General features: G+C 42.0%; 2 protein-coding genes and 4 non-coding genes across 6 annotated transcripts; 2 read left to right on the top strand and 4 right to left on the bottom strand.

Annotated features, from left to right (window-relative positions):
• The first annotated feature begins 28,165 nt into the window (after positions 1-28,165).
• On the top strand, positions 28,166-32,333 carry LOC113744073 (golgin subfamily A member 6-like protein 1). The gene is made up of 4 exons (XM_027272316.1): positions 28,166-28,483; positions 28,836-29,096; positions 29,448-31,789; positions 32,099-32,333. The coding sequence occupies exons 1-3, from the start codon at positions 28,292-28,294 to the stop codon at positions 31,434-31,436; spliced, it is 2,442 nt and encodes an 813-aa protein (XP_027128117.1). The 5' UTR covers positions 28,166-28,291; the 3' UTR covers positions 31,437-31,789; positions 32,099-32,333.
• A 20-nt stretch (positions 32,334-32,353) lies between these two features.
• Positions 32,354-33,392, top strand: LOC113744082 (putative surface protein SACOL0050). Its single transcript, XM_027272383.1, has one exon. It carries the CDS (start codon positions 32,471-32,473, stop codon positions 33,314-33,316), a length of 846 nt encoding a protein of 281 aa, XP_027128184.1. The 5' UTR covers positions 32,354-32,470; the 3' UTR covers positions 33,317-33,392.
• A 2,288-nt stretch (positions 33,393-35,680) lies between these two features.
• trnat-ugu (transfer RNA threonine (anticodon UGU)) lies at positions 35,681-35,752 on the bottom strand. The gene has a single exon. It is a non-coding gene; the product is annotated as a tRNA-Thr (tRNA).
• A 2,120-nt stretch (positions 35,753-37,872) lies between these two features.
• Positions 37,873-37,944, bottom strand: trnat-cgu (transfer RNA threonine (anticodon CGU)). Its single transcript has one exon. It is a non-coding gene; the product is annotated as a tRNA-Thr (tRNA).
• An 8,480-nt stretch (positions 37,945-46,424) lies between these two features.
• trnat-cgu (transfer RNA threonine (anticodon CGU)) lies at positions 46,425-46,496 on the bottom strand. The gene has a single exon. It is a non-coding gene; the product is annotated as a tRNA-Thr (tRNA).
• Positions 46,497-51,111: 4,615 nt separating this feature from the next.
• trnat-cgu (transfer RNA threonine (anticodon CGU)) lies at positions 51,112-51,183 on the bottom strand. The gene has a single exon. It is a non-coding gene; the product is annotated as a tRNA-Thr (tRNA).
• Positions 51,184-72,089: the final 20,906 nt, after the last annotated feature.

Here is a 72,089-nt window from a genome sequence, read left to right as displayed (position 1 = left end):
TGGGGGGGTCTCTGTCTGTAGTGTCCAACAAGATGCCGACCTCCTGACCCAGAAACAACTCTATTGTTAGTGTGTTTGGCTGAAAAAGTCCAAATAATAAAAAAAGTGTGTTCAACTGCTTAAAGGTCCATTGTGGTAGGAGTTATGATGGCATGGTAGAGTGGGTGGTGTAAAATTAGGAGTCTTAATAAGTACGGCTTAGTAATTATAGTTGTGCACAAGTGTGGGTTGGCTTGTAGATGCAATCACAAGTGCTGATGGAATCAACAAAAGTATATGAGTGAGAAACTCATGATATAGTGGGCAGGTGGGGGGAAAGGTGTGTAGTGTCGCTGGGCACATGAAGCGTGCGGGGTAAGGCCTTCAGCATTGCCACACTGGACCGAAACAGACAAAATCAGGGAGGGGCACAAAAATCGGAATGGCGGGGGTGGCAACGAGCCTCGCTGAAGGTGAATATGGATATGTAATTTAGATGTGAGACATGTCTACAGGAAGGGATTGGGCGCTGGGTTATGTCTTTACAGAGCTCAAGCTAGGGCTCACAACAGAAAGATGAGATGCGTACTAAACTCTCTGTACACGTAGATAGCCACATATCGGCTGTGGAGGTATATGTATTACTGTATGCGAACAAGAAAGCGGAGAGGGAAGTAACATTATGGTACAATATGCCGTTCTGTATATCAGCAGTGTGCGATACATCTGCACCTCTCGTCCTCTACAGACTGGATAAACGTTTGGCATACTGTAACACGGGACTCCACACCGAACGCGAACAGAAGCGGAACGGAAGGCGGAACGGTACTTTGCCCGGTGTCAACTCACACCGGACCGCGGATCAGCCGCGGAACGCAGCGGAGCGAAGCCGGCGTATCACGCGAGATCACGAGATCACGCGAGAATCCTGGACATACCCAGACCCCCGCGATAAACAGTGTATAAAAAAACAACAACAACAACAGCAGACTTTGCTTCTCCGACATGGAGGAGATTATAAAAAGCATCTGTTTGTGTCATAAATGATTGGTGTGTTGTCCACTTCAACAATTAGTCTCTCATTGTTCATGTTGAGACCCTTTGATCGATCTTGGATCACCTGGTGCCACCGTCATGACGTCACGTTGATGTGAAGTTGTAAAAAGCTACATGAACTGAGTGTTGTGTTTTATTTTGAAAGGGGGCGGAAGTTTATTACGTTGATTCAAGGCCTGGTTTCCTGTCTGGTGCGCAGTGCTCTGTTGAAATTACGAGGTTCGCCGCGGCTCCGGAAGAAATAGAAATCCTGCGGAAAGCTCGCGCCGTGGCGCAGAGACCGCTTTGGGACGCTTCTGATCCGCGCCCGGTGTGATGCTCTCATTGACTAGACTGGATTCTATTTGCTACGGTGACTGCAGCGGTGCCGTTCCGCTTCCGTTCCGCGTCCGGTGTGAGTTGGCCTTAATACAGGCAATCATTGGGTTTATCCAGGCGGAGGGATAAGGTCAAAGACAAATCTGATATATCATTAAACAGAAAGTCTTAAGTTATATGAACACATTGTTGAATAAAGACCCCTCAAGGCCAACTCACCCAGGACGTACACACATGTAACGGCTGCGCCGCAGTCACCGGAGCTGATCACTGCCAGTCTAGTCAATGAGAGCACTCACACAGGCGCGCCGCGGAGTGTCCCAGAAGCGTCTCTCCGCGCCACGCCGCGAGCATTCTGTAACACTCTATTTTTGACGCGAGCCGCTGCTAAACCTCGTAAATTTAAACAGAGCACTGCGCACCAGACAGGAATCCGACACAGAATCAACATAATAAACTTCCCCCCTTTCAAAATAAAACACAATAGCAGTTCATGTAGCTTATCACAACTTCAATCGTTACGTCCATGACCGATGGCACCAGGTCAGCAGTCAATCAATCAAAGGTCTCAACATGAACGATGAGAGACTAATTGTTGAACCATTTATGACCAAACAGATGCTTTTTAAATCTCCCCATGTCAGAGAAACAAAGTCAGCTGTTTGTTGTTGTTGTTTTTCTTTATACACAGTTGTTCGCGGGTCTCGCGTACGTCCAGGATTCTCGCCGTGATCTCGCGCGTGAATACGGCCAACTGCTACGCTGCCGTTACACGGCCAACACGCACCCGGTGTGAGTTTACGCCGGGCAGAGGACGGAACTAAACCGCGGCAACTTACGTCCCCTGTGTGAGTCCCATGTCACACACCGGAGGCGTTAAAGCTGCGTTACCGGTCACCGGAGCTGATCGCTGCCAGTCTAGTCAATGAGAGCACTCACACAGGCGCACCGTGGACGCTCCAGAAGCGTCCTAGCAGCGTCTCTCTCCGCGCCACGGATCGAGCATTCCGTACGCATTTCTATTTTTGATGCGAGCCGCGCTAAACCTCGTAATTTCAACAGAGCAGATCAACCAGACAGGAAATCCGACACAGAATCACATATAAACTTCCGCCCCCTTCAAAATAAAACACAATACACAGTTCATGTAGCTTGTCACCACCACATCAACGTTACGTCATGACCGGTGGCACCAGGTGATCAAAGATCGATCAAAGGCTCTCACATTACGATGAGGACTAATTGTTGAAGTGGAAACAACACACAATATTATGACACAACAGATGCTTTTATAATCTCCTCCACGTCAGAGAACAAGTCAGCTTGTTTGTTGTTGTTTTTTCTTTATACAGTGTTTATTGCGGGGTCTCGCATATGTCCAGAGCTCGTGTGATCTCGTGTGAATTAGGGCCGGCTTGCTACGCTGCCAACACGCGCTCGTGTGAGTTGACGCCGGGCAAAGGCGGAGCTAAGGCTAAACCTTGTTCTCCGTGTGAGTCCGTGTAAGAAAAACATGTTTCACCTTGGTTTGATTTAACGGAAATTACAAATTACTAAGTTTTGTCACTGGTTTCATTATGGCAAACTGCCTGGAAAGTGGTAACTTTGTTTTGCACACTGTGTCCTCTGTACATTATCTGTTCATCTCACTCCACATAAGTTGATATTTTCTCTTGCTGGAGGTGTGACTTCAACAAGTTGTTGACTAATGCTTGAGATGGATCTTAGAGACTGTTTCCTTAAGGAGATCTCATTTATGGCTAAGATGTCCAGAGAGGTCTTGAGGCTGTGACAAAGCACCACAGCAATGAGAAGCAGTTTGATGAGTCAGATGTTTCAAAACTGTTCACAGAAAATCATTTTCTCTGTCCATCACTGATCTGTTGAATACTTAATTGGCAAACTAACTTAAAACTGCATCGATCTGTGGCCGCTAGAGAGCAGAGGGACTCCAGACAAGTTGACAGACCCGCAGCGTTGACATATCACCATATAGAGTTGTTGTTGACAACTAAAACAATTGTACACGAGATCGGAAAAAAAGATTAATTTAAAGTTTTCTACAACTGCAGAGATCTTTATGATTCTGCGCACTGACCACAGAGTCTGCTGGAAACGTAATGTGTTGAACGTTATTCCGTAATATGTAAGTGATTAAAATGCCCACGGCTGCGCTAATCTGGTCGTCCATTCTAGTCAATATTTGAATATATTTCAAAACGAATACATTCATCATATCAGATTGCAGATGGATATATATTGCAGCACATGTGACTCAGCAGTTAGCCCTAAATAGGTTATTTATTTGTTTGATTGGCATGGATCTGTGACCTTTTGAAATAATAGGGTGTGGTCTGTAAGTTACAGGAATGAGTTGTGTCTGAATTGTCAAAAAAAGTAAAAAGCATGCATGCCTGATGGTAAAAACTCATAACAGTAGCGTTATGGTAAACCTTAATTGGCTTATAGGACGATGCAAGCTTCAGTGGCCCTGGGAGTGAGCAGGTGGAACTGAATGTTTCACTGTTGTTGCCCCCAGAACCCATCATTTAACAGGGGTGGTAACATGCATGCACTGTGCCAGAGGGGGCACATCTAGTGCCAAGAGCGGAATGGGTGTGTCAGACGGAGGGTCTACACAGTCCAGCTGGTGAGCGAGTTCAGTGTCCATTATGTTTGTCCGCGCCTGAGTCCAACCAGGCAGCATTGTGGGGATGGGAGTCGTGAAAGATGAAGCGGAACTCGCACCAACGTTTGGTGGTTGGAGGACTGATGGTATGATCTCAGGCCGGGACTCCTGCCATGTCTGGGTAGAGCTTGGTGCTTTTAAAAGGCAGGTTGGCAACACGGTAGTCCTTGCTCCTCCGCACTAACAGATCATGGTTGGAGGAGATATGGCACCCGACGCTCAGAGGAGAAAGAGAAGGCCCGAGCCAATCTCATGGTTCAACAGGGTCTGGTTGGTTTGATGCGAGTTGTTGTGGAAGACGGTGTGACAGTCGGGAGTGACGAGAGTGGTGGCTGGGGGATTTTGCGCCCCCTATCTACAGCGGCGGCTGTCCGCGATCATGCGCACAGCAAGGGATGGCGTCATCGAGGGTGGGGGCCGTTCATGAAGACCCACTCATCCTTGATGTCAGTCGCCAAAGCGGGCGCAGAACACGTCCACCAAACCTGCCATGTTCCAGGGGCTTGCGCCTTGCAGAAGTCCCGGAAAATCGTAGAGTAGTCTGCAACCGTCGTTGACCATAGCCGAATACTCAGAAGATCCTGGGATGGTGCCTCTTCCAGATGATGAGCCCAGATCAAAAACCTATGACATTCTCCCTCAGCAAACAGTTCAAAAGTGTTAACGCAGGGTCTGTGTGCGAATAGAACTAAACTCGCTGTTTCCCTGGTCAGGTGGAGTGATTGTTTAACGGACCTTTAGCACCTCTTCTGTGGCAACGGTTCTGGGTTGAGAGAGAACTCGACGGGACTGCAGCCTGGTCAGGAACGGGCGCCTTGCTTGGTCAACTTAAACCGTTCTGGGTTGCTCGATTCTGGGTTCGGAGCTCCCATGCAGCAGTAGCTGGGCAGGTAACCTGGAGGATCGGGTCGGGCGGGCCGCTATGGCTGTGAGTGGCAGGCAGGCTGTCGGTGGTCGGAGCGGCGTGGCGTGCTGCGGTTGTCTGGGAGCGGCGCTGGGACTGAGGAATGAGTTGGGCAAGCCAGTTCGCGTTATATGAGCGAGGTGGATCTTGCCTGGTCTTGAATCGGTTGTTTTGCTGTTGTAACAAGCTGCTGTTTTTGGCTTGAGCTGGCGTTGCTCTACTGGTTGCCAAAGCGTAGCAAAGCGAGGAGACGCCACCCGCTCATCCGAGGGATGTCGCCTCTCAGCGTTTTAGCTGCGCTTGCAACGGCGTTGGTGGTTCAAGTGATTTTTGGTGAAACGTTCGCTGGGTCCATTCTGTTGTCAGATCGTACTTGTCAGGGATTGGACAGACGAGACCACACGAGCAATACGTTTCACAACAGTTTATTGAAGGGTAGGAGTGGCAGGCACACTTCCAGGGCAGTAGTACCGTCAAGGGCAAGGCAGATCGTGGTCAAAAGCGAAGGCAGGTCAAGTTACCGGGGTTGTAGATAGAGGGTGGTCGGGCAGGTCGGGATCACAGGTAGGAGTCAGATAGTAGCAGGTAGCAGGCAGGAAAGGTACTGGCTTAGCAGACGATCTGACAATGTGTGGGCTGGGAAACAGGGCTCTTATACAAGGATGGTTAGCAGGAATGAGGAGCACTGGCTGGTTAACGAGGGAGTGGCAGCAGAGACAGGTGAGAGTAATCAGCAGAGTGGCAGATAATTAGTGCTCCTACCAGGCAAGGGAGAGGGATCCACGACCATATATTTGGATTTTGGCAGTTACCAAACTTAGGCCTTGATCATACTCATACATGACATGCACATGGAACAGTGAACGCCACGTTTCTCCACAAGACTTGGGGGGTCTCTGTCTGTAAGTTCCACACAAGATGCCGACCTCCTGACCCAGAACAACTCTATTGTTGTTGTGTTTGGCTGAAAAAGTCCAAATAATAAAAAGTGGTTCAACTGCTTAAAGGTCTTGTGTAGGAGTAATGGCATGGTAGTGGTTGTGTATGGTCTTGTAGCTTTTTTTGTGTGCAGTGGGTGTGCTTGTAATGCATACAGTCTGTGTAATCACAAATTATGTGTCAGTTGGGCTGGTAAGGTTGGTGTCCTCCAGTGAAGCTCTGTGCCATTCAGCATGCCACACTGGACCGACACAAAATAGGCCAATCGGAGCCTCAAACTCCTAAAATGTATGTTTTTACTTCACAAATGAAGGTGATGTTCGATGAATCACACAGAGTGAGACGCTATGTCTTTAAAGAAAGGCTGGTTATAGTATAGTGTATAGTAAGTGTTAGGGTGACCGTCCAGACAGACTGGATAAATGTTATGGCCATCCTGCACGGGCCTGGGCCCAGGTGCTGCGGCATCGGCGGGGAGTAGGCAAGGGCAGATTGCAATGTGACTTCTCCTTCCTGGCTGTTGAATAGGGGTGGGTTGGTGGTAGCCGTAGACAACACTGGAGTGGGTGACATACCAGTGGCAGAGCAGGTCCAGGAATTGTGGGCATATTCCACCCATCACAGTTGCTGGGACAGGTGGGAGGGGTTACGAGATGCCATGATCGGAAGTGCCTTCTCCCGCTCCTGATTTGCTCGCTCTGACTGGCCGTTGGAATGGGGGTGGAAAACCAGAGAACTTAGACTTGACCGTGGCCCCCAGCAGATGGCAGAATTCCTTCCAGAAAGTGGAGGTGAACTGCTGGCCCCGGTCCCGAGACAACATCTCTGGGGTAGTCCATGTATTCTAAACCTGCTCCAGACCACCTGGGCCGTTTCCTTGGCAGATGGCAGCTTTGGCAGAGGAACACAAAGTGTGCCATTTTGCTAAAACGGTCCACGATGGTGAGGATTACAGTCATGCCATTAGACTGGGGCCGACGTGTGACAAAATCATGGAATTGGGACAGGGCCGTGTTGTACGGGCAGAGGTTGGAGTAATCCGGCAGGTGGGCTGGTTAGATGACTTGTTTCGATTACAAGTCGGAAGGCACGGACAAAGTCTCGCACATCCCTCCTCAGTGATTGCCACCAGAATCGCTGGGAAAGCAGATGGCAGTGTGGTGGATCCAGGGTGGCAACCAGACGGGAGTCGTTGTCCATGTATGGCCTTAGATCTCAGGTGTTCAGGAACGAAGAGACGGTCAGCAGGACAAGGCACTGGGGCCAGGTTGGTCATGGAGAGCCATCCCGCACTGTTTTTCTCAACTCCCAAGTCAGGGAACCCTATGACGCGGGACTGTGCAGAATGGGTGCCGGATTCTGGGAAGGGGCGTCTCCTTCTGAAAACTGGCGGGAGAGTGAGTCTGGCTTGATTTACTCGTATCCTGGACGTATGACAGGGTGACAATTGAATATAGGAAGAATAGGCCCAGTGGGACTGTCTCGTGTTCAGACGTTTGGCAGAGCGGATATACTCCAGGTTCTTGTGATTCCCGTCCAAACCAAGATGGGGACGGGGACCCCTAGCCAGTGACGCCATTCCTCCAAGGCCAGTTGACAGCGAGCAGCTCACGGTTCCTACGTCGTCAGTTGCATTCTGATGGGGAATAAGCGGGGAGGGAATGCCACAAGGGTGCGGAGTTTTGTTGTCCTCCTGCGCTCATTGTGAGAGCCCCGGGGCCCCCACTCCCACATCAGAGCGTCCACTTCCACAATGATTGTCGGTCTGCATCTGGCATCTGGCGGATATGGAGCCCTGGTGTGAACCGAGCCTTGAGGATACTGAATGCCTTGTCAGCTGCTGGGGTCCAGGTGAAGGGCTGTTTATTGCTGGTCAGGGCGGTGATGAGAGGGGCGCGGCGTACGTAGCTGTAATTCCGGAGAAACCGTCGGTAGAAGGTTCGCAAAGCCAAAGGAACTGCTGTAGCTTCTTTCGGTTTTCAGGAACAGCCAGGATGTGGTGACTGCTGAGACCTTGGCTGTGTCCATCTGGATCTTTCCCTCTGCACCAATGTATCCAAGGAAAGCCCCCGTCTTGGAATTGAAATTCACCTTCTCTGCCTTGACGTGAGCAGGAGTTCTGAAGGAGGCGGTTGAAGGACTTGCTGGACATGCTGTGTGGTTTCAGGCTGGGTCTTGGAGAAGATCAAGATATCGCTCTAGGTAAACGAAGACAAACTTGTTTAGGATGTGTCCGCAGTACATCATCACTAGGGCCTGGAAAAACCACTGGAGCGTTGGTGAGGCCGAACGGCATCACGAGTACTCATAGTGGCCGGTTTGGGTATTGAATGCCGTCTTCCATCGTCGCCCTCCCGGATCCGCACTAGGTGGTAGGCCTAAGGTCCAACTTTGTAAAGATGGTGGCCCCCTGGCTAGCTCTAAGGGCAGAGTGGCAGAGGCAGAGGATACGCTTTTTTTTTACTGTGTGCTGTTAAGGCCACGAATCGATGCAGGGGCGAAGGGTTCCACTTTCTTTCCCCACGAACGAGAATCCCGGCGCCAGCAGGGAGGAGATGGCGGTATTCCAGCAGCGAGAGAGTCGCTGATGTATGTTTCATGGACCTTCGTTCAGGAGCAGACAGGGAATAAAGACTGCCTCTTGGGGGAGAACAGAACCAGGAAGGAGGTCAGGCGCAGTCGTAGGGTTGATGTGGGGGCAGAGACGTGGCTTTGACTTTGTTGAAGACCTCCCGGAGACCGTGGTAGCATTCCCGGACATTGGAGATGTCTGGAGCTGGAGTCGGGGGTTCAGGGTGAGAGGGTGGCATGGCCGCACAGCAAACAGGTCTGGTGGCAGTCCCTTCCCCACTCTCGGATCTTTCCCAGTTGCCCAATCAAGTGTGGGGTTTGTGCCGTTGGAGCCATGGGAAGCCCAGGATGAGAGGTTGGCCGGGGAGTGGAGCAGGTGGAACTGAATGGTTTCACTGTGGTTGCCAGACAGCCATCATTTTAACAGGGGTGGTAACATGCATACTGTGCCAAGAGGGTGCCCATCTAGTGCCCGAGCAGGGACATGGGGGGTTCAGACGGAGGGTCTCCAGTCCCAGCTGGTGAGCGAGTTCAGTGCCCCTTATGTTGGTCCGGCGCCTGAGTCACCAGGGCAGCCAGTGTGTGGGTGGGAGTCGGAAAATGAAGACGACTGCACCAACGGTTTGTGGGTTGGAGGACTGGATGGTCATTGAGCTAGCCGGACTCCTCCTATGTCTGGTGAGCTTGGGCTTTTAAAGGGCAGTTGGCAACCCGTGTCTTCTTCCGCAATACAGACATAGGTTGGAGGAGATATGGCACCGACCCTCAGTAGGAGAAAGAGAAGGCCCGGCCAATCTCCATGGTTCCAACAGGTTGGTTGGTTTGGAGAGTGTTGGGGAAGACGGCTGGACAGTCGGGACGTGACGAGAGGATGGTGGCTGGGGGATTTTGGCGCCCCCCTATCTCAGCGGCGGGTCGGATCCGTCGATCTATGCGCACAGCCAGGCGATGGCGTCATCGAGGGTGGAGGGCGTTCATGAGAGACCAAATCATCCTTGATTGTCGTCGGCAAGCTGGCGAAGAACACGTCCACCCAACGCTGCCATGTTCCAGGGGCTGGCCTTGCCAGAAGTCGGAAATCGATAGCGTAGTCTGCAACCGTCGTTTGACCCTGCCGAATAACTCAGAAGATTCTGGGATGTGCCTCTTCGATGACTGAGCCCAAGATCAAAAACCTAGAATCTCCTCAGCAAACAGTTCCAAAACAGTGTTACACGCAGGGGTCTGGTGCTCAAACTCCGCTGTTTCCCATGTCAGGTGAGTGATTGGTACGTACACTTTGCCCCTTTCTGTGGAACGGTTCTGGGTTGGCCAGCGAGAACTCGACGACTGCAGCTGGGTCAGAACAGGGCGCACTGATTTGGGTCAACGTTGAACCGTTCGGGGTTGCTGATTCTGGGGTTCGGCTCCCGCAGCAGTAGCTGGGAGTAACTCTGGAGCGGTTGCGTGTTGGCGGCTGGCTATGGCTGGAGTGGCAGGCAGGCTGGCGGTGGCTGGAGCGGCGGGCAGGCTGGCGGTTGGCTGGGCGGCGGGCTGGGACTGAGGGAATGAGTTGGCGCAAGCAGTCGAGTTATATGGCGAGGTGTGATCTTGCTGTCGTTGAATCGGTGTTGTCTGCATGTTGTAACAACTGCTGTGTTTGCTGGAGCTGCTGTTGTGCTGGTTGCCAAGCCGTAGCAAAGCGGGAGACGCCCCGTCATCCGATGGCTTGTCCCTCTCAGGTTTTCTCAGGCGCTGCACGCGGTGGGTGGTTCAATGCCTGTTTGTGAAACCGTTCGCTGGGTCATTCTGTTTGGTCAGATCGTACTGTCAAGGGCGGATCTGGACAGACGAGGACCACACGAGCAATACGTTTCAACAGTTTATTGAAGGGTTAGGAGTGGCAGGGCAAAACTTCCAGGGCAGTAGTACCGTCAAGGGCAAGGCAGAAATCGTGGTCAAAAAGGCAGAAGGCAGGTCAAGTTACCGGGGTTGTAGAGTAGAGGGTGGTCGGGCAGGTCCGGGATCACAGGTAGGAGTCAAGAGTAGTAGCAGGTAGCAGGCAGGAAAGGTACTGGCTTAGCAGACGATCTGACAATGTGTGCTGGGAAACAGGGCTCTTTATACAAGGCATGGTTAGCAGGAAATGAGGAGCAGCTGGCTGGTTAACGAGGGAGTGGCAGCAGAGACAGGTGAGAGTAATCAGCAGAGTGGCAGGAAATTAGTGCTCCTACCAGGCAGAGGGAGAGGGAGCTCACGACACATATATTTTGGATTTTGGCAGTTACCAAACTCTTAGGCCTTGATCATACTCATACATGACTATGCACATGGACAGTGAACGCACACGTTTCTCCACAAGACTTGGGGGGGTCTCTGTCTGTAAGTTCCACACAAGATGCCGACCTCCTGACCCAGAAACAACTCTATTGTTAGTTGTGTTTGGCTGAAAAAGTCCAAATAATAAAAAAAGTGTGTTCAACTGCTTAAAGGTCCATTGTGTAGGAGTTAATGGCATGGTAGTGGTGGTATTGGTCTTGTAGCTTTTGTGTGTGCAGTGGGTGTGCTTGTAATGCATACAGTCTGTGTAATCACAAATTATGTGTGTCAGTTGGGCTGGTAAGGTTGGTGTCCTCCAGTGAAGCTCTGTGCCATTCAGCATTGCCACAATGGACCGACACAAAATAGGCCAATCGGAGCCTCAAACCTCCTAAATATGTATGTTTTTACTGTCACAATGAAGGTGATATTTCGATGAAATCACACAAGAGTGAGACGCTATGTCTTTAAAGAAAGGCTGGTTATAGTATAGTGTATATAGTAAGTGTTAGGGTGACCGTCCAGACAGACTGGATAAACGTTATGGCATACTGTAAGGCAATCATTGGGTTTATCCAGGCGGAGGGATAAGGTCAAAAGACAAATCTGATATATCATTAAACAGAAAGTCTTAAGTTATATGAACACATTTGTTGAATAAAGACCCACTCAAGGCCAACTCACACCAGGGACGTACACACCATGTAACGGCTGCGCCGCAGTCACCGGAGCTGATCACTGCCAGTCTAGTCAATGAGAGCACTCACACAGGGCGCGCCGCGGAGTGTCCCAGAAGCGTCTCTCCGCGCCACGCCGCGAGCATTCTGTAACACTTCTATTTTTGACGCGAGCCGCTGCTAAACCTCGTAAATTTAAACAGAGCACTGCGCACCAGACAGGAAATCCGACACAGAATCAACATAATAAACTTCCGCCCCCTTTCAAAATAAAACACAATACGCAGTTCATGTAGCTTATCACAACTTCACATCGTTACGTCATGACCGGTGGCACCAGGTCAGCAGTCAATCAATCAAAGGGTCTCAACATGAACGATGAAAGACTAATTGTTGAACCATTTATGACACAACAGATGCTTTTTATAATCTCCTCCATGTCAGAGAAACAAAGTCAGCTGTTTGTTGTTGTTGTTTTCTTTATACACAGTTTGTCGCGGGGTCTCGCGTACGTCCAGGATTCTCGCGTGATCTCGCGTGAATACGGCCAACTTGCTACGCTGCCGTTACACTGCCAACACGCACCCGGTGTGAGTTTACGCCGGGCAGAGGACGGAACTAAACCGCGGCACTTACGTCCCCTGTGTGAGTCCCATGTCACACCGGAGGCGTTACAGCTGCGTTACCGGTCACCGGAGCTGATCGCTGCCAGTCTAGTCAATGAGAGCACTCACACAGGGCGCGCCGTGGAGCGTCTCAGAAGCGTCCTAGCAGCGTCTCTCCGCGCCACGGATCGAGCATTCCGTAGCATTTCTATTTTTGATGCGAGCCGCTGTTAAACCTCGTAAATTTCAACAGAGCAGATCTCACCAGACAGGAAATCTGACACAGAATCAACATAATAAACTTCCGCCCCCTTTCAAAATAAAACACAATACACAGTTCATGTAGCTTGTCACCACCACATCAACGTTACGTCATGACCGGTGGCACCAGGTGATCAAAGATCGATCAAAGGGTCTCAACATTAACGATGAGAGACTAATTGTTGAAGTGGAACAACACACAATAATTTATGACACAACAGATGTTTTTTATAATCTCCTCCACGTCAGAGAAGCAAAGTCAGCTGTTTGTTGTTGTTGTTTTCTTTATACAGTGTTTATTGCGGGGTCTCGCATATGTCCAGGATTCTCGTGTGATCTCGTGTGAATATGGCCGGCTTGCTACGCTGCCAACACGCGCTCGGTGTGAGTTGACGCCGGGCAAAGGACGGAGCTAAACCTTGTTCTCCCGTGTGAGTCCCGTGTAAGAAAAACATGTTTCACCTTGGTTTGATTTAACAGAAATTACGAAATTACTAAGTTTTGTCACTGGTTTCATTATGGCAAAACTGCCTGGAAAGTGTAACTTTGTTTGCACACTGTGTCCTCTGTACCATTATCTGTTCATCTCACTCCACATAAGTTGATATTTCTCTGTCTGGAGGTCTGTGACTTCAACAAGTGTTTGACTAATGCTTGAGATGGTATCTTGAGGACTGTTGTCTTAAGGAGATCTCATTTATGGCTAAGATGTCCAGAGAGTCTTGAGGCCTGTGACAAAGCACCACAGCAATGAGAAGCAGTTTGATGAGTCAGATGTTTCAAAAACTGTTCACAGAAAATCATTTTCTCTGTCCATCACTGATCTGTTGTAATACTGTAATATGGGCAAACTTAACTTTAGAACTGCATCGATCGGTGGCCGCTAGAGAGCAGAGGGACTCCAGAACAAGTTGACAGACCCGCAGCGTTGACATATCACCATATAGAGTTGTTGTGACAACTAAACAATTGTACGAGATCGGAAAAAAAGATTAATTTAAAGTTTTCTACAACTGCAGAGATCTTTATGATTCTGCACTGAACACAGAGTCTGCTGGAAACGTAAATGTGTTGTAACGTTAAGATTCCATTGGGTACAAATATGCCACGGCTGCGCTAATCTGGTCCATTCTAGTCAATATTTGAATATATTTCAAATACGAATACATTTCAACAGTATATGATATGGATATATATTGCAGCACAGTGACTCAGCAGTTAGCCCTAAAATAGGTTATTTATTTGTTTGATTGGCATGGATCTGATGACCTTTTGAAATTAGGGTGTGGTCTGTAAGTTACAGGAATGAGTTGTCTGAATTGTCAAAAAAAAGTAAAAGCATGCATGCCTGATGGTAAAACTCATACAGTAGCGTTATGGTAACCTTAATTGGCTTATATGACGATGCCAAGCTTCAGACTGTTATTTAGCCTGATGAGGTCGAGTGACTGCTCCTGACCCCCAAGTCTATGGATGGATGTGCCGCGGTCGCCACAGTGATACACGGCCACTCTAGTCAATGTTTCAAACCCAACCGGACCTGCTCGGCTCTGCTGTGAATATGTGACTATGTTTGACGGATGGTGTGAGCAGCCTGTTTTCAATCTGCACAGAGCAGCTCAAACTGACAGGAAGCCAGACTCCAGAAACAGCATAGAGAATCTGCTACGTAACATATTGGTGGACATATTTACACGTGTAGAAGTCGTGTGAAGGACGGACAAAAAAAACAGCGTCGCAGTCATAACGTGACACAGATGTGCCCGGTGGGGTTTTGCTGTAACACATAGGCGTAAAAAAATATAATGAATTTTACTCTATGGTGTACTGTGTATGACTGTGTATGTGACAATAAGCTTGATTTAATTTGCTGCTCTGCAGTGGCCACACATGCAGACACAGCGCACACACGTGTACATGTTTTACATCAACAGACAAACAACTTCACAGTGTGTCATTACACAAAAGAGGCACACATATTTATGTGTAGCTACACACACTGCCATTATATTTAGCCACCCCTCTGCTTTGTCGTCTCTCTCACTCTCTCCACTGCAGCAGACCTTTGTGTTTATGAAAGTTTCATTAGATAATTTTCTCAAACGGGGAAGACATACAGCACACCCATTTCAGAGATTGTGTGGTCATCTATCCCTTTTTTTCAGTACTTACACATCTAAACGTCTACTTTCAGTTAACATAGAAACATGGCAGAGTATCAGAGTGCTGTCATTTCAGCGTCACAGACAGCTTCAAACCGCCTTTACAACAGAACAAAACAATCAGGCCTCATTCATCAAGCTGATGTGGAAAAGAAACAGAATATCTATGCTATGTAAATGATCCTAAAACACTTTCATCAAACTGTCTCATGTCGCTGAAATGAACATAAATTATAGCACTACATAATTTCTGCTTGTTTTGCTATACAAACGATATGAGTCATCGGCAAGCATGCAAGGACAAATGAACATTGAGATATGAAGAAAAATACTGTAGTTTAAAATTGTTATTCTCTACAAGAAATAATAATAATAATACTTTGAAATTAGTGTATTCAGAATTCAGATGCACTGACAACTGTCACCTCCAGATGTTCTCTAATGACACAGCCAGTATTGGGCATATCAGAAGGAAATGAGCAGGAGTACAGGCCTCATCATAGACTTTGTCATTTGGTGCAATCTCAACATCGATGTCAGCAAGTCAAAGGAGATGAGGGTCGACTTCAGGAGGAAGACACTTCAGAACATCCAGGGATATGGACATTGAGAGGGTGGGAGCATACAAATAACTAGGTGTTCACCTCAGCAACAAACCGGACTGTCTTGTACAAGAAGGGGCAAAAGTATTTTGGAGTGTTTAGGACTCTGTTAAAAACCTTCTATGACACTGTTGTGGCATCTGCATTATTCTATGCAGTCATATCTTATCTTGTCTTATGTAATCTTATCTTTTTCACTACTCTGAGCTGCAACACACCTGATGGATACTTGATTTGTAATTTATGTTGAAAATACAGGATGATGAGGTTGTGACTTGTGTTACTAATGAGGATCTGTCTTGTGTAGCATTACATTTGAATTGCATTTACATGTGATACGACTGTGGAAATTTGTCTTCATTTGACCCATCTTAATTATTCAGACCAGTGCCTTGTTCACATGCTGTATATACAGCAGGAATGTAGTGGTCCTAACAGATAACATGCATATAATTAACTAAACAGTGTGCCATAAAATATTAGTTATTACCATTGGACAATTTCCACCGGGGTGGAAGTAGAACCTCTTCTTGGATTGCCATGAAATTGTATACAGATATTCAAGACACATGTAGAATATGACTTTTTTTTTTATATAAGACATTTATTTAGTGACATCAGCAGATCAAAAATATCAAATAATAATGAACTGTAGTGAATCATGCAGCAGTATTACATGAAAAGGCATGCTTTACCATCATTATTGGCACAACAGTGATGCGGTCTTGGTCCATAAGCATCACCAAAGTGCTAATAATGTAACAGCACACCCTGGAATGTAATATTGTGATTATACAACAATTATCAACTTAAATAAAATATATAATCCAGTGGTATTTATGTTGTAGGGCAATTTGCTGTCCAAATAAACCACTGACCAAAGAAACCATTGATTGGTTTCCAATCAGTTGCAGCAGTAGAATCCAATATGTGATGGAACCAGACCATGATTTGGAACAGATGATTTCTAGTCCCAGCCAACTGACATATAGCTTTCTAGAGATACGTAGTGTCGTAGACTAAAAACGGGCTAATTTGGCTAACATGACTACACTGTTAGCGTTTCCATTCATATCCTATTATTTCTTCTTCTTCCAGCAAAATCAAATATTTTGGTGGGTACTTGTATCTGCACCAGTAGATCATCACCATAAAATTTATACCACCCCTCCTGGCCCAAACTTGGCCCATCCATCATGTCTAACCTGTGGCATGGAACGTTTCACAGTGACAGAGTGGTAACATGGGGTCACAGTGAAAAGTCTATTTCCTTCTACACCTGACTTTTCTCCTTCTTTTTTTTTTAAATCTATAATTTCAGCAGTCACTCTCTCTGTGTTATTTTCTAGCCCAACATTCAGTTTGAAGCAAAAAAAAAAGTTACAGAAAGTTACAAGGTCCTTACTGTGGATGTGTTAACGATGGGCCTGTTCAGGATTCATTCAAAGAAGAATGTTAATCTTTCTGAAATGAGTTTTTAAACATTTCAGTGGAGCTTTGAGATTTGAATGTGACATCAAGGATGATGGGTTCAATTACCACAGTTATGTGCATGTGCTTCTTATGAATAGCATCTATATGTTTAGCATTGTATTTGTATTCATATTGTGGTTTTATCTTTGTCTATACTGATTCTATACTATACTATTACCTATATTAGGACCAGTACCTTGTTGAAGCCCCCTGTAATTTCGTTGTGCTTACAGTATGTCTGTTGTACGATGACAATAAAAGCTTTCTATTCTATTCTATGTGTTCAGCGTAACAATTTCTCACAGGTTGATCTCACTTTGATTGGGCAGAGTGAATATGTTCATGGGTGATGTCTTGTAAAGTCTGATGAATGTCAGAGAAACTTTAAATGCATTGCTGTGGCTTCGGTGACTCTGCACATTTTAAGTCCATTTCCCAGGTTTGGAGTATTCACAGCATCGATGTTCTTATGGGTAGACGGCACTCTGGAGTTGTAAATAAAATCTGTCTTATTTTAGTTTATTTTTCATTAAACAATTTGAACACAGTCCAAGACTACCCATGTGTAATTGGATTTTTAATCAGATTTGATATTTATATATTAAACCATTTTTGGTACACTTTGAACTTCACTTCCTTTGGCATTTAAAAAGAAATTGTCTGCAGATCTGTGAGACAATTGCACATAAATAATATGAAAACAAATGGCTTGATCAATGAGCATGATTATGCACGCTTATATCCCTGAGGTGTCTGGTTTCTGTGTGTGCAAACAGCTATAAATATGTTTATGGTGGCTCAGTACAATACAGTGTAATTACAATCCAACATGACACCAATAAATACTGCACATTCTTTGTGAAGCTGGAGTTAAAATTAAAGCTATGTTAATACAGTAAAACTAAACTTTTAATAGGGGTGGGTGAATTGATACCAAAAAATTAAATTCTGCAATAACTGAGTCAAAAGTATCAACATACTTAAACAATGCGGTCTGCCTCTACCTTCTTCCCATTTCATTTAGACCTTTCCGCTAGTTGGTGACAGTGGCCAGGAAAGCTTTCATGGAGGACGAAACCTGCCATGACTGGTTGAGTTAAGAGAGGGAGTGACGTGGATATTACAACCCTGCTTCTGCTGCAGTTGTAACAGTAATAGTAGTGACCAGTCATCATTAGTTCATGCTCATTCACAAATGAAAGCATCAGGACGGCAAACATCACTGTCTGATGCGGAAACAGAAGGGTCCTGCAAAGAGTAGTTGAGTTAGCTGAACATACAAGGTGAAAGTGAACCGGAGATCAGCGTGGTCAGAGTCTGAGCACTAACCGTTAACCATTAAGGAATTTGGTATTAGATCGTAAATACAGTGTAGTTTATGACAAATCTGGTATAGATCTATGTATATTATTAACCCATTTAATTCTGACTTTTTCATAGACATGAAAATATCCAAATCATATGTCATTAGTACCACCTTTGAAATAATCAACCGTTATTTTTAAAGATTTTTTTATAGAAAAATAGGTGAAAACGTTTGATGTTTTTGTTTTATGTGCGGCCACAATTGTGCTTGGTGTGATAAGCTGTTGTATCTACCATTTATAGACTAAATTAACATATTTCTCCTATGCAGTCATACAGATTTGTATATATTCTATTCCAGTTATTAACAAATGTACAATTCTGTCAATGGTAGTCTCCAACCAATAGCTGTGAAAAAGCAGAACCATAATTAGTATCAGTGGTAACACCTGTGTTTTCAAAATGGCTGCTGTAAAAATATTCAAAATGGAACCATTTAGAACATTTATCAGTGTCCTTGGTAACACCTGTGTTTCAAAATGGCTGTTTTTTTAGTTTTTTTTTTTACAGCAGCCATTTACAGCCAAAACACAGGTGTTTTTTAAAGTTTTGAAATTGTTCAAAAAGATGTGAAACAGGTTAAAGGTTACCTTAAATGGTAAATGGACTGTACTTATATAGCACCTTTCTAGTCTTCTGAACACTCAAAGCACACACATTCATACACTGATGGCATTAGCTGCCATGCAAGGTGCCAACTGCTCATCAGTTTGAGGATCTAATCATTCATACACATTCACACACCGATGGCACAGCCTTCGGGAGCAATTTGGGGTTCAGTATCTTTCCCAAGGACACTTCAACATGCAGACTGGAGGAGATGAGGATCGAACCTGATTAGTGGACGACCCGTTCTACCTCCTAAGCCACAGCCACTCCCTTAATTAGTATCATTGTAACACCTGTGTTTTCAAAATGGCAGCCATTTTGGACCATTTCAAAACTTTGAAAACACCTGTGTGTGTAGAACCCATGGGCGGACTGGGACAAAAAATCAGCCCTGGCATTTTGGACCAGAGCAGCCCACAACAACCTGTCACTATTGTGACCGGTGGTATTGCATGGGTTAATATTTTCCACGTGCATATTTCTGTTACGTGAAAACATCAGTGCAAACTGTAAATGAGGCTCCCGAATCCTTCAACAACCAAGCCATAAATATACACTGACTTACTGTGCAGACAAAGTTACTCACCGCCTGCTGTAATCCAGATTTAGATACTATGATTTCATTACAGTTTTTCTCCATTGGTTTGGCTCATTTCTTGAAACTGAGATGACATTCTCATAACTATAAAGCAATTTGGCCAAACAGACTTGCAGTTCTGCACAACACTTCAGATAACCAGCAAAATGTAATTTGTCTCTCATCCATGCTTCAAAATGAAATCCCTTTCCCATGTAAATAGTCAGTACCATAAAAATGGCATGGATCCTTCTCAATTGCTTTGGCACATTTTGATTCATTCAGTACTTCTGTCAAAATAACTTGGATGGTACTGCACAACTACATGGATCACCTGGCAATGTTTGTACAGCTCCCAAAACAGTTTACCCTTCAGTCAAAACTACATTCCCTTCTCATATAACTAGTCAGTGCCTCCAAAATGCATTGTCCCTTTGGTATTGTGTAAGTACTGCAAGTCAAAATGCTTAGACGCTTTGTCATGGCATATTTCTAACTATAGGCATAACATTTTCACACCACACACACACACTGCACTCATTCTGCCGAGGAATTTTCATTTTTATTCTCAACTAACGTAAATTGTACACATTACAGTAGGTAGGGAACCGTAAAAAAGGAAAATATACTGTGTACACAAAATACAAAAACCCACAAAAAAGAAAAAAATCAACAAATCAGCACTGTAAATACAAAGAGTCACAAATGAAGACATTTTGTTTAGTCACGGTCACTCCCCTCTCTCTCCTGGTCACCATCCTCATCTTCCTGGCCATCCATTCTCTGTGCTCTGTTCGGCCACAGATTCTCATCCACATCGCATCTGATGTTGTCTCTTGAGATACAGCGCGGGAAGAAGCGTCGTGCATGCCTGAGCCATCCTCTACACTGATCCCCTGTTATGTCCTCACAGGCAGCGTCCATTGCAGTCATGAGAGCCCTCTGGTTTTCCGCATGGTGTTCATACACTCTCCATCTCCAAGCAGAGAAAAACTCCTCGATAGGATTGAGGAATGGAGAGTATGGTGGCAAGAACACATTGTGCATTCTTGGATGCATGTTGAACCATCCCCGGATGCGTGGACCCCGGTGGAAACTAACGTTGTCCCATATAATTACAAACTGGGGTAGGTGGGGCCCTTCGAGACCCCTCTCATTTTCTGGGACCAGATCAAGATACAGTTGATCCAGGAAACGGAGGAGTTTATCTGTGTTGTATGGGCCCAAACTTGCATTGTGGGTGGCCACACCATTTTCTGAGATGGCCGCGCACATGGTTATACACGCCTCCTTCGTTAGTCAAAAACTTATTTCACCTAACCTGATTATCCTAAATTTACTATAACATCTTCCAAAATATGTACTGTATTCTATTCCAGTTTCCTAACACTATTTTGACAATTGAGCAGACTATTCTGCATATGATGACTTATACGATGAAAATGTGCTGACATGTTTTGAGGACAATAACCATGACACTGAAAACCAACCAATTGGGATAGATCAGCAAGATACATTCATTTGAAAAATGTACTAAATGTTGGCTGATTGTGTTAACTGTAGGATACTTGTACATAGCTATTTGCAAGGATGTACTAAAGGCTTGACACATGTACAAAGCATTTGGAAATGTGATGAAAGCAATGATAAATGCCATTCTGTTGTGAGAAACTGCAAGATAGTTTGGGGATTTGTCCATGTTGTTATGAGAATGTCATCTCAGTTTCAAGAAATGAGCCAAACCAATGGAGAAAAACTGTAAGTCAGCAGGTTAAGAAGTTTAGTTCCCCAACGTTCAATAAGTATGATTTATATATATGGGATCATACTGTATTCATCTCACGCTCTTTGTTTGTTTGTGTTGATATTTCATTTTCACATCAAGACTGCTTCTCTTCTGCCTCACTGGCAAAGTGATAACTTGTACCTTTGTAAGAAGGTACAAAGTGAAGATTCTCTGTTCTGATGTTCTGTTTCTGTGAGATAAGTAGGTGTAATTTACTAGCACAGATCTCAATTTTTGTTATTTGTATAATGATCACACTTCAAAGAAAGGAATTTATCTTTGCTTGTCATATTTTATTTCATTCATTTAACACACGCCAAATGAATCTTTTTGGGAAATGAAAGAAAAATGTTTAATTGTCTTGTTTTGTTCTTCTGGGTACAAAAGTTAATCTGTGGAGCAGAATTAAAGCAGCGCTTGCTGGTGTCTGTTGTTGTATTCATGAGGGGATCGTTGTCAACTGTGTGCTCAGCTTTGAAAACTGCAGCGTGTGCAGAGGTGTGCTGTTTTTCCTGTTCTGCCCTATGTATTATTTTCTGTTTTATTGACTCTGCGAAAGGCACTTTGACCATCGCACCGCATGGTGCTCAGTAGTGCGTAACCATGCATATCTGTGGGGTTTCTCTATTTTGTCCTTATGTGCAGCCCTTTCTATATTTGTTTTAATTTGAATGAAGGAAAGGAACAAGAGAAGAAGTGTTTATCTGTCTCTCTGTTCCACATTTATCAACTAGATTAGAATTAGAAATCCAAAATGAAGGTGTCAAGATATCACAAGAGGTTTGTATATTTGGCTGATCAATTTGCCAACCCAAATTCCAAAGTGAAAAGTGTATTTCTATTGTAGACTACACCAAAAAGACTAAAGAATAAAAGGAGCAGAGATGTAACTAAAATGCCTCCAGATGTGGGGTTGTGGATGGACAATGGGATCACAGTTCAGGCATTACTCCCTCATCGGAGGAGGTCAAGCTTGGTCTTTGGAATTTTTAACTATTCTAATACTGTATACATATGTAAGTAATACCCTTCACGTCAGGAGATGACGCTCTGACGCTGCTGTGGATATACCAGGGAGACTGTGGCTACGTACTAAGCTCACGCGTAGTTAAGAAATAAAGAATCTGTCATGGCCTGACGATAACTGTTGGTCCACAGGTACTGCTAAACCTCTATTTTTATATTTAGTTTGGATTTAGACTTTATGTGTGAACGCTGCAGTGAAGTGCAAGAGAGAGATCGATATGTAAAATGTGAAAGCAAGGTTTTAGTATGCTCCAATTTGATGAGTTGAAGCAGAAATGTATGTGTTATTATGTGAGCGAGTGTAGTTCTGAGTCTAAAATGAACATGAACATAACCTCGGTAGGCAGCTAGCCTTGTGTGTTCCAAAAATCACGCGAGAAAACGACACATGAAGCTGTGCACGACCACAGCTGTTCAGACCGATCAGTTCACTGTGAGGAACGAGTGGCAGCTAGAGCATGAGCTACGGCTGCTTTAATGCTGCTAAAAAAGGTTAGCATAGATGTAGTATTAGTTCTATCAGAAATATTCTTATGTCACTGCAGACTTTTCTGGATGGAAAAGATGTTTCCGCTCTTTGAACTGATGGAAAGAATGTGGACTACATTATATGGTTTGATCACCCATGATAGATGGTGATCGACAGGTGGTTTGTTCAATGACCTGACAGGATTTTCCTGTTCAGTACAGTTCCCAGCTAGATTACGCTTTGCTGCACCTTTTTTTTTCTTTTTTGGTGTGGTAACCAAAAATAATATGTCTTAATTAACCTGAGATATTGGGTCCTGATTAATGACCTAATCATGACAATGGAAACATACTTATTCACATAAACATGCCTGGACTTAAAAACAGCAACAATCCAACAGAACCTGTACTTACTAGTCTAAATGGAGCAGGAATGTGGGGAATAGCAGAGAATGAGTGCATGTCATGATGATTTAGCAGAGGTCCTCATTCACATCCAACACTTTAATGAGAAATCATCATTTAGATAGCTGTAAAGCGCTTTTCTATCAGGCTGTGATCTCAGTAGCATCAGCTTACGAGGAAATGAGTCTGCTGTTAATGACAAGTGGAGCTTTTAAAGAGAAAAAGAATTACAAGAAAAAAAGACGAGTGACAAAAATGCCACTCTCAATCAAAATGGCATTCTTATTAAAATGATGCCTTACATGATGGGGTTTCATTATATTCCCTGCTCATATCACTCATTTTAATTTCACTGCTCCCCTCGGCCCACACACACGCCGCAATTTAGCTGTGTGACTCGGGACACATAAACCACAATTAAAGCCGTTTCTGTGACACTGTGCTACACCTCCAGGATTTAATATACATTTTATGTCATTACTGGGACTCAAACAACTTCATTTTGCAAGGCTGTGTGAAAATACGCAACTCAATTAAAAAGTCGTGTACTGGTACAACTGTTTTCTTGTAAACTGTGGTGACTTATAGATCTTACAGTCCCTGAAGATATTTATAAAGGACTCTGATGATCTATGCGGAGGAATGGATGCAGTAGAGAGAAACTGTTGAAAGTGTCTTGTTACATTTCTCTTGTGTTGGGCTGAATTTAAACATTCATCATGAAATAGACTTTTAGAATCAATTGGTCTACTTGCCTGTGAAACATAAAGTCCCTCTCACTCTATCACTGTGTGGTTAAGGTTTGATACCGTACACTCCATCCTTTCTCCTTATTTTACTTATATTTGGCTCTAACTTTTGGAACTGTTACCCATGAGGCTTTGGTAATAGGAACATAATGTTTCCTTTTTTTAGTCTTAGTCTTAATCTTTATATTTGTTTACAAAATGGCACCATTATAAGGATGCCAAATTAGCTATTAGCAGTTCTTGTTTGGAGCTACAAAAAACCCCGCCAGCCTTTCTCTGCCAGAAAAAAACACTACATGGACACTAGTGATGAACCGGTTGGCTCTGGGTTCATCTGAATCCACATGTACACATAAATCATCCACCTGCCAACCACCAAACACCTGTACTAATTATTTTCTCACCCACATGTTGTTTGACCCCACCTCTACGGGTCCCTGGAGGCTGTATTTCTTTTTAATCTAGCAACATGAGGTTTAAGGTGATTTATTTATTCTGTTATCTTGATGTATGAGTGTTTTTTTTAATGATTTATTTTAATGATTAGAGCAGCACCGGTCCTGGCCACATTTGTGCCCTGGGCGAACACCCCGGTCGTGCGCCCTAGATGCGCCGTGCGCTCTTGTCCTAGATTGCCGCCTGGGATCAGTCTGTTCAAAAATTGTTAATATTTGCACAGTATTTTACTATTGTCTTATAAATGAAAGCAAATTGTCTTATATTCAGCATGGAAGTTGCTTATTCAATACTTAATCCATTAAATAGAACGAGATCAGGATATTTAGTTCACAAGACCAACACCACACCACTGCCACCACCATGATTTACATTTGTTGTAGTGTTTGTAGTATATATGTTCAGGAAGGAGGTTGGACAGAGGTCGCTCACTTTAGTTCGCTACATGAAATCAGTTCCTGATTTTCCTGTTTACATCTCTCACTCGGTTCCACTTTACACAGCGAGTAAGCCTGGTTTGGTTTGAACCACATTCCTCCAATAAATCAAGATAATCCTGCCCCCAGGACTTGATACACCATTGACTTGGGCTACGCTGGAGGGCAAATGGATCCAATTTGACTGGGTGATTCAAAGTGGGCATAATACAGCTGTACATCTGAGGTATTGATATATACATACAGACATATGTGACCAAGATAATGTGACATTTTGACTGATGTGTTGAACAGAAATAGTTTTAAAAATGTAAACATGACATGGTTTTCAGTATGTCGATTCAGTTTCATGTGTATGTCAAGGTAAAAATAAATAAATAAATAAATAATACCAATGTATTCCGTCATCTTGCATACTACATTTAAAGTGATGCATAGCCCTGTATTTGTCAGTATATTTGTCAGTTATACACACTTTACACACACACTCAAATTCTGTGAACATGTCACGGCTTTTTTTTTTTTTTTTTTTTTTGTCTTCACCATCTGGTCACGCTGCATTCTTTGCAGGGTCTCAGCAGAGGTTAATTGTAGAAGATACGAAGAGGCACAAACACACTCGCTGAATCCATGTTACACTGACCCTTGTTAACACATGCCAGTAAAAAGCAGACAAACACACTCACCTCTGCACACACTTTACGTAGCACTTGTTTTCTCTGATTTGCTGTCTGTCTTTCCCTCTCTCTTAAACACACACACACACGCACACACATTTCTTAACCTCCTTGGGTTATGTAACTGTTATCGGGCCACAGTGACCTCTTGCCTCCCTCATTGTCGGGGTCTCAGCAGGGTTAATTGTCTAAGAACTGAACATGTCCGAGTATCACCTCATTTCTGCTGAGACACACTGGATTCCTCTAATACCTGAGGAAAAGAGATTTCCCCTGGCACAGCCATAGACTTTATGTGTGTGCGCGTGTGTGTGTATTTTAGGTAAAATGCAAGTAAAAACTTTAACCTGTGAATTAAGATAAATGCTGATATATTACTGTAAGGCTGCAGCAAGCAATTGCATTAGTTACTGGTTACTAATACTTATTTAGAAGAATTAGTAACATGTCACATATCACACGCCATCTTCAAACTGCTTGTTTTGTCCATGATATACTCAAACTGCATCACACTCTATTTACAGATTATAATATAAGAATGAGAAAATATGAAAATGTTCACATGTGAGAAGCTAGAACCAGGAAATGTTTGACATTTTTACTATAATAAATTACTTGGACTCATGGAATCATCATTCGACCAATGATCCACATCTTTGCAAATTTTTTTTTCTTTAGATTATTTTATTTATTTATTTATTTAAGCTTTATTTGACACTCTAGAGTGACAGGAATGTGGCAAGAAAGAGATGAGGAATGACATGTGGGAAACAGCCACAGATCGGATTCGAACCCGGAGCTTTTGTACATGGGGCGGCTGCTCTCTATCTTTGCTAATTTTTATACTAGCCAGGAGGTGGTAGAGGCAATACAGCCAACATGACGACGGCCAGAGCCAGAGATCATGCTGCACCATCACACTGAACACAGGGGAGCCCCAAGGATGCGTGCTAAGCCCTTTAGCAGCAGCTCTACTTCCCAGAGCCCTGTGTCCACCATGTGCACCCTCTACTGTGGAACCACGAGAGCATCCTGACCAGCTGCATCACCTGTTGGAAGACTGCAGCGCATAGTGAAAGCAGCTGAGAAGATCATTGGTGCTCCACTCCCCTCCCTCCAGGACATCTACAACACACGCCTGGCCCACAAAGGACTCAGCATTGCGGGCGACTCCACCCATCCCAACCACTGCTGTCTGCCCTCTTACACTCCTCGTGGAAGGCAGGAGGCTGAAGATGCAGACTGACAGTTTGAGTTACAGTTTTTCTCCATTGGTTTGGCTCATTTCTTGAAACTGAGATGACATTCTCATAACAACATGGACAAATCCCCAAACTATCTTGCAGTTTCTCACAACAGAATGGCATTTATCATTGCTTTCATCACATTTCCAAATGCTTTGTACATGTGTCAAGCCTTTAGTACATCCTTGCAAATAGCTATGTACAAGTATCCTACAGTTAACACAATCAGCCAACATTTAGTACATTTTTCAAATGAATGTATCTTGCTGATCTATCCCAATTGGTTGGTTTTCAGTGTCATGGTTATTGTCCTCAAAACATGTCAGCACATTTTCATCGTATAAGTCATCATATGCAGAATAGTCTGCTCAATTGTCAAAATAGTGTTAGGAAACTGGAATAGAATACAGTACATATTTTGGAAGATGTTATAGTAAATTTAGGATAATCAGGTTAGGTGAAATAAGTTTTTGACTAACGAAGTTTGGGCCCATACAACACAGATAAACTCCGTTTCCTGGATCAACTGTATCTTGATCTGGTCCCAGAAAATGAGAGGGGTCTCGAAGGGCCCCACCTACCCCAGTTTGTAATTATATGGGACAACGTTAGTTTCCACCGGGGTCCACGCATCCGGGGATGGTTCAACATGCATCCAAGAATGCACAATGTGTTCTTGCCACCATACTCTCCATTCCTCAATCCTATCGAGGAGTTTTTCTCTGCTTGGAGATGGAGAGTGTATGAACACCATGCGGAAAACCAGAGGGCTCTCATGACTGCAATGGACGCTGCCTGTGAGGACATAACAGGGGATCAGTGTAGAGGATGGCTCAGGCATGCACGACGCTTCTTCCCGCGCTGTATCTCAAGAGACAACATCAGATGCGATGTGGATGAGAATCTGTGGCCGAACAGAGCACAGAGAATGGATGGCCAGGAAGATGAGGATGGTGACCAGGAGAGAGAGGGGAGTGACCGTGACTAAACAAAATGTCTTCATTTGTGACTCTTTGTATTTACAGTGCTGATTTGTTGATTTTTTTCTTTTTTGTGGGTTTTTGTATTTTGTGTACACAGTATATTTTCCTTTTTTACGGTTCCCTACCTACTGTAATGTGTACAATTTACGTTAGTTGAGAATAAAAATGAAAATTCCTCGGCAGAATGAGTGCAGTGTGTGTGTGTGGTGTGAAAATGTTATGCCTATAGTTAGAAATATGCCATGACAAAGCGTCTAAGCATTTTGACTTGCAGTACTTACACAATACCAAAGGGACAATGCATTTTGGAGGCACTGACTAGTTATATGAGAAGGGAATGTAGTTTTGACTGAAGGGTAAACTGTTTTGGGAGCTGTACAAACATTGCCAGGTGATCCATGTAGTTGTGCAGTACCATCCAAGTTATTTTGACAGAAGTACTGAATGAATCAAAATGTGCCAAAGCAATTGAGAAGGATCCATGCCATTTTTATGGTACTGACTATTTACATGGGAAAGGGATTTCATTTTGAAGCATGGATGAGTAGTTTTGGGAGACAAATTACATTTTGCTGGTTATCTGAAGTGTTGTGCAGAACTGCAAGTCTGTTTGGCCAAATTGCTTTATAGTTATGAGAATGTCATCTCAGTTTCAAGAAATGAGCCAAACCAATGGAGAAAAAAAACTGTAATTCCACATGTCATTTGTTGCCATGGAGATAAATAAACAATTTGAATTTAATTATTCAGATTTTTTTTATGTTGCCGTGGCAACTTCAAAGGAGAAATTTAGGGGCGGAGCCGGAACTCACAACAAAGGCAACATTCTATGCCTGTTAGACACACCATGTTGGACAGACAGCATATGACAGAGAGCACATCAACTGAGAGTTCAGTGTAGGTCAGTGTAAGTGTATCGAATGCCAAAGGTGCCATCATTTTCTTAAAGATAAGAAAACTGACTAATTGGACACAATGGTGTTACCAGACATATACTCCAAGAATACCCGAGGGACTGCACTGCCAAGAAATAATAAGAACATAAGTAGTCCAGCAGTCGACACATTTCTGGGCGCTCCCAAATTCGACAAGAAAAGACAGGTCAAAAAAGAAAAGAAGACAAAGTTTCAAAAGGACGTCCAGGAGAAGTACATTCCCTTCAGTGAGGTAAGAAATTAGAGGCACACAATGAAATACATAATTTACATAAATCCAATATATACAATATAAACACCTATTTACATTATTGAGATTTCATATCTAAAGTTTAAAGAGTTGATTTAAATATTTTGTTGAAATAAATGTAAATCATTAAAGTTGTACTATTGCTGACTGGTAGACGCCGTTGGCATTAACAGACAGCATGTGTTACATTCACACACACTCAGATTAAGAGTAGGTATAAAAAGCCAGGTTTTATCACAGCTACATTGAAGCCAAAATGTCTCAAATGTGCAGTTGATTTCTTAAAGATGAGCAAATGGGCAAATACTAATCAACATACTTATTCTCCAAACAGCTCCAAGAGTCTGTGAGGTCCAGAAACCTTTTTCTCACTCCAGACGACAGGAGTTCAGAAGTCAGCAAGGAGGACATCCAGTATGATTTTCCGAGAACTACAGACAAGCTTGCGAATCGCAGCTACACTGAAGCCCGATTTCTTAAAAACAGGAAAATTGAGGAAGAAATCAAATATGATGTTCAGGACATTTTAATCGAAGAACCTGAGGAGCAGCACTTCGTGTCCAGCAGAGACAAATACCATCCTTACAGTATGACGGTAAGAAATTAGAGGCACACACATTTATACACACCTGTGTAAGTGTGACCTGATCTAGACTTGTTGATGAGTCAGCTTTAGTGCCTTAGATCTTTGGCGATGGTAAATATTATTGAGTGCATTTAAATGAATCTAGTTATTATTAAACATAAAACTTATTGTTGCACACCTTCACACACTGCACTTGTATTTATCTCTAATTCAAATATTGCAAATGGACAACATTTTGTTGTAATTGTGTGATTTTTCTAAGCAGCTACTATAATAGACCTCAATTTAACAAAGAGAGTATTTTTAAAAAAAATCTAATGTACAAACAAACTAATGATTGTTTTATATTTCACAACAAAGGAATATAAGGAACCTCTTGGACTTCAGGAAGACAGCAACGAGTTGTTAAAATGCCAGGATGCTCTTGAAAAATCCTTGAAGAGAGAAATGGAAGGTATTACTAAAGTTGAGCAGGCCTTGGGGAAAGAAAAGGAAACTGCTGATTCTCTTGAAAAGGTCACGGAGAGAGAAGAAATAACTAAAGCTTCTCTTGAAGAGGCCTTGAAGATGAAAGACAAAACTAAAGCTTCTCTTAAAGAGGCCTTGAAGAGGGAAGAAAAAACTAAAGCTTCTCTTGAAGAGGCCTTGAAGATGAAAGACAAAACTAAAGCTTCTCTTAAAGAGGCCTTAAAGAAAGAACAAAGAGCGAAAACTTCTCTTGACGAGGCCATGAAGAACAAAGAAAGAGCCATCACCTCTCTTGAAGAGGCCTTGGAGAGAGAAGAAAGTCTTAAAACTTCTCTTGAAGAGGCCTTGAAAAGAGAAGAAAGTCTTAAAACTTCTCTCGAGGAGGCCTTGAAAAGAGAAGAAAGTCTTAAAACTTCTCATGAAGAGGTCTTGGAGAAGGAAAGATCTAAAGCCCAACACATAAAGGCTCTGGAGCAAAAAGAAAAACACGCTCTTAAAAAGACTATGAAGAAGATGCAAGCTGAAAACACTGATCTTTGTGTTAAAACGGACTCCATGAAGGCACAAGTGGCTGACCTGAAGAAGTCACAGAAGTCACTCCTGGGGGCACACAAAAAGCAAAAATGCACAATCGCCGATTTGACAGCTGAGCTTGAAGAAAGAAAGAAGCTGATGATTAAACTCCAAAATGATCTGGAGGCATCCGCTCGTCAGCATGAAAAAGAACTGGCAGAGCGTGATGTGGTGAATTGTGCTGAAGTCAAGGCGCTAAACGAACGTGTCGTTAAGGAGCAGGAGAAGAATCTGGAGAAAGACAGTGAAATTCAATCTCTCCACTTCAATATTCAGACTCTTCGAATGAATGTTGATGTCAAAGATAGCATTGTTTCCACACTGCAGGAGAACGTCAGTCAGCAGGCTTCAGACCTCAAAGAAGAGAGAGCAAAAAACTGTGATCTCAAGAGGGACTGTGAGACTGCTGTCTCCCAGTGGAAGAAGGACCAAGAAAAACTGGATCATCTAATTCAGGAAAACAGAAAACAGGCCTCTGCTCTAAACCAGATGCAGCTTCATCAGAAAAAATACCAGGAAGACGGAGAAGCTTGCAGGAGACTTGAGGAGGCCATCCACACGGAGAAGGCTCGGTTTTCGGAGGCATGTGAAAAGATTCAGATGCAAGAGGACAAGCTCGCCGAGAAGACTCTGGCTTTAGAAAAAAGTCTGGCTGCTGAGAAGCTTTTAAGATCTTCTCTCAGAAGTGAAAAGAAGCATTACAAGCAGATGCTTTTACAAAAGCAGGATTCAGCCGATCCTCAAACATTCCTCAGGAACCAGCTGAGGAAAGTATCAGCAAACTCAGAGCATCTCATGTACGACATGGAGACACTGAGAATGGAGAATGCAGACATCAGAGTTAAATTCAATGCTACTGAGACACAATATCGTTCTCTCTCTGAACAATATCAAGAGATGATAACAAACAAAAACAAGACCATCTCTGAGAATCAACATACTATTGCTGTGCTCCAGTGCATGGTACGTAGGCTCAAGGTGCAACTTGAAGACGACGTTAAACTGGAAAGGACAAGAAACTCTGATTTGCAGCAGAGAGTTGATGACATTTCCTCTGCTCTGGAAAAAGAAAGGGCCTCCAAGGTTCAGGAGCAGCTGGTTGAGTCAAACATCAAGTTCAGTCACACCAGCGACACTGAGCTTATGCTTAACCAACAGAGCCTACTACACCTGCAGAAGCAATACACCGAGTTACAGAGACAGCACTGTGACATTACTTCTGACTATCATGAGCTGCTTAGAAGTCACAGCGCTCTCGAACTCAAATATGATAAGATCCACCTACTCTGTAATCTGAGAGAGTCCTGAATTTGCATGCTCTCCTAGTGTCTGTAATGGGGTTCTCTCCGGGTGCTCCGGCTACCCCCACAGATAGAGTAACCACTGAAAAATATTCACGGTTTCTCTTAAAAAAAAAAAAAGAAAAAAAGTGGTGCTTTGAGCAGATGCCTTTCAAAGGCAGGATTCCTTTAGGAACCAGCTAACATCTACATCCTCACAGCGTCAACCTGCAGACACCAAGGATGGAGAATGCAGATATCAGCGCTACTCAACTCAACTCAGCATTTTCTGGTTGCGTCACCAGCTGTGTCACCAGCTGTTCCCGCCCATAAGACTGACAGAAGAAAACAAAGAAAAAAAGGAAGAAAAAGATGTTACGGGTAATTAACATACCAATACATTACATTAATGCTAGACATAAAAACCCTGACCTTAATTTAAAATAGTTAGTTATGGTTTAGTTTGTCATGAATCATCAACACTACATTGTGAAGCCTAGATAGACTGATAAGTGAATCGATAAACAGTTTTGGCAGTATCTATCAAAGCTCTAAAATGAACTAGAATTATCTTGGAATTACTTAACTGGAATTATAACTGTAATGATCTTATTAACAAAAATTATGTAGCAATTGTTTAATTAACCATTTTTCTTCTCCTGTTCTTCCCCTCCTTTTCCCAATCCAAAGGGGTGACACCCTGTAGCACAGCCCACTGTACAGACAAGCTGTCTACCCTCCTTCAGGGCACTTCATCCTTGCAGACGGAGGGTACCACTCTCCCTCATCACTCCCTACAATCGCTGTTACAAGGTGTGGGACCCAAGCGCTTTAATGGCCATCATTCCAGGGCACGCTCTATCATTAAGCGTGCCTTTGGAATGATGAAGACCAGGTTCTGGGCTATCTTCCTTTAAGCGCTGGCACTCAACCCAGTCAGGAGTCCTGAATATGCATGTGTTCCTTGTGTCTGCAATGGGGTTCTCTCCGGGTGCTCCGGCTTCCCCCACGTGAAAAAAAAAAAGATGTAGAGAAGGATTGCTCAGGAACGAGCTGAGTTTGATGTGCCACGTGGATAAGGATAAAGACCAGGATGGACACAAGGATGATGACCAGGATGATGACCAGGATGGAGACAAGGATGATGACCAGGATGGAGACAAGGATGATGACCAGGATGGAGACAAGGATGATGACCAGGATGATGACCAGGATGGAGACAAGGATGATGACCAGGATGGAGACAAGGATGATGACCAGGATGATGACCAGGATGATGACCAGGATGGAGACAAGGATGATGACCAGGATGATGACCAGGATGGAGACAAGGATGATGACCAGGATGGAGACAAGGATGATGACCAGGATGATGACCAGGATGATGACCAGGATGGAGACAAGGATGATGACCAGGATGATGACCAGGATGGAGACAAGGATGATGACCAGGATGGAGACAAGGATGATGACCAGGATGATGACCAGGATGATGACCAGGATGGAGACAAGGATGATGACCAGGATGATGACCAGGATGGAGACAAGGATGATGACCAGGATGGAGACAAGGATGATGACCAGGATGATGACCAGGATGATGACCAGGATGGAGACAAGGATGATGACCAGGATGATGACCAGGATGGAGACAAGGATGATGACCAGGATGGAGACAAGGATGATGACCAGGATGATGACCAGGATGATGACCAGGATGGAGACAAGGATGATGACCAGGATGATGACCAGGATGGAGACAAGGATGATGACCAGGATGGAGACAAGGATGATGACAGGGTTCTTGCACCATTTTATAAGGCAAATTTAATGCTTGTTAAGACCTTCTTAGGCCCTCAACAAATAAAATTTACGACTCAAAGATATACCGTATTTTCACGACCATAAGGCGCACCGTACGAAAAGGCGCAGTCTCAGTTATGTGGGCCATTACTGTATTTAACACACACATAGGGCGCACCGTACGAAAAGGCGCAGTCTACACACACATATGGCGCACCGCCTTACAACAACACACACACAAGCATACAAGTGTGCGTATTTAAAAATAGAGCGGGAGCAAAACTGAGTTTGATTGTGCTTTATTTAAGTCTTTATTACAAAGTACTAACATTTTTTAAGCACATTACCACAGCACACATTAGCACATTACCGGTAATCGTCATTAATCAAACCCATCGAAGTCCTCATCCTCCGTTTCTGAGTTAAACAGCTGCGCTAAGTTAAATATGCCAGTTCCACTTTCTTCGCTGTCAGAGTCACTTTCCGTGCCCCTCGGAAATGATGCCGGCTTTTGCGAAAGCTCGAACAACAGTGCCAGTAGACACGTTAGTCCATGCATCTACAATCCATCCGCAAACTGTGCCGTAACTTGCCGTAACTGTGCCGTAACATTACTTTCCAAATAAGGACAGAATAATAACAGTTCTGCACTTAAAGCAGGACAAACAACACAAATGTTATCGCGACTCTAAGAAAAAACAAACAGAAAAATCCTGTGTACCTGGTGTAAGTCTCTACAGTCAGGAGGTGAAATGTTTACTCTTTGCAGATGACCTGGTTCTGCTGTCCCCAACAGCACAGGGTCTACAACAGAGCCTGGATCTGCTAGACCAATACCGTCAGACCTAGGCGCTGACCGTAAACCCCAAAAAGACCAAAACAATGATACGCTAAAAATGAATATAATGATATCCGAAAAAGATCCAGATCTCAGGACATTCTACCTAAATTCTCAATTGGAACACAACCAGTAGAATACTGCACACACTACACTTATCTGGGAATAAGACTCAAAGTTCAACTGGACATTTTAATGATGCAGTTCATGAGCTGAGAGAAAAAGCACGCCGGGCTTTCTATACCATAAAGAAAAATATACAAACTGAAATACCGTCAGGAATTTGGCTAAAATTAATTGAATGTGTTATTGAACCAATTGCACTGTATGGCAGTGAGGTGTGGGGTCCACTTACAAAACATGACTTTACTCAGTCGGATAAACACCCCATTGAGACCCTGCATAGAGTTGTGTAAAATCCTTCTACATGTCAAGAGGAAGGCGACAAACAATGCATGCAGAGCAGAATTAGGCAAATACCCACTAATAATAAAAATACAAAAGAGCAATTAACTTTTGGACACCTAAACATCTAAAACTAAGTGACCCCCTCTCATATCATTACCAAGCCCTGCAATGCCAAGACATGAGCAGTAGGAACCCCCTTACCCAACTGGTCCTCAGGCTGAGATCACAAACCTGCCCTACTAACACAAACCAGGAACACAACACCTTACCAATCAGACCCAAACTAATCACTGAACAATTTAAATAAGCTGTGTATAAAAGAAACAACAACAACAAACAGCTGACTTTGCTTCTCCGACGTGGAGGAGATTATAAAAAGCATCTGTTGTGTCATAAATGATTGTGTGTTGTTCCACTTCAACAATTAGTCTCTCGTTGAGACCCTTTGATCGATCTTTGATCACCTGGTGCCACCGGTCATGACGTAACGTTGATGTGGTGGTGACAAGCTACATGAACTGCGTATTGTGTTTTATTTTGAAAGGGGGCGGAAGTTTATTACGTTGATTCTGTGTCGGATTTCCTGTCTGGTGCGATCTGCTCTGTTGAAATTTACGAGGTTTAGCAGCGGCTCGCATCAAAAATAGAAATGCTACAGAATGCTTGCACCATGGCGCGGAGAGACGCTTCTGGGACGTTCCGCAGCGCGCCCTGTGTGAGTGCTCTGATTGAAATTCTTCTCCTTACATACAAAGCTCTTCGTGGTCAGGCACCATCATATCTAAAAGAGCTCATAGTACCTTACTACCCCTCTAGAACACTGCGTTACTGTCATTATTGTTACCATATCTCCATTACAGTTTATAGTTAGGTTTCTTCCACCTTTTTTCCCTGTGAAAACGTTTTTTAAGTCTTTCCTCACTGGAACCGAGGGTCTAAGGACAGAGGGTGTCACTCCCTGTACAGACTGTAAAGCCCTCAGAGGCAAAATGTATTTTGTGAATTTGGGCTATACAAATAAAACTGATTTGATTTGATTTGATGGGACTTTTCAACAACATCAACAACTAATCTCTCCTCATCCATTATTCTACACACATGAGAGACAACAGCAAGAAGAACAGCAGGACAGGAAGTGCCAAAAATTGGAGGATTTTTACTTAACAAAAGTCCTATTGCATTTTATCACACGTTTCATTTATCATGAAAGTTGATGCTGTTGAAGGCATGGATGGGGGTTGAACCCATGATCTTTGGTTTACAAGACCAACACCTTACCACTTGGCCACCACACCACTTATGTGTTGGATGTATAGTGCTAAGGAGCTAAGGAGGCACCTTAGCTAGGTAGAAAATGGACTGTGAAAACCATTTGATGGCAATGTTAGTTTGTACCTTTGTCTTTCTTGCAGCTCACAAACAAACATTTCCATGTAGGTCATTCTGATGATGATGGTATTAAAGGCATGGATGGGGTTTGAACCCATGATCTTTGGTTTACAAGACCACACTGAGGGATCCCTGCTCTGTGGCTCTTCCTGAGGTTTCTTCCACCTTTTTTCCCTGTTAAAGGGAAAGTTTTGTGGGCAGGTTTTTCCTCACTCGAACCGAGGGTCTAAGGACAGAGGGTGTCACTCCCTGTACAGATTGTAAAGCCCTCAGAGGCAAATGTACTTTGTGACTTTGGGCTGTACAAATAGAATCAATAAAATAAAATTTGATTTAATTTGATTTAGAATGGGTGAAACAAACTTACCACCATCATTTCTTTCCTAGACAACACAGATTAAAACCTTCTTTAAATCTTAAACTACAGCTAAGAGCCCAAATGTGTCTTCTCCTTTCAAATCATTCTAATGTTTTCAAGCACAAAGACCAGTTTCAGAGAACAATTAAAGAGTCTGAGTAGGTAAGCTTTACCCAGAACAATGACTGTTAGCTAAGTATTCAATAGCATGCAAATTGATTGTTACTAGGTGGGTTTCAGGTAGTTACATTAAAACAAAAGAACTGTTTAGAGACAATGACGACATGAAGTAATGAAAGTACTCGTAGAACTGTTGCAGTGAAACTTCAGTCACTCAGAGACAAGATATAGCAGTCTGAAGTCACGAGCTCAGGTCTGGTGACTGCTGTATTAAAAGAACATCTCTCTCTGTATCAAACAGGAACAGCAGTACATTTATGAAATTACTAAAAAAAAAACACTTTTCACCTGTGCTGCTGTTTTTACATCAGCACATGACCCCACGTGGAGGAAGCTTGATGTTAATGATGATGGAGCCAACGTGGTACAGAATGATATCAGCTGGTGTGTTCATTGTTGCTTTACCTGCTCTGTGTTGGTAATATATCAGATAACCTCGCTTTGTGTGTCTTTGCACTAGGTCATCACATGTGTGATTGTCTATAAATTGCAGGGGTGGTTTTCTTTTCAAAAACCATGCTAGCCATGCAAAAATAGTCTGATGCAGTCATTCTGTCACAGTCACAATGGGACATGAGGAAAAGTGAACGCGAGAGAATTAAAAATTTTATTTGCATTTTATTATGCGAGTATATCTTCTTTACTGTGATGAAGGCAAGGCAAGGCAAGGCAAGTTTATTTGTATAGCACAATTCGTACACAAGGCAATTCATAGTGCTTTACAGAGGCAAGGAAAAACATTTGACATTAAGACAAGCAATAGCAATAGAAATAAAAAATTAAAAAGCGAAGAAAATTGAATTAAAAACATCAGAATGTCATTTAAAATCATTAAAACAGCAAATTTGAAAACAATTTAAAACATTAAACGAATCACTGGATTATGATTAAAAATTCTTTCAAAGTTCTTTAAAAGAGCTCAGCCATAAGCACGTGAAAATAGAAAAGTTTTTAACCTGGATTTAAAAATGCTCAGAGTTGGGGCTGATTTCAGTCCTGCTGGTAGTTTGTTCCAGTTGTGAGCAGCATAACTGCTAAATGCTGCTTCACCGTGTCTGGTTTGAACTCTGTACTCCACTATCTGACCTGAGTCAGTAGATCTCAGAGCCCTACTGGGTCTATATTCTACTAACATTTCATTTATGAAGGCAGAAGGCACCACAGCAGTGAGAAACACTGGCATAGAATATAATGAGTGAGATATTTTGGACTTGAACAGACAGAAATCTAACTAGACAACAATCTATCTGTGACTCCTTAGATCAGGGGTGTCAAACTGGTCCACAAAGGGGCCGTGTGGCTGCAGGTTTTCCTTCCAACCAAACAGCAGCAAACCAGATTTGACTCATTTAATCAACTGATCTCAGTCTTCAGAGAGTTGATTGGTTAAACTGTGTGCTCTTGGTTGGTTGGAACTGAAACCTGCAGCCACACGGCCCCTTTGTGGACCAGTTTGACACCCCTTCTTATTAAACCCCGTCTTATTAAAGGCATGGATGGGGATTGAACCCATGATCTTTGATTTACGAGACCAACGCCTTACCACTTGGCCACCACGCCGTGACAGCAGACACCTGTCAATCAAAGAAGCCATGCTCCTGATTCTGCAGAATTTTAAGGCTCATTGCTGTGGCGAGAACGTAGGTCTTTCCATTCATTTGAGTGGGGTACTGCTTTTTGCTTATGGTGGTGTGAGCTGCAAGGGTGTCTGCTAAAAAATGAGGCAGAGAAGATTGTTTCACAGCTCTTTATTAATAAGAACATCAACAACACTCGCACTCTGTTTGCTATAGTTGATAAGCTTACAAACCCCCCAAAAGAGATAGCTTCAGAACTCTCTTCAAAAGAAAAATGCAATGAATTTGCTCACTTTTTCGATGAAAAAATCAAATCTATAAGGTTAAATATCAACACAAATCTACAAAATGATAAAGTGACGCAATTCCTAAAACCGATTAGGAATGAATCAACTGTGATGTCAGAATTTAATACAGTTGATCAAAAAAAACATAGAAGAAACAGTTCAGCATCTTAAATCATCGACATGCTGTCTTGACACAATGCCATCTGACTTTTTTAAAGCTATTGTAAAATCTGTCCAAACAGATCTGCAGCAAATAATAAATTGCTCACTTCAATCAGGCACGTTTCCTAAACCCCTAAAAGTAGCTGCCATCAAGCCACTCTTAAAAAAGCGAACGCTGGATACTTTCAAGTTAACCAACTACAGACCTGTCTCAAATCTTCCTTTTATAGCCAAGATTGTTGAGAAAGTGGTTTTTAATCAACTCAGTAATTACTTGAACTCCAGTGGACTTTTTGACAAATTTCAATCAGGTTTTCGAGCTCACCACAGTACAGAAACAGCTCTTATTAGAGTGTTAAATGACATAAGGTTGAACACTGACTCAGGCAAAGTATCAGTTCTGGTCCTGCTGGATCTCAGTGCTGCGTTTGACACTGTGGATCACAGCATACTGCTGAACAGATTGGAAACATGGGCAGGACTCCGTGGAACAGTCCTAGAATGGTTCAGGTCCTACTTGGAGGAACGGAGTTATTTTGTGACCATTGGAAGTAATCAATCAGATCGAGTGGCTATGACATGTGGGGTTCCTCAGGGGTCAGTTCTTGGACCCCTTTTGTTCAGCCTATATATGCTGCCTTTGGGTCAAATTCTGCAGAATTCTAATGTCAACTATCATAGTTATGCAGATGACACACAGATATATCTTGCGCTGTCCCCAGATGACTGCAGTCCTATAGAGTCATTGTGTAACTGTCTAGAGCAAGTCAAAAATTGGATGAACCAAAATTTTCTTCAGTTAAATCAAGAAAAAACTGAGGTCATTGTTTTTGGCAATAAAGAGAAGAGGGTTGCTGTCAGTAAACACCTTGAGTTACTGTCTCTAGAAACTAAAGACCAAGTCCGAAACCTTGGCGTGTTGATAGACTCAGATCTGACCTTCAACAGTCACATAAAATCAGTCACCAAAACAGCCTTCTACCAACTTAAGAACATATCCAGAGTTAAGGGCTTTATGTCCCAAACAGATCAGGAGAAGCTGATCCATGCTTTCATCTCCAGTAGACTTGACTACTGTAATGGTCTTTTGACTGGACTCCCCCAAAAAAGTATCAAACAGCTGCAGCTCATTCAGAACGCAGCAGCTCGAGTTTTGACCAGAACAAAGAGATCAGAACACATCACCCCAGTTCTTAAGTCTTTACACTGGCTCCCAGTTAGCCACAGAATAGATTTTAAAGTTCTGCTACTAGTTTACAAATCACTGAATGGTTTAGGCCCACAATACATAAACGAAATGTTAGTAGAATATAGACCCAGTAGGGCTCTGAGATCTACTGACTCAGGTCAGATAGTGGAGCACAGAGTTCAAACCAGACACGGTGAAGCAGCATTTAGCAGTTATGCTGCTCACAACTGGAACAAACTACCAGCAGGACTGAAATCAGCCCCAACTCTTAGCACTTTTAAATCCAGGTTAAAAACTTTTCTCTTTTCACGTGCTTATGGCTGAGCTCTTTTAAAGAACTTTTAAAGAATTTTTAATCATAATCCAGTGATTCGTTTAATGTTTTAAATTGTTTTCAAATTTGCTGTTTTAATGATTTTAAATGACATTCTGATGTTTTTAATTAAATTTTCTTCTCTTTTTAATTTTTTATTTCTATTGCTATTGCTTGTCTTAATGTCAAATGTTTTTCCTTGCCTCTGTAAAGCACTATGAATTGCCTTGTGTACGAATTGTGCTATACAAATAAACTTGCCTTGCCTTGCCTCTTAACAGACACTTAAAAATGTGGGTGTTTGAGGAACTGCAGTTTTTGGCACTTCTGTATAGACTTCACTTCACAGCTATGGAGGTTGCCACTTTATTTTAATCACTTTTCAGCATGCAGCTTCCCAAACAATCAACTATTGTCACCACATGACTTGTTCACACTTTCTAGACTATGTCAGGGCCAAGACATGCATAAATAACATGCAAAGACTACCCACAAGATATTCACAGTCATAACAGCGTGGGAGGAGAATTTCACTTACCACGCGTGGAGGACCTTCATTACAGCTTTTCCCAAATGTATCATTAAAGGTGTTGATGTATAAAGACCCTATTAAAGGCATGGCTGGGGAGAGAACCCATGATCTTTGGTTCACAAGCCCAACACCTCACAACTTGGCAATCACAACACTTTGCCAGCCCATTCCCCATGTCATGTGGCCACGATTCTATCTCAAACAAATGGGCATGATCAAAAGAAGCTTGATATGCGAGATTCAGAGAACCGCTGAGCTGGTGAAAACTCTAAGAGGACAAAAAGCAGTGATTCTTAACCATTGGGCCGCGCGCACCACCTATAGGGCTGCAAAAAAACTTTCAGTTTTGCACCTCTCGGCAAAACATAGGTTAGCAATTGTTAACCGCATAGGTTATCAATTGAAGACACCAGATATATTACTGTTATCCATGAGACACTCAGTTACAATACAGCTTCCCACCACATTTTGGTGGTAATGTGTCAGTCAGTTGTTTAACAAGCTTCACAAGCAGCTTTGTGAACGGAGGTAACGAGGGCGAACATAAAAACGGACTGTTGTGACTGTTGTTGTTGTTCATTTGTCACAGATATGAAGAGCAACTTCTGCCATGCAAAAATAAAGACTGCTGAAGCAGTTGTCAAACTCATTCGCAGATTTTAAGGCTATATTTTCATAGGCAGTTTATTTAATTTTTTTAAAAATTGTATTTACAGTTTATTTATTTAATTAACGTTTGTTATTTTGAATGTATTTATTTTATCACCACATAATTTTATTTAACACAAAAATAACTAATAATTAGCTTTTACTACGGAGGGACTGATGAGAAAAATTTGAAATTTGATAAATGAAAAATAAACAATTCAACAGTATGGCCAACAGACCTAGCCTGTTCGGCGTCTTGTTGTATGTGCAGGTTTACATACACATGATAAATAAATGTGGTACAACGTGGTACAGAATTATATCAGCTGGTGTGTTCATTGTTGCTTTACCTGCTCTGTGTTGGTAATATATCAGATAACCTCGCTCTGTGTGTCTTTGCACCAGGACATCACATGTATGATTGTCTATAAATTGCAGGGGTGGTTTTCTTTTCAAAAACCATGCTAGCCATGCTGCATCTTTTATGAAGTAATGGGGAAAATAATGGGAAAAAATATTGTCTGATGCAGTCATTCTGTCACAGTCACAATGGGACATGAGGAAAAGTAACGCGAGAGAAATTTGATTTTTCAATTCAACAGTACGGCCAACAGACCTAGCCTGTTCGGTGTGGTACAACGTGGTAGGGCTCACAGACATGCAAATGTGGAGACAGATGGTGGAGTGATGGGCAGCCACACAGAGCAGCAGCCTGGGAGCAGTTAGGAGGTTCAGTGCCTTTCTCAAGGGCACCTTGGCAGTGCCCAGGAGGTGAACTTGCACCTCTCCAGCTACCAGTCTACCTTCCCTTCCATACTTTGGTCCATACTGGACTTGAACCAGCCACCCTCCGGTTGCCAAGCCTCACAGACTGAGCTACTGCCGCCCCTTATTATTGAATACGAATCAAACTAACTATTTTGCACTTGAAAAGTTGGGCCCCGAGGTCAAAAAGGTTAAGAACCCCTGACATAGAGAAAGGAAAAAGAACATGACTAGGAGGTCGACAGTTACAGAAAGTGATCTGAATGAACAAAGTTCATTGTGTTTAATTAAACAACGTTTTCTGAGGAGAAAATTGTCACTTGTCTCAGAGATATTATTTTTTGTCTTTGAGATATTAATTTTATACTGTTATTTGTTGATGAACTGCAGTCTTGCCAAGTTAGTTAAATTAATTTGGTCTTTGATTTCATTATTTCTTTACCAGTCTACTGTTATTTATCTGTCTGCTGTTGTTGGACATTTGACTAATTAGATTTAGCTTCAGTGAAATGTAACCTGACTTTAATTCAAATAGTGATTATTGTTTGATCATGTGTAGGAGCTAACAGTCATCTCTATTCATTAAGTGTAGTCAACACATTTCTGCCAAACTATGTGTGTTTGACTGTTTTTTGTGTGTGATTGCATGTGTGTGTGTGTGTGTTGAATGGGTTGACTTCCACATAAAGAGGAAGAAAAAACAGCATATGATTTATATTACTGCCTTGATATCAACTAAGTTACCAATGAAAGAGTTTAAACTTGCTCATATAAATATTTGCAGCCTAAAAATGAAGTGACTGAGATAACAGAAGCATTATCATGTGGTATTCCCTTGTTAGCACTATCTGAAATTCACTTAGATGATATATTTAATAACGCAACAGTTAGTATTCAACTATGAGGATGGTGTAGCAGCATTTATTATGTATGTATTATGTAATAGTACTATAATGTAGTAGTAACCAGGTTTATGCATTCAATATTAATAAAGCCAAATGTAGTAGTAACCAGGTTTATGCATTCAATATTAATAAAGCCAATGTGAAACAGTGAAAATGAATGCAGTCATTTTGAGTTTATTAGTACTATTACATAAATCTTATTACTTGCTTCACATTAAGTTTGTTATTTATATTAAAACTATGTAATTCAAATGGATGGAAATTTTGTGGCCAGCATTTTTTTTTTTTGGAGTGTAGAGGCTATAACTAATGCATATAACTTGGTGCAAGTAAACCGACAAGTGTGAATAAAGACAGATTGGTCCAACTTGTATTTTAGTCTCTTTCGTTCAAATTATCTCAGTTCGGTGTAGTGACCATAATTTAGTGCTTGTAAGAAAGACAAAGGTGCCAAAGCAGAACGCAGAGTCGTTTCCAGGCGATCAATGAAAACATTTGTGAAGAGTCATTTGGAGAGGATGTTAGAAATATACAGTATGTACTAGAGTAGGACAATCCAGATGAAGTCTTACTGTGTTATTTATGCAAGTGATTGAGAAACACAACACAGTTAGAAAGCAGAACATCAGGATGATGAGATGGAGAACTGAGGGAATTGGTGAAACAAAGATTTTTAGCAGGTTATGTTAATTATATAATGGCATTAAACAAAACATATACATATCTTCAAGTGTAATGGAACTGTATCTGCTAATTATTTGAATGCTTGTTTTCATGATAATGTAAATGATTTAAGGAGGAATACATAAACCTCCACTGTATTAATGAAGGATTTAATCATGCAGAATAAGAAGTGTAAATTTAAACTGGCAAAAGCTACAATTATACATGTTGAGTGCTTAAAAAATGTAAGTTTCAGGTTCATCTTCTGTTTTGTATTATGCCCACCCAGTTTCTCTTTTCTGCACCTTCGTTTCTCTGCCTCTGTATTTTTTGTTCGCTCTCAAACAAGGTGTCTGTGGGGAGAAAGAGACCACGTCTGAGCCAAGACATCCATAAACAAGCTGTAAACACGCTAACAGAGCTCATAATGGTGGTGACAGCGAGGAGTGGCAAATTTCACTTAGCAAACAAGCAAAGTTTTGCAGCTCATTTTCAGATTTTCTGGGTCATGGAAGATTTTGATGAGCTCATTAAAGGTATGGATGTGGGTAACAGCCATGATCTTTGGTTTACAAGACCAACGCCTTACCACTTGGCCACCACACCTGACGCTTGAGCTGTCATTACGTGTTGCTGTCTAGCATAGTGTCTTTGGCAATCAGTACAAAATACAATTTGTAATGAGCTAACTTTGCTTGCTCGGTAAGTGAAATTCCCCTCTCCTCAAGGCAATGCCCCTTAAAAAACACATTTCTTTCCAGAAAAATACTGTTTTCTACTTGTACTTTGTACTGTACCCAACTACAGATGTTATTTACTAGTTTGTTGCTTGTTTTTCACTTTCCAAAAATAAAAAGGTACTACAGTTCGACAGTTTGCCTGAATCATTTTATTGCTGGTTTCTTATGCACCTTCTCTTATAATTGAGAAAAACTCTGCAGTCCATATATTTAGAAAACGTTTTCGGCAGTTGCCAGTTTACATTTTGTTAGCAAACACTCTCACAACATTAGTTCATTAGCAACCAAGAGAGGAAGAAAATTATTTTTTTGACACGACACATACAATGGTACGTTTCCTGTGGTTGGTTCAATTGGTGTCCACACCAGAAATGAACCGCTCCAGACTTCACTTGACAGCGGCCTGATACTTCCTTCATGGTGGGGTGGAACAATGCTGCACTGAAGTTGCCTTAAAATTCTAGAAACTTTACGATACACCTAACAAAACCCAATTCATACTATGCAGATGGCTCAGAGGCTGCCCATGTCTTTAATACTGGCACCAGGCATCAAACAGTGATCAATGGCTTCAGTTTTTCACAGTACTGATATGATAGGAACCCACATTCTGATCACTAGAGTTATTCAAATCAAATCAAATCAGATTTTATTTGTATAGCCCAAAGTCACAAAGTACATTTGCCTCAGAGGGCTTTACAATCTGTACAGGGAGTGACACCCTCTGTCCTTAGACCCTCGGTTTGAGTGAGGAAAAACTTGCCCACAAAAAACCTTTAACAGGGAAAAAAGGTGGAAGAAACCTCAGGAAGAGCCACAGAGGAGTTATTGTCCCAAAGTTGTGAGTTAGAGTTGTGTCCCAATGACTTTAATGACTCTATCTACCCTTGCTACCGCAAAGAAAGCATGTATTTAAAAAAGCAGTTTTGTATGGTAATATAGATGTTATTTCTTAGTTTGTTGCTTTCTTTTTAATGTAGATTTAACTACGGCCTACACAAGTCTCCTGTAGCAGCTCATCTTCCCTTTTCAGATTTCAGATTTTTCATTTTACACTATCACGACTGTCAATGACATGGGGGGTGCCCATCAAAATTGAAGACCTTCTTCTTCTGTCGGCCCGTCCTCACCAAATACCTCACACAATATTACAAGGCTTGTTGTTTTAATGTTTTTGGAGGTAGAGAGAGAAAGAGAAGGAATGAAAGATATACAGTATATAGAGGAAAAGGTGTATTTGGGAAGTTTTATTGATGCAAATTCTGGACCATTTTCAGAGTTCAGTCAGTTATCCATGCATATAACTAGATTTCCAAAGAAAACACAAGAAACATTCAAGAGAGTGTCAGGAGTGGTGGCCCAGCAGTAAGGTATTGGTCTTGTAAACCAAAAATCTTGGGTTGGACCCTCATCCAGGCCTTTAATATCACCAAAATATTTCAGGAAAATGTGTAATGAGCTACAAGAAAGACTTTAGTAAGTAAAATTCCCCTTTGTGTCAACACTCAAGAGGTTAGAGAAAGAGACGATATTTGAGACAGGTGACAAGACAGGCCTTATCTGGTAATGGGCAACTCCTGTGCCGTAAACAGTCAAGAAGAGAGCAGACTTTTTATTTAAACTTTATTTAACCAGGAAAGCTCCCATTGATATTAAAAATCTTGACCAAGTCAAGCAACAGCACAAACTAACAAGATGTTAAAGCAGACCCAAAACAAAACAGACAGCATTACACACAATACAAAAACTAATAATAATAAAAGTATAGTACAAGCCATGAATTCAACAATATTAGTTAAAACAGTGGCACCACCATCATTCTTCTCTTGGTCTTAAAAAATGATTCAAAAGCATCCAAGGAAATGTTTGAGTTTTATACATTCTGTATTACATTGCAGTCTGACAGTGTAGAGTATCCAATAACACTCTTCATAGTATTCATTCATTCCATCTTTTCATCATTTCTCACTCCATCACCTGTTTGCTGCTGAAAAAAATAACTATTTCACTTGTATCTGTGTTTACAAGGGTTCCTGTAGCAGCAGGACTTCCCCCTTGTAGTATCTGCAGTGAAAAACAGACCAAATAAACTTAAGTTCCATATTCTGTTTCTTTAACTTTCCATTCCAACTTTTCTAAGTATTTCTAATGTATTCAAGCTGGAATGAAGAGCCACAGCATTCCATGTGCTATTCATGGAACTTCCTATTACTACCCCAGTTTCATTGCAGCACATTCTGATGATGATGATACCATTAAAGGCGTGGATGGGGATCGAACCCATGATCTTTGGTTTACGAGACCAACGCCTTACCACTTGGCCACCACGCCCCTTTTCAGGCAACTTTGACACCTTCATACCTGGCCATTATTTTCCTCCGAAATAGTATTTTGACAAGTTGACGTCTACTTAGTCACTTTTTCTGGACCATTTACTGCATCTCTGCTCAGTGAGATGTTCAGATGTCACAGAGATAGCTCACGTGTCAATCACATCATGTCTGATTTCCATACATTCCATTTCTAAATTCAATTCAAGCTCCAGAAAAGTTAAGCCTGAGCCCTGAGTAGAGAATCTTTTGTCAAAATGAGTTTAATTCAGGAGCAGACTCAAAATGAGTTTTGAGTCATTGCTGATGACCTTAGTTATTACAGTTTTTTCCAGTTGCTAACACACTGAAATGACATGGATACCACAAATATTTAAACTGACACACAGGGAGCAAAACCTCATCTCAAGTCTCCAAAACTTTAAACACATTTTCTGCTTTACACACATTTTGCAATTTGAAGTGGCTCTTTTTAAGTTACTGAACATGGTTCTCTGCATAAGACACAACAATCTGACATAAAGTCACATGTTTGCAATTTCAAAACACACGATAAAATAAAATGACACTACATGAGCTCATCGGCCACTACATGTGCCACCTGGCCAAACAGGAAGTAAGCAATAAAAGAGAACAGATGAGCATCTTTTTTTCTTTGACAACAACAATGGAAGACATTGTTGAGAGAGGAAGAGGAAGAGGGAGGGTGAGAATGAGAGGGGGAGGAAGAGTGAGAGGTCGGGGTAGAGCAGTGTTGTCTAATTATCTTTGCTTTCCTTTTTATTTTATTCTTTCTGCACATTTTTTTCTGCAGTTGTATTTTTCAGCTTACTGTTGTGTGAGCATATTTTAGTTCACTCCAATGTAAATATATCTGCTGTGCATATGTTGCACTGACTTGTTTGGTGAAAAATAAAAAAATAAATATTTCAATAGCACGTGTGTGTATCTGCAAATATTTCTGTGCATGTGAACAATCTGAAGAATTCTCTACAGTTTGAACTATGTTAGTATTATGGCAAAGCATACTAAAGATGAGGGTGCTTTTCATTATGCCCAACAGTGTGTAGTTGGTTAGACAAAAATCTGTAATACAAATGAAGTCTGTGCCATCTGGTGCAAAAGTTTGACTTTGGTTGCAGTGCTTCATTTTGCAGGATATATGAGTTTTTTAGCAGTTTGGGTGTGTGGTTTGGTGAATTGTGTTAGTGTTTTGATAAAACCAGCCTAGTTTGCAAAATTGTGTTTAAGCAATTGGATGTTTAAACACATGCTGTCTTATCATTTATCTGGTGTTGACTGAGATAAATGACGTCAACATTCATGAAATGACTTCATGGTTCATAACATTAGATGCTGCAGTGAGTCTGAATATATGTATATGCAGCCAATCATTAACCTAACAACCTCTCTAAACACAGACTTTGGAACTTCTTCCAACATCATTCTGCATGACAAAGATAATGACCGACACACATTTACGTCAGCACATAAGTAAGTGAAGCGTGGATACATCCACAGAGAAAAACACATGCTGACCCTCCAAATGTCACAAACAGGAGGATGTACACACATCAGCAGCAAAACACATGCAGGCTTGGTGTGTTTGTCACTGTGTAGCGATCACTATTATTAGTCTTGAGTCAGTCTGCTGAAGAGTCCATTTGCTTGCATTGTAATTCAAGTGACACTTGAAAATTGTAGAGAATACAAGAGCATAGAACAGTGTGTGTGTGTGTGTGTGTGTGTGTGTGTGTGTGTGTGTGTGTGTGTGTGTGTCACTCGGCCCGGTGACAACAGATCATTCAACTGAAATTACTAACCAAAGGTAGCTGTTACAGTGTCCCTCTTCAGCCCTAAATTCACACACGTTCATGCTGATTTTTATTTCCTTGTTGCGATTTGCCCATTAGTTCTTGTTTCCTTTCTAACTTGTCACTAGAGCACTCATTAAATGTGAAACAAATCTAACGAAGAGAAATAGAGAGGAAGTCAGAAAGTGACTACTTGGAGGTCAAACAGGAGAATCTTGGTGAATGTGGTGAAAGCTGTTAGATATTTTTATTAGTAATTATTTAAAGCTGCTGCCTTAATCAATTTTTTGACAACTGGCGGGTGTAGACACAATATATGATATTGTCACATTTTACGTTGATATGTGGAACATGCTAGCACACAGTTGCCTGTTTTTTTGTGTCCACTAATATCTGCCTGTTGAGGTGGTAAATGCTCCACAATGTTCACCAGCTACTTGCTAAATGAGTCTATGTTTATCAGAGCTTTTTTACTAAAAACATCTGGACACCTGGACCCATTCTGTCCTGTCCAGACCCAGAGTCGGAAAAGACATATCATTGATTTTTATTTAGTTTTGTTGGAGATTACATTTTGAGCAGCGACTCTTTTCTGACAGTGTTTCTACACCGCTACTCAGCTAAAGGGACATCCTACCTGTCTCTGATTGGCCAGTACTCGTTGCCTTTGTGGGTCTGAGTTGGTTGGGTTTGGCCATGAAGACTGAGATTAGTCAAGATGAGGACAAGAATGTCAGCCAATCACAGGCTTAAAGTTACTAAAATGCTCCATAAAACCTAACCTCACCTTATATAAAATGTTGCTTTTGTTAGTATGTATAAGAATAACAATGTAACAATATAAAAAGAGTGTGACAGTATCCATCCAAATTTATAGAAAACATTTAGTAATGTTCAAGTTCAAGTAATTCAGCAAAACAAAATGCAAATGCCTGTGTGTATCCATTACCTTCATGTTCATATAAGGAGTTGGTCTAAAAGACAGAAAGCAGGATGTGAATCAGACATTTGTGTTTGTTTCATGTATTTATGAACAATCATGGATGGATTATAGAGCCATGAGAGCCTGAAACAAAAGATCAGGCATGTGATTATTGGACTGTCAGATTAAGAGCATTACCTCTCATTTGAAAGAGGTAAAACTCACCTCAAGTGAACGTGAGGCGGGATGCACCCTGGACAAGTCACCAGCTCATCACAGGGCACATACTCTTTGTCTGCAACAAGTTCACTGTATCAATTTGAAAGGTGACGAAGTGTCAATGATCCATTCACAACTTGTCTCCATTGCCCACAAGTGCAAAGAAAAAATAATTGACTGCAGGTTTAAAGGCTGACTAATTTAACCAATTTAATTAGAATAAGTACTCAATGCACAAGCTAAAAGATGGATATCAAGTCATTTGTACACTGTGGGGGTGATGGAGCAGACATGTTTCTGCCAGAGACCAGTAGAGGAGTTGCCACACATTGTCATTTGGAGTCTGACGTGATTCCTCGCAGTGCATATTTTCTGCTCATCATTCTGTCACCGCAGAACAAAACAGCTCGGAAAAATAAAACAACAGTTTGATCCTTTTTGTTATGATTTCCCCACTAAAGCACTTGAACATGTGACAAGTTGTGTTTACTGTCAGTAGACTGGAAGCTCTTCAAGTACTTAGTCGTGGGTAAAGAATTCAGAGTGACATTGCGTGGCTTTCAACAGGCCCACTGAGCATGGTCTGTCCAAAAAGAACCATGCCTCCATAAACAGCAGAGCTCTGCATTATTGATGAGGCCGGGATGACACTTGGTGTTTGTCGGTGGAGGTTCACACATTTTAACTCACAGATTCTGTCACTGATGTATTATTCTGTCATATTTGCATGCAGCACCTTCACTGCAGTGCATCTGATATATTCTGCTTTTTCTTCCTCAACACATTAGAAACTAGTGTTTTCACCTCATTTTTGTCTGAAAATAGTTTTGACTAAAAAATACTGCATGAATTAGTCAGAACCCTATTCATTAAAATATATATTGTTGAACTGCTTTAGTACCATATTCCAGCAGGAGTTCGTTAGAAAATGGGGAGATAATCCCACAAAAATGACATCTGGTTAAGTTCAAGTGACAAAGCCCGTCACAAAGCCCTGGGGGAAATCATGTGATGTTCTTATAGAGTCACAGAGTGAGCAGAGGGGGAACACTGGGTCAACACAAATGTAGGCTTAATGTAAGAGACAGCTGTTAATTTCTAATTTCCAATTGACAGGCAACGTTCACGTTGGTTCCCTAACCTTAAGTCATTGTGGTGACTGTGGGCCCGAGTTAACCACGCCTATTGTCTTGTTTTTCCTTTACATCTGCTCTGACAGGTTCCTTTGATAAGATCTGCCCTATCTTACCTATCATGACTCTGGTAATGATTTTATTCAGAGAAATGGGCCAAATTAAATAATAATGTAAAGGTTTTGAGCCATACAAGAAACAAGCTACCATCCCTCGTGGCCTCGGGGCTTTCCACATGCCTAACTGTCTTTGGGCCAAACACTGAAACCCAGATGGTCCAGATGGTCGGGTCAGCACCTTGCAGGATATTTCTTTGTCATCAGTGTGATTGCAAAGGGGCAAACGGTTTTATTAGGTAGGTATTTATAATTGTCTTATTAAATTTTAAATGCCCTAATAATCTACATACATACATCTGCAGTACAACACATCTTGGACCATTTATGGTTAACCTGTTTTAGGAATTATCTGGGTGGCTTTAGCCATAGAGGGGAATTGAGAGACATGGTATTTTTAGCCACAGATTAAAGGCATGAATGGGGGTCGAACCCATGCTCTTTGGTTTACGAGACCAACGCCTTACCACTTGGCCACCACGCCCCTTGAGTACCTACTACCGTATTTTCTGCACCATAAGGCGCACCTCAATGAATCGCCTATTTTAAAACTGTTTTCATATATAGGGCGCACCGCATTATAAGGCACATAGAATAGAAGCTACAGTAGTGGCTGGGGTTGCGTTATGCATCCACTATATGGAGCTGCGCTAAAGGGAATGTCAACAAAACAGTCAGATAAGTCAATCAAACTTTATTAATAGAATACAAACCAGCGTTCTGACAACTCCGTTCACTCCCAAAATGAATAAACAGCTGTTTTATTATTTTTCCAGAGGTAATGTCAATGACGTAGTATTTTCACAACACAGTTGGCCCAGGTCATCTTGCTGCTTCCTCCACTTCCGCACCATTGATTCGTTAATGTTGAATTCTCTCGCTGCTGTATTCCCATGTTCTACTGCGTGACTGATAGCCTTGAGTTTGAGCTCTGTGTCGTAAGCGTGTCTCTTGAAAGGAGCCATTTTGGGGTCTTTACACATACACAAATGGTGTTGGACTGAAATTACTCTTTATCGTTCTTACCGCTGTTACTTCGGCGACGCCCCCTGACTATGGTAGCCATGATAGACCAATATTGATGCATATATAAGGTGCATCGGATTATAAGGCGCACTGTCGGCTTTTGAGAAAATTGAAGGCTTTTAGGTGTGCCTTATAGTACAGAAAAGACGGTACTTCTAATGTATTCAATCTGGAAGAAGAGCCACAGACTTCCACATACTATTCATGGAACTTCCTATTACTACCCCAATTTCCATGGAGCACATCCCAGACTTTCCACTGTATGATGGTGATACCATTAAAGGCATGGATGGGGATCGAACCCATGATCTTTGGTTTACAAGACCAACGCCGTAATGATAATGAAATCCTCCTTTTCTCAATAATGGATCAAGGTGATCCTGCTGACTTTATCTGAGTATTTCAAAACGCTGGCAGGGTGGAGCGCCGTGATCTCGACCTGGCCGGATATGGATTTCCATGTTATAAAAGCATGTCACTGTGTAGTTTAGACCATCTAACCATTATGTACATTTTGTTTTAGCTGTTACAGATACTAGGCCTACAGGAGCTCTGTAAGCTGGTGTTGGGGCTCACTCGGCCGGAGAATCAGGGTGGTACTGCTGTGTGGTGCGACAGATATGGAGTCCCTAGACAGTCAAGGAAGGTACGCGGGGTCAGACCAGTCCTTGATTGAACCTCAACACGTAGCCAGGTACAACCTCGCTTCCCTGGTCTTGCAAATTGGGCTGCGAGATCCTCAGGGATGGGGATCCTCAGCACCTCATCCATGCATGGGCCAGAATCTAGGAAATCCTTCTCAAAGATGAGGTCCAACATAACCTATAAGACAATACAGGAGAGATTTATGAAAGAAGTTAATATACTTATTAATTATCCAATTTACATAAGGTAAGAGCCCTGTTTTATGTTGTTTATTTTTCACTCGTATAATAGATGTTTGCACATTCTTTGACTTATTGCCATTTTTAATAAAAAGTTGTAAAACTTATCGACGGTTTGTTCTACTTTCTTAGCTGTTGCTGTTGTTGGGAAGTTCAACCTGAATAGCGGCTCACCAGCTGATGTTGTAGCTTAGGGACGCCCAGCATTTTCATTGAAGTGGAGGGCTGCCAGGTGGAGTCTAGGGAAGAAAAACAATAACAGAATTAAAGCTGCAAGCAGCGATGGTCGGGCCCTCGCATATGCGCGCACGTCGAAATGTGCGCACGTTGAAATGGCCACACCGTTTCCCCAAAATTCATAATTTTGATAACTGTTACTCAGGAAGTCTATGTGAACACACCTACCAAGTTTGAAGTGATATGGATACAATCCCCTAGGAGTTCGTTCAAACATGACCCCTTCTCAACCAGGCCGAAACACAGAAAATGGAGATTTTCATTCTTAAATATCTTGCTTTATGTTCAATCTTAGCCCATTGCTCCAAGAGAGTTTTTTGTAGGTCCTTGCATGTTCTACAATTGGGCTGAGTTTCGTGACTCTGTGGCCAAAAGTGTGGCGGGGCTGTTCCACTGAAAAATTCAAGGGGGCGCTATAGAGCGCTTTTGCCCCGCCCCCTCATTAATTATGCATCCGAATTGTGCATAATATTGGTGAAATCCAAACACGTCAAGAGAAAACAGCAAAAATGCAATTTTGTTAATTACAGCGCCTCCTAGTGGACAAATGACACCAAATTGTATTGGCACACTTTGGGGCGGGTCTCGATGCCTGTGACCGAATTTGGTCTTCGGAGGTCAAAGCGTTGCCGAGATATGAGCAAACGTCCTGTCTGTCAACAGCGATTGGCTAACATGAAAAGTTGGCATCAACTATCAATGGGGCAACCCACAGTATCTGTGGATATCACAATTTCATTTAAAAAACAAACACTTCAGGAGATATGAGCAAAAACAATAGTTTGCTAAATATAGCGCCCCCTGGATTGGTTAACATGAAAAGTTGGCATCAACTATCAATGGGGCAACCCACAGTATCTGTGGATATCACAATTTCATTTAAAATACAAACACTTCAGGAGGTATGAGCAAAAACAATGTTTAGCTAATTATAGCGCCCTCTAGAGATGAAATGACACCAAATTGTATTGGCACACTTTGGGGCGGGCCTCGATGCCCGTGACCGAATTTGGTCTTCGGAGGACAAAGCGTTGCAGAGATATGAGCAAACGTCCTGTCTGGTGGCGTTGCCGCCAACAGCGATTGGCTAAAATGAAAAGTTGGCATCAACTATCAATGGGGCAACACACAGTGTCTGTGGATATCACAATGTCATTTAAAATACAAACACTTCAGGAGATATGAGCAAAAACAATGTTTTGCTAATTATAGCGCCCCCTAGAGACGAAATGACACCATATTTGTTTCCTGGACTGGGGACAGCGCCTCGAAGCATGACATCAAATTTGGTTCCGTTTCGCCGAAGCGTTCCTGAGATATGAGCTCACATCGAAATCGGCGCCTTCGCCACTGATGTTTTCTTTCAAACAGCCCCGCCCACAGTTTTGGACAAGAGACTTTTTTTGTAGGTCCTGCCATGTTGTTCAAAGTGGCAGAGTTTCATAATTCTGTGTCCAAAACTGTGCTGTTTGAACAAAAAAATTCAAGGGGGCGCTATATAGCGCTATTGCTCCGCCCCCTCATTAATTATGCAGCCGAATTGTGCATAATATTGGTCTTAACAAGCCCAAGAAGTTTCAGACAGCTCTGACAAAGTATATGATAGCCGCACACTTTTGCCCGGAAATCAGCTAAAAAGTCAATGGAGTCTTGTTTTTTTGTGAAAAAAACGGCAGCGTCCACTTTGACGCACCGTCACGGCCACGCCCTCTGATAAAAAGTTGTGATTTTGATAACTTTTCATTGTCGAGGCCTTGAGAACACACACGGCAAGTTTCAAGCACATCGGATGAAATCCCTAGGAGGAGTTCGTTCAAATGCGACCCCTGGAAATGAGGCCAAAACGGGAAAAGTCCAAAATTGACAAAAATTGGACGCCGTACGGTTCACTGTAGCCCGGGGCACCAAGAGACTTTTTTGTGCGTCTGGGCATGTTACATACTCCCACCAAGTTTCGTACACGTGGGCGAAACCGTGGCGAGGGGCACCACCAAAAACGTAGACGTAGGTGTGGTGCTGTGGAGGCATATGCGTACGTCCATGTGTGAGACCCCCAAAATACGTAATTTTACACCTGACATTGGGGGGGTAGGCAAATTTTCGTGAGTTTTCGGGGGGTATGGGCTGTGGAAAATGCGATTTACTCTTAAACGTCGTTCAGCGTTCGAAATACAATAGGGCCTCGCTGTGCTCGGGCCCTAAATATGATTTAGAGCACAAATATAAATGTTCATTGTACTCATTCACTAAGTATCAGAATCACCTTTATTTGCCAGATGTGTGTACACATACACACAAACTGTCCATACATATACATACATTGAGAGCAACATGAACAGAGTCATATTCCTTGTGTGTACACACACCTGGCCAATAAAGTGATTCTGAAAGTTTTGCTAATTCTTTCAGTCCAGAAGCCTGCATGAACAAGCGTATCCAGGTGGAGCTCATGGACTGAACTGATGCTGTCCTTCAGACTACGCTGTAAAACAGTGAGGGGTCTCTTTCTCTCAAACCGAGGAGGACACAGACAATAAAAGTGAGGGGGTACCGTAGGGGTGGGAGATATATCGAATATACTCGATATATCGCGGCATGAAATGACTATATCGCGACCATCGAGTACTTGTCACGTAAATGTTTTAAGCCGTCAGCATTTAATTCTCCGGAGTTTTACCTGTGTCACTCCTGGTGCTGCTCGCAGCACGCAGCACACTGCCCCGCCCACCCAGAAAAATCCCCTGCGCACATGCGTACTTTCTGTATAAGTGAGGAGAGAAGTGAAGAGCCCGAGCGAGTTAATTGAAGATGGAGACGGACGACTTGGTTCCGAAGAAAAGCAACTGCGGTCACGCCAGCCGTCTCTCGTTTTCGCGTGGTCACGTCAGCTGCTCCAATATTTTCAAGCGCGCCCGTATTGCGACTTTATGTCAAATACTTTGAGAAAACTGGGAAAGTCAGCGCTAGCTTACTGCAGCGTGTGGACACTTCCGGTTTTCAAAATAAGACGTGGGTGTTAAATTTATTAAAGGTTTATTTATAAAATATGAAGACTGGTTAAAATTTGATTTAAAACAGTGTCTCATAAGCCAAGTATGATCCTGCACTGCTTTAAAGCTCATATTTACATTATGAAATGCATTAAAAATTCATAAAAAATATGACAAGTGTTAAAATGCTATAAAAAGAGTACAAAACAACAACAACAAAAATATCGAGATATATATCGTGTATCGCGATATAGCTTAAAAATATCGAGATATTGGTTACAGGCCATATCGTGCAGCCCTAGGGTGCCGTTAACAGAAAGGTGAATGAGAGAAAAGTTATTTTCTTATCGCTAATGACGGCTACGTTCAGCACACAGCTACATGTGGGACGAGGTGGGTGAGAACAGAGGCTGAGTTATGAGTTTATGTTTGTGTGTATCGCAAGTACAGCTGATATGAGACAGTAAATAGCAGTTAGCGTCGATTAGCACGAGCTAACGCTAACTAGCAGTTTGGTACATGCATTACTTGTGCACTTCTTGATCCACACCAATGTAACGCCAGTAGTTTGTAAGTTAAACGTCTGCTTGTAAGATAAACACTTTTTGTTCCTGCTCAGTTTACAGAGCTGAAAAAAAGACATATAACGGGGCCGCGGTGCTGCCTGTCTGCAAGCAGCTGAGCGCTGTGTGTGCTGAGCATAATGCTAGCTAGCTGTCAGCGTTTTTTCGTGCTAATCGGACAAACAAAACACATAGCACACATTTCCATCATCTGTACTTGGTATTACTCCTCGTCCGTGTTAGGTCTCAATGCCGTTCTGTGTTCATTGTATTTGTCTGTTGTGAAGAACACGACCGTCGCGTACACACTCGTTCAGGTCTAGTCGACAGTGTCTCCGCTAAAGGTAAACTTAATCCTCTGTTCTTCGGTCCTCTCGGGCTGGGGCCAATATGGCGCCAACAACAGAGTAACAAGCATGCCTAGGTCTGAGCTTTGTCCAGCCATTCTTCTCCGTGCTTGCATCACCTGGCGGGTGGAGACTGCTGGAGAGCTCAGGAAGTGGGTCTGGTCTACAAGGTTTGTACGTCACAACCTGAGCGGAATCTCACTGGCTTACCCAGAGACAAGCAGCAAGAGGGGGGTGCTGCTGCAGCAGTGCACGCAAAATGGATGCGGATGTTGTTTTTAACACTGCAGGGGTTTGTACACACCCCAAATTCAAAAATATTAGTGTAGAAGAGCTGATTTTTGCATACCAATCACCAGAGGTGGGACAAAGTCATTGTTATGCAAGTCACAAGTAAGTCTCAAGTCTTTGCCGTCGAGTCCCGAGTCAAGTCAAAGATGAGGCAAGTCCCGAGTCGAGTCAAAAGTCAATGTCAACAAGTCTCAAGTCGAGTCCAGAGTCCTACCATTTTAGTTTCGAGTCATTTCGAGTCCTCTTACCACAGAAATAAAATGTATACAAATCATGTAAGATCTGTCTTTATTTAAACCTCTTTTTATACAATAACATTAATCAAATACAGTAAAAAAAATAAATGAAAATTTAATTTTCACAAAAAATGCTTGTATTTCAACAGCATATTGCAATAGAACTATGCACAGCAGCTTCAGTCCTGTATTGTATTGCAGAATAAATTTCACCTTAAATTAAAAAGGGGTCCTTTGAGCTTTTTAAGGGGTCCTTTTAGCCATTACTTTTTTCAACATAAAATTCTCAACCCCCAAAATGATAAGAATTAGCAAAAAAGTGGACCAAAATGTTAATACAACTGGAATACATCCATAGAGAGACTAGTGGAGGACAAAAGAAGGTGCTTGTATTTCCACAGCGTATTGCTCTAGAACTAGAGTTGCACAGTAGCTGCAACAGTTTAACTTTCAAATAGACGTGAGTCCTTTTAGCCTAAACTTTTTTTAACATGTCATCAATAAAAGGATTTATACAAGACAAGTTGTTTTGAAAGAGTTTCCAGAGGCACTGAGCACTTGTTTGCTGTTTTTCCTTCACTCTGCGGTCCAAGTCACCTTAAACCATCTTAATCGGGTTTAGGTAAGACATGATGGTTGGATGGTTCTTCTTCTTCTTCTTCTTCTTCTTCTTCTTCTTCTTCTTGGTCTCCCACATTTGTGGTTTCAACCATGAAGGTCTGATTCACACAGTCTCCTCTGAACTGTTGATGTTGAGATGTGTCAATGTGGGCTCTAATCTGAAGTGCTGTTCGTTGTTGATTTCTGAGGGTAGTAACTTAAATGAACTTCTTTTCTGCAGCAGAGCTAACTCTTAGTCTTCCTTCAATCAAGTGTTTGACGGTTATTGTGACTGCCCATGATGATACATTCAAAGTTCTTGACATTTTCTCATTGTCTTAAAGTTATGATGGACTGTTGTTTCTCTTTACTTAGTTTAGCAGTTCTTGCCACAACAATAATTATACAGTATATTAGTAGTGCTATTTACTGTCAGCCAACAAAAACTGACGGTCTCAAATGCAGACAAGACAAGAAATTCCACTAATTAACTTCTGACACACCTCTTAATTGTAAACTATTCCAGTTGACGCCTCATGAAGGTTGAAAGAATAAGAGTGTGTGTAAAGCTGGGGCAGGATGTGTTCAATGACCTGCTGTGGTTTTGCTTTACCAGCTGAGGAACACAGTTGAGAACATGACAGCAATGCAACCACAACACACTTAATCTAATGAGAAATCAAATGATTCATCAACATAAAAGTAATCATTAGTTTGAACCACGAGAATCACAGTGATAAAACAACTTTGAGGGAAAGTTATGCAATATATATGAAATGTGTGTTTTTGCATCTCTGCTCTTTTGTGTGTGTTTTGATTGTTTTGAAAGTTTAGTAAAAGAAAATAAGGCATTTACTTATTTTACAGAAAAAAGATGTGACTTAAATCTAGTTTTGTTGCTCATCATTCCTTTCATACCTCTTTACTTCTTTTCTTTTTATTTTATTTTCCTTCCAGTCATCTTGCTTCCTGCCTTTTTTATCTTCCCCACTGTGAATTAAGACAAGAGTGCTCAGCGTCGGCATCCTCTCACCACACTGTGATGTTAAGTACAATAAACAAAAGTCTACAAACCATAGGCACATAATGATGCCATTTTACAGGCAATTTTCCTCTCTCTCTCTCTCTCTCTCTCTCTCTCTCTCTCTCTCTCTCGACAACAAAAGAAAAAACACTTCAGCATCAACAGTCTTTCTCTCTGCAATTGCAATCCTTTATTTAATCGCTGTCTTTAAAGTCTATTCACTGACTTTACTACCACCATTACAATGTTCCCAAAGCAGTAAACAAAATGCAAATTGTATGCATTAGTTTGTTTATCTATGTTGTTGGAGCAGAGAAATGATGGGAGAAGGGGGAAGGGGAAGAGCAAGAGGTGTGGAAATAAAATTAAGCTGTATACATTTTTTTTGTAACATTTTAACATGGGGTCTTATGGAGACTCTTTTTGGAGCCAAGTTTTGTTCAACTTACATACATGCAGTAAATACATTTGTTACCGTAATGAAGTACAATTTTGAGGTACTTTGCTTGAGTGTTTCTAATTTATTGTTGCTTTATACTCTGACCCAGCAAATATTGTACGTTTCAAACCACCAGTTTTATCCTTATGTAACAACTGGCAGGACATGACATCATTACTAGCTGCAACACAATTATAATCTAGTGGTATGTATAATCAATTATTTTGCATAATGAGTACTTTTACTTTTGGTACATTAAATATATTTTAATATTAATACTTTTGTATTTTTATTTCAGCATAGTTTTGAATGCAGGACTTTTACTTTTAACAGAGTATTTCCACAATGTATTGCTACTTATACTAAAGTAATAGGTCTAAGTACTTCTTCCACCTCTGCATACACACAGGAACACATTCCTTGTAGATAACTTGATGACTTTCCATAGTTGCATGTGAGATTTAAACCACTGTACAGTGTTTAGGTTTGGATCGCCTCAGTGAAGCAACACTCCTCTTGGCTCATACTTGGCAACATGTTTAGCAGCAGTGATGCTGACCACATCGTTATTTTATGATCGCGGCAGATCAACAGATCATCAAATGATCACATTGTTGGAAATGAAAAATCGACTTCTTGTTGCCACACTGCCCTGACTGGACAAAAACTACAAAAGCCTCTGGGGCAGGAATGCCGTTGGCACTAGAAAGAACAAAGGGCAGTTTTACCTTGTAACATCAAAATGATCTTCACCATAATCATCTCTGTATTAAAAATCTTATGGATGCTGTAAAATTCAGCCCCCAAAGAAGACACAGGTGGGCCTGCTAGCATCAGCAAGGGACTGGCAACTACTGGTGGAACTTGACAGACCGCACCATCGACCAGACACCATCGCAGCAACAACATTCCAGCCAGACATGGTCTTGATGCCCAGGGCAAGCAAGCAGGTGGTACTACTGATGCTAACTGTCCTCTGGGAAGATCGGATGGAGGAAGCGCATGAGCAGAAGAAGGCAAAGTATGCTGACCTGGTGGCTGAGTGTCGGAGGAATGGGTGGCAGGCCCGCTGCGAGCTAATTGAAGTGGGTTACAGGGGCTTCGCAGGCCAGTCCCACATCGGGTCTTGAGACTCCTTGGGATCTGTGGACTGCACAGATGAATAGCCATGAAGAGCACCATGGAAGCTGGGGAAAAGGTGATCACTCACCGAGGTGTGGGTGTCTGATGTAAGACCGAAAACACCCCCTGACCCCGGTTACATCACTGAAGATGTGTCCAGGTTGCACCGCAAGGTGTATCTCAGTACTTTTGTGAGCGAGAAACTAGCTGTGTGAGTGACTTTTTCTAATATAAATGTGTTGATTCTTCCCTCGTAAAAGTCAAAGCCAAAGATCTATAACACCACCACGGAAAGCAACAAAGACATTGTTAGGTTCAAGTTTTTTGTTCTAATAACAAGACATTACATAATCAGGTCACGTAACAATAATAATAATCACGTAAACAGCAGCACTTATTCTGTTCTTACTGCCAGAGACGGACGGTGTCTGCCCTAGTGTCAGCAGTAGATCAATGTCGGTAGAGTTGGTGAGTTGCCAAAAAACTCTCTCTGTGTCTCTATTCCTACTTTAAATTAATGATAGGCATTGGATAGAGACAAATCATGAGATGAGGGGGAATATTTCATATATATTATTGCTACTTTCAATAATAATGAATAAATAGATGTTTTAATAAACAAAGCTAGATATATGTAGTGAAAAACATAGTGTATTTTGTGTGGGATGCAGGGAAAAGAGAAGACAAAGAGAAGGAAGAAGGAAACAGTTTTTCTGAAAAAGAGGGAAAAAGATCTGCAAAAAAAATAAACGTATTGTGCTGATTTTTGTGCCTGTGTCAAGCGTGGGCTGGGCTGTGTGGGATAAATAAATAAGTATTAGGACTCTTGAAGAGTGTGTATTTTATATTTGTATTTTGACAGTTGAAAATGGGACATATTGATATATTTCAGAGTTTCCTCAGGACACTAGGATGCTCCATTTAAAACCAGGACTGTAAACCGGGACATGTGGTCACCCTAATTTAAACGTTCTAATTTTTATTATGCCAAGGTTTAAAGTTTGTCTTCTGTCACTGTCATCTGGACAGAGAAAAAAAACTCGAACAGAACACAGCAGATTTTCTTCAAGGTAACTATAGATTCACCCGAGGCTGTGGATTTAATTTCTCCAGTCGGGTTGCACAGAGGGAATTCAATCCAAACAAATAGAGCCTGCCGTATACATAACAGGCACAAAATTGCTGTAGAAAAAATGAATGTGTGAATGGATGACAGCCATGACATCAAGAGACAGTAAAAAAAAACTTTCGCCAGCCAAGCAACAATTACATAAATACCAGCCTGATTACTGTATATAAATTCGTTTCCATATAAATGTCTTTCTCCAATCAAGGGTCATGCACAACATCCAAACTCAATTTCAAATTCAGGAATCACACAGACAAAGAGAAAGATAAAGTCACAGCCAGGCTGGTCTCTCTGCATAAACATGCACATAAATCCGGTATATAAGACAGTGGATTCTTCTGTTTGTTTCTTCCACTTCCCCTTCCTCTCTCTCAAACACACGTTTGACATCTGACTTAAAATTCAAAGAACAGCTTCAACAGATGTTCAAAGAGTTTACGTCTCCTATTTTCTACTCACAGACGGCGATTCCTCACACACACAGTCACATCTTCTGCATATCATCAAAACACGCCGCAGCTTTTAGATGTGAAATTGCTGTAATGTAATCAGTGTATGGGTGTGGGTGTACAGTAGTTAATAAATGCACATGCACTTTGCAAATGTAGAACACTATTGAATGAATTATTATTTATTCATGTATGCATACGGTGCATTCCTGAAGCTTATAAGTTGAATCACGCTGTGTCTTCAAATACAGCTCTTTCACACCGTAGCTTCTACATTTTAGAACTGGTTTCCCCACCAGACTGCATGCATTTTTTTTTCCACAGATTTAATTTTCCATCTGAAATTCCTGAAATAGATTGGATAAAGTGATACAATGTTATACAGCAGAGTTATGATTCATAGTTTTGGTTATTTTAGTGTTAAGGTTGGGTTAGGGGAGTTAACAAGCTGGTTGTCTCTTAGAAAACTCACATAGACGCAGTTATCTATCGCAGTTTTTTTGTAAGCAGACAAAGTTACGTTTCCCTTCAGGGTTTCCCGCTAATTATGCATTGTTTACTTAATGCTTCATAAGCTGGAGGGGGTGTAGATGACCACTGCTAGTGCTGATGCTGCCTCACAACTTATCAGCTGGATCCACTTTTTTCGTCTAAAAGGTTCTGTTGGTGGTGCATTCCCCCATTCCATCTTTCCAGTGTGTTTCTGTTGTTTGCTAACAGACAGTGGCAATAAAACACCTGGACACAATACAAAGTCACAGAAGAGGGATGAATTATTTCTGGGACTTAATTGCGCAATTATTATTCTATTCCACTATTTCACAAGCAAACATAAAATCTTCTTCTCTGTTTGAAAGACAGTTCCTCATTGACTTGGACCATGAAACACATTCTCTGGAAAGATGGTGCCATGCAGCAGGTATGAAGTAGAAAACACACACTTTTGTGTTGTTGTACACTGAACACTGTTAGGATTATCATACTGGAAGAATAAACAGGTTGCCAGTCAAGTGTCCCACTTTGGTTTGTTTGTACCCACTTCAAACAATGCAGCATCACAGGAAGTCCCCTGGGACAAAGGAGCATTTCTGAAGGTCCTTCTTGGCGTGTCCCTGAAAGCTGTAGTGATGGAGGAACAAGCAGCCATACAACTCTTTCCTGGGGCTCTGAAAGCACACAGCCTCGCCATCCTACTTTGAGAAGTTTGTTCACTTGCTTGTGTCTCGACCTGTGGACACACTGAAGGTATTAAAGAATCATTATCATTAAACATTTAAAAACATGGAGGGAAACTGCACTCCTCCAAAATGGCATCTTGTAATTTAAACTCCAGAATTACACCCCAGTTGTCTTTTGATGGTAAAATCCTAAACACACAGCTTCAAGAGCAAAGCTAATTAGAATCTGTTATTTTGTTTTCCTCAGTTTTTGAATTTTCCTAATGCCTTTGCAAAACCAGACTTTAAATTATGAATGTTCCTGTTGACTTTGTAATGTACAATTAAATAATAATATTGCTTTATTTCAACTGGGTCATGGTTTCTCGGCTTTAGAAATCAGTCATACTGTTTCAACTTATGTAACTGATGGGTTCTCACAACATCAATGAATAGAAATTCAATGTGGCAACAATCAGACAAAAAGCCAAAAGTGAAGGGTCTGAGAAGTCACTAAATCTAGTGAGAAAGTCACCAAGTGGCAAGATGGACACGTTTCTGTACCAAGCAGCATACATTAGGTCATCAGAGTAGAAAAAAACATTAAAAAGGGGTTACTATTCAGAGTGATCTGAAACCTGAACGCTTTGTTCACAGAGATTACTTTTACATATCAATACCTCATTACTTGACACTTTGGCCTTGTTTAATATCTATGTTGATATCATAACATGACAGAAAAATCATACGTGCACTTTATATACATGGTATGGACCTCACTAGATAACAACCCCAAAAAAACACAATGACTTATACAAGCACATCTTTCTGATGAATGGAGACCACAACTGTTTTACACTACTTTAAAATGACTTTAATTATTATTTCTATAATAAATAAATGTTTGAAATGAGAATGTAAAAATAATGTGGCAATGTGAAAGGGGTCACTCATAGTTATGAACCGACTGATTCTTCAGCTCCTTTTGGTTTCATGGAGCTTTGCAGTGAGTTTCAGTTCGTTGTTCAGTTGTTTGGCTGCAACTTTACTCTCATGGTTCATTCTCAGCCCTTTCATAGTGATGCTTTTAGCCACAGCAGGCAGCTGGTTACAGAGTGTTACGGCAGCCCCATTGTGTTTTCCCAGGCAAATCCGGCTGTGTCATCCCCTGTCGAGGATTGGTCCCCCGGGTTGGAGCTAAAACCACCTTCCTGAGCGCCGTCCCCTGTCGGCTGGATGATGCGGCTGTGGTTCGCCTAATTGGAGTCCACCATCAATCTCTGATCCCATTTAAATAGACTGGGCGTTTTTAGTTCATGGCGGCTTTGTGTATGGTGAAATTCTGTAAGCTCGCCTTGAATTTTGAGTTCTCTAAAGGTTGGTGTTGGAAGTTCTGGGATTGGGCAGGGTTTAGTTTTGACTTAAATACTGATTACTCATGAAGAGCTTTTTTGTTATATTCATTAGATTAAGGGGTGCTGTTTCCGATGTTTTTTTGTTACTGATAAAAATAGATTAAATAGTGAGGTTTTTGTTTCTGGTTTTGTTCTGTGACTTAGTAAAGAATAGGCTCTGGTAGAGTTCTCTTTTTGTGTATTTATTTGTTCTTTTCAACAGCACTCGTGTGCCCTTTTTGTTCCTTCTTCCCTCACCACCTTTTGTTAAATTAAGAAAATAAACGGACGAACCTAAAGCAAGTGTCATTTTTCTTTTTATTTCTTATCCCATTCTATGTTACGGCTCACCTAATGAGCCAGGTCGTAACACAGAGAAAAAGCTTTAGAAACAGTATACAACCGGTTGAGCAGAAAACAGCAGACAGACATTAAATGGACTGTACTTATATAGCACCTTTCTAGTCGACCTCATTCACCCATTTATGACATTGGCTGCCATGCAAGGTGCCAACTGCTCATCAGTTTGAGGATCTAACCATTCATACACCTATGGCGTAGCCTTTGGGAGCAATCTGGGGTTCAGTATCTTGCCCACAGACACTTCCACATGCAGACTGGAGGAGGCGAGGATCGAACCGCTGATCATCTGATTAGCGGACGACTTGCTCTACCTCCGAGCCACAGCCAATAACTGGTGAACCTAGTAGAGTGGTTAGAAGCTAAAGAGGTTGATTAGCTCCAAAGACAGAGCTAGCTTAATAAGCAACTGTTTGCTAACAAGGTCACCACATCACCTGAAATCACAACCTGTCTCTGCCACCCTAAAAAAAATCAGTATTGCAGGTTTAAGACAAAACACGTACTGGAACAAAGTTTATAACCTTTTCCACTCAGAATGAATGCTTGAGTGAACACGTTAGCCGTTATGACCTCGCTGTAAATCAGAGCTGTGATTCTGAATTATGGTTTTTGAAGCCTTCCTTCCCCGTTAGGCAAAGCTTCTTAAGTTCTTAAGTGATGTAATGTTCTTTTTAAATTTAAAGTCCAGTAAATCCTAATCAGTGTTCTGTGGTGTTCTGCACTTGAAGTCATCTTTAAATAGCTTTATGGTCCATTCTGTTGCAATAAACTAGAGTTATGTTCCATATTTTCTGTCATTAGCTGAAGGTTCATACATAATATTGACACGGGTGTTAAATATGAACTACTTCTGTCTGTGACCTAAAGACATGTCTGGCCATCTGTAAAGTCCTAGACAGACAGTTTAATAAATCAGCTTTAATGAACACATCAACCCACTCACTAAACTGATATTGAGGCTCAGAATTTAAGATTAGGGGAAGACCTTGGTCTTGATTAAATATGTAAAAAGTCATCACATTACTTATATGAGACTATGAATCCAAACATGGCTGCAGCGAAGGAATACAGTGACTTTTAACTTTGCCACAGCATATGAACATCACACTACCTGCTGCAGTGACAGTGAATTATGGGCATAAATACTGCATCATACCTCTCCCACCCCCCCAACCCCCACTCTGCCACCACCTCCCTCAGATATGGGTTGAGTAAATAAATATCCTAAAACAGCTGGTAAATCAGAGAATCTCATGTGCCCTTTCCTCCCACTTCCAGCAATAACTGGCAGCTTCGCACATCAATACTCCTTCATTTTAACATCATTTCTAAGCCAAGTAACTTCTCTCTCCCACAGTCTCTTCCTGCAGGCAGACTTGGCAATGCATGAAGCCCATTTCCCCCTGAAATGCCTTGCTTGGCACAAATATATAGAAAGAAAGTAGAAGGCTTTGAACTGATTATGTAAGTGCACAGGTCTGGACTGCTCTACCGATGCACACATGCTCACAAGCACACACATACCTGCACAACTGTAAATGTGTGTGTGTGTGTGTGTGTGTGTGTGTGTGTGTGTGTGTTTACTTATTTTGATGAAGAAGAAACTTGAGCTCAGAGATGTGAGATAGTGTGTGGATAGATAGAAAAAGTAGAATTGTGTAATGTATAGTGTAGAGTTTATCCTGAGGAGTTGAGTAGCATGTTGTGTTAAGTAAGGTCTGATTTTTCTGATGTTGTAAAGTGCAAAGCGGCATGACTGGGCAACTGAGGCAACATGATTGGAAAAGGTTAGTTGGTCATCAAACATGACCCCTAAGTGTTTCACCACCCTGGTAGGGGCAAGACATAGGGAGGCAATTTTGGGTTAACTATTGGGTTATTAAGTTTTTCAGGCTATGTTAGTGTGGCCTGCTCAACTGGAGGGTAAGATGCTACTAATCCACACCGCAACCTAGGCCTACCCAAGCCTAATCTGTTTGTTGATCTAGCATCAGTGTATTATTATCAATACTTTGTGTTCAGTTGTAAAAAAAAAAAATGCCTGTGCAAGAAACATCTCACGAATGCACTGGGACACATCATCAGTGATGTGTCCTGGGATCATTAGGTGTTTCAGGTCTCGCAACATCATACACCCTTGCCCATGCGACCCAGCCGGGGTTAATCAAGTCTCGACTTGCATCCCAGTAACAGTCCACGGATTAGCCCTTTAAATCCAAAGCCACCTTGTGGCCTTGAATGGCCCTCTTCTTGGCCGCCCCTGTAACACCCAAACAGCTGAGGACTTTGCCAAGTGAACGCCCTGCAAAGCCTCTACAGCCGACTTCTATAGGCTCATAGAAGGTTCTCCAGCCTCTCTCCCTGCACTCCTCCACCAGTTCCAGGTACTTAGCGCGTTTCCTCTCATTAACTTCCTCAATACACTCTTCCCAGGGCACCGTAAGTTCCAGGATGATCAGGTGTCTTGAAGCCTCAGAGGTAATGATCATGTCTGGGTGGAGACTTGTTGTTGCAATGTGCTGGGTGTTACGAGAATTTTTAAGGAAGGACCCTTGAATAAAGAGGACTGGATCCAAAGTATCAAAGTTTAAGTTGAATTTATTATTCTTGTACAAGAAGGAGCGTTTAACAGTGCAACACACAAGAGGGTTACAGAGAAAAGGCTGCCTGAGGAGCCTTATCAGTTGGTTCTTATACATTTTTGAAATGGGCTGTCTCAGACCTCCCTCAGTGATGAGTCTGCTCAACAATGTCATTATGTATCAAAATGACACTTCTCAGGCCTGTTTCTCACGTTCTTGCCTCTCCTGTCCTTGAACTACTGATATCTCTCCCTGCCATTCTCAGCAAAACACAGTCCAAATAAGGGAAGTGCACGAGACATGCAAAAGACGGGAAACACACATTATGTTTAAAACATCTGAACCCCAGTATAAATCCTAATTTTTATAACACTGGGGGAAACTCAGCTGCTTTCCCAGGTCGACCTGCAGCTGCCAGTTAGCTGCTTAGTTAGATGGCTGAGGCTAAGCTCTCAGCTACTTTTTATAGCTCGAATATTAAATGTCTCAATGTCTAAATATCTAATTCAAAAATAGCAATCCTAAAACTCTTTATGGTTCTTTCACGTCACACAAATCATTTGATGTACTGTTAAAATAAATAGAAAACAATGCAGCTACAACACATGTACGCAAGCATCCTGTAGAACAAGGCAAACCAGCAACTATCCATTCTCTCACCATTCTCCTCATTTAAGGCTTCCCTTCGCTTCAAATTAACACTTCCTACTGATGTATAATAGATTACAGTCAAGTTCTACTTGGCTCACTCTCTCACTAACACTTTGGCTGGACTAAAGAAGGAGAAATGAGAGATGAAGGCCTTCGCTCCAGTGCTCATGGAGCAGTTGGTATGTTGAACCACAGTAGAAAGATAGAAATAAAAACCTTACAGGGTGTCGATTAGCTCAGTTGGTAGATCATCCACCTAATGTACAAAGAAGAAACATTCCTGTCACTCTTCAGCTGTCTCTATCAAAAATAAAGCCTGAAAAAAATCTTTAGAAATTAAAACCTTGTATTTTTAAAAAGTTAACTTTAAAGCAGTTTTCTATTCACAGTCGTGAGTTTAATGATCAGTGGGGTCATAATACTGTAGTTACCCAAGATATGAAGGTAAATATAGAATAGGTTAAATCAGTATTATCCAGCACACAGAGGAGGTGTCTTCTCCCAGTAAAGAAGCAGAAGTTAAAGTGACCTGCCAACATGTCACCCAGGAGTGGGATACTGGAGGAAAGTTGAAGATATGTGGGTATGAGATGCTCTAACACCGCTGCCCCTACAAGCTCCAACACTTCGCTGATGCACTAAACAAAGAGAATAGCTTTCCCCTTCATTGTCAGCTTGTCATGTGCTCCCTGAAGAAGACAGGCGGTGTGATATGAATGACCAGGGAGAGGTGTGGTGAGTGCTACCTGAAGAAGACAGTCGGTGTGATATGAATGACCAGGCAGAGGTGTGGTGAGAGGATCAGTTTCCACTGCAGCCTCGACACTCAGTGGGAAGTCAGTCCTCAAAGACAGCAGTGGAGTGAGGTCTAGGGTAGTGATGAATGAGCTGAGCTTGTCAGTGTCTCAGTCTCACTCTGGCTCGCTGCCTTCATTGAGTTTGTCACGCAAGTCAATCCACACAAAGAACTTCTATTCTTGCTTTGTTGCTGCCAAACCAAGAAAAGTACCCTTCAGCAAGAACCCTCATCGCATCAATAGCTCTGTCAGCTTTGTGTTGTACATCTGCAGTCATACGAGGACTAGACCGCATTTCTTGTTTTAAAGTAGACAAAACTGGATTTGTGATGGAATACTGGACTTTCAGGACACAGGAGGTCAGGGTGAAAGTCGAGGATTTTCTTTTCAGTTTAAGTTGGGTTTAGACAACAAAACCTGTTTAGGTGCAGTAAAAGATGATTGTTGGGTTAAAATAAAAAGTCTGAGTTGACTTTTGGTTCCACATGTGACATGAACAGATCAAAAAGACCTGAAAAGGTAACTTCTCCCAAGTGCTGAAACAATGCACACAAATCTTGGGTTTCCATCTACACACAACTTCATATTCCACCAGTGTGAGAGTGTGAGTTTTTATGGATTGCCTTTCCCAAAATGATGTGTAAAGGGCATTTCTGGTACATCTGTTCTTGTGGACCATAGAAGATCCCCACAGCTTATTGTTGTTATGGAATTTTCCATCTTTTGGGTACACAGGGCCATGCATGGGCCTTGGGGTCATAGACGGTGATGGCACTTAGTCAGATCAGAGAAGACGCTCTCCCTTTGGCATGTCAGACCTGCCTGGTGACCAGGGTCGGAGAAACTGAATGTTGGCCTCCGAGAGTTAGACATTGTGGCGTGGTCTGATGCCACTGTGGGTTCTCAGCAGGTAATGACTCAAAGGTGATGACTTCTAATTTGTTTATTTTGGCTCACGATACAAAACAGCTCATTCGGTGTCGTTCCTTTTCAGCGCTGCAGACAGCCGTGAGCGTTACTCCTTTTCTCCTGGGTCTCTCTCCTCCAGGTCCAGCACGCTACTGTTTAAAAGGAGAGAGTGATTAGCTCAACAGGAAACCGGTGTGTCAATCACTCTCACCTGGCGCTGCTCTCCTGAGCCCTCTGAGACCACGCCCCCTCCACAATGTTCCATTAGCATGAACAGACAACAGTGTCTCCAGACTAGAATGTGTTGAAGGTGCACACTAACATGGGTAAATGCATTCCCTTTGACTATTTTTAAAGTATTTGTGGCGTCATCTGGGTTAAAAGTCTGACCACCAGCATGAGTTGGACAGAATAGAGACCTCCTCATACCTGATTGTATGTGAGAGTGTCTCTAATTCTCCATGATCAAGCTTCAATAAATATTACAGCATAAGACATCAGAGGCTCCTGAACGCTTTCTTCCCTCTTCACCTGGTGCCATCAGCATTTTTTCCACAATTGTCAGTTCTTTAGTTCTGTTGTATCATTGTCACCAACTGTAGGATTTAGGTAATGCACACATCAGTAAGAGTCAGTAACAAAACAGACCGATATACTGGATATTATCTCAGACAAAAATAATTAACCTCCACATTGTTTTTGTCACACATTTACTGCATTAGTTTAGATTAGTTAGGGTTGCAGTAAAGTGCTTCTCATTTCACTGACAGCTGTGCAACCAGTCACAACAGTATTTCTGTTAAAATGATGACTTAATGAATGTGCATCAGATGTAATTACATAGATTATCACATTAGTCAAAGTGTTTGTTCTCAGCCTATACTTAATCTATCCGATGAGCTGTTGTTAATAAGGCAGACAAAGAGGTCTAACAATGCATCCTTGAAGCAACTCTTTTCTGTCTCCTTTATCCTGTCATTTTCTACTTCTAAAGCCCAGACCTGAGCAAGTTCACAATGAGTAAGTCCTCCTCTTCTTTACTTCTAGAAAGTATTCTTTCAGCAAAAGGAGAATAGCACTGAAAGGACTATTATCTCAGTGCTGCCTGTCGTACAGTCACGGTTGCCCGCTGTGTGTGGGCTAGCTCCTGTCTGTCTGCATCTACTGCCCTGTCTATCTCTGCTGGCCTTCTCGGGGGATTGTTCGTCAAACTGACTGGCTGTGTGGACAGGCCCGGCTCAGCTGGTACATCTGGCACTGCTGCTGTAAGCACTGACTGCTGGGGCTCTTCTCCCTTCTCTGTTAGATGCACATTAATAAGCTTGGTGTCATCTAATATCATGCAAAGGTTTAAGAATGTATTCAAATGTATATTGCATATTTAGATGTTAATAACTTTTTAACTCCGCACTCCACATTTGATATCGCTAAACTCTTTTCAAGCTCACATATGTTACCCTTTTTGAGGGAAAAGCCCCACCTACTATTTAGCAGCCAGCCTTAGTTTGATTTGACAGCATTGCAATCAACCACCAAAGTAGAGGTCTTCACAAGTCCATGTTCGACCTGATCCAAAATGTACCCTTTGGAAAACCTACCCATTCTCCATACATGCATTATTTAAACTTCAAAAAGAGAGACCTGATCCTAAAGTAAGACTTTAATTACACCCAATCCAAAATACAGTCAAGAGAGAGAACACCAACACAGCATGATGCTCCGCCAATTAATGAGCTGCTGCAGTCACAAAGAGGAATGCCACCAGTCATTTTCCTCGTTTTTAACGCTTCACGCTCCCCGTGGAGCCTCAAAGATTTTCACCTGCATCTGTTAGAAGTGATTACATCTAATAGCTAGTCCAGTTAGATTCACTTTGGTATTGGACAGACTGACACACAGACACACTGAAAACACGGAGAAAACACAAATTTGTTATAAAAGCAGTCTTTGATGAATGGAAACTGTTGTGCATGGTTTTAGCATCTGGTAAGAAACTAACAGCTAAACTGCTAGTGTGGCTAAAACAAAGTGGTCTTATAGATGGAACACATTTCTTGTTTCAAAGTACAACAACTTAATGTAAATTGACCAGCTGATGGACTGAAAACTTACAAGGGCCGATGTTTAGTCTCTGAGGCACTACAAACTGTGATGTTAAAATCATATCCTCGACTTTCACCCTGACCTTCATATGTTTTGT

Source organism: Larimichthys crocea, chromosome I (genome assembly GCF_000972845.2).
Source record: "Larimichthys crocea isolate SSNF chromosome I, L_crocea_2.0, whole genome shotgun sequence".
Classification (NCBI taxonomy): Eukaryota; Metazoa; Chordata; class Actinopteri; family Sciaenidae; genus Larimichthys; species Larimichthys crocea.
This window is presented reverse-complemented; position numbering and strand designations above follow the sequence as displayed.

Bases quoted from the DNA above. Each gene is read 5' to 3' on its own strand.
- LOC113744073 (XM_027272316.1), top strand. From the start codon at position 28,292: ATGGTGTTACCAGACATATACTCCAAGAATACCCGAGGGACTGCACTG. The intron at 28,484-28,835 runs GTAAGAAATTAG...TTCTCCAAACAG, and splicing joins AGTACATTCCCTTCAGTGAG to CTCCAAGAGTCTGTGAGGTC. The intron at 29,097-29,447 runs GTAAGAAATTAG...TTCACAACAAAG, and splicing joins ACCATCCTTACAGTATGACG to GAATATAAGGAACCTCTTGG.
- LOC113744082 (XM_027272383.1), top strand. From the start codon at position 32,471: ATGTGCCACGTGGATAAGGATAAAGACCAGGATGGACACAAGGATGAT.